We start from the raw sequence: 62,254 nt of genomic DNA on the forward strand, positions 1-62,254 counted from the left end.
ACAAAAAGATATCCTCTCAGCCCACCGAGGGGAATCGAACCCCTGATTTTAGCGTTGTAAATCCGGAGACATACCGCTGTACTAGCGGCGGGCGTTTAGACAGTGGAAGTTGAATCGTTGTTGGTGTAAACACTCAGCTTTCTACCATTACTTACTTTAATTTTTTTTCACGATTTTCCATGATGTTTGACTAGATTGGCATTGATTTTTGGATTATTTCTGAATGATGGAATATGACAAGTACATTCGGGTGGTATTATCAATTATGACAACAATTTGAAAACCTGGACAAATAATCGTAATGAAATATTTAATTCATTATTTTTTTTTTTATACTGCTCATTTAATCGCCTATTAACAATAAATGCAATCTATAGTATGCAAGCTATTTACACACACATATATACATGTAGTGAAACAATGCCAAAAGTCAATTTTCTAATCCGAGGCCAAACAAAGTCCTTTCTTTAAATGGAACTTCTGAAAAGGTTGAAAATTGTCCATAAAGAAAGAGTTAACATCTTTGTCTGAGGTCTTCACAAACTGATTCATCAAGCCCACTTTAATTTGAAGTAAAGCTAACAGGACTTTCTTTGTGTAAACCAAACTTTCACGTTCAATGTTTTCTATCCTGCTAACTCCGGGTGGCCATTACTTCTTTATCTGGTGCTGATTTAGTACTTTGCTCGTCCCATTTCACATACACACAAAAGAACAACAACGCAGAAACTTTGTATAACAGTATTGTTAATCCTACAACATTCAAAAGACTTTTAGGTCTCCACAAAGTAGCCAAACACATTTTTTTTTTTATATTTGACTTTATAAATAAGAAGTTCGAGATTTTCGTGTGTTTCCTTCAAGTGACCAAAATGAGTAATAGTAACAAATACATATATCTTATCGTTAAGAAAGAGGACACATTTGAGACCACTGTTGAAGGAATCAATAAACAATTACCATTCATTAAATTATCAAACTTCATCTCTTAACATCGATCCCTCGGTGTAGATTCCTGTACGTGGTGAGAAGACCTCCCAGAGAAGGTTATTCTTTCAGTTTACCTTCTCTGGGATCTAAACATTCACACACGTGTTTGCCGTGCATGATGACCTATAAAGGGGAGGAGAGGTTCCTGGTTTTGAGGGATTCAACCCTAACACACTATTTTGGCCTTGAATTTCTGTAGATGGGCGACCTTGAAATAGCCCCTTAAGGTCAATTGGCTAATCCACTTGGGCTAGGGTCAACCAAGTACTAGTGTTGGATGTTCTCAACAGGTGTTGTGGACATGTTATCTGATACTGGTCTTTGGGTATAGTGCTCATGAAACCCTGGTGTTGCTGCAGTGTTCTTGTTTGGCATTGTAGTCCATCCCGTCGTAGAACTCCATGGCGGGTGGGGTCAGTGAGCACCAAAATATTCTTTCTTATTATGGACCATCCAAATAAAAACTTAAATAAAATAGTGAAGAACAGCCCACGTCTTGAAGATTTTGGGCAACAATCTTCAACATTTGTAACACCTGTACCTCATTTTCTTGCAAATGTCTTTCTTTTTCATTCAGAAGGAAATAGAAGGATTTGCTGGCTCTCAAAAGTCAGTCAAAAAGCTTTGCTCTGGTGACATATTGGTGGAAACATCCACATCTAAATGCAGTGAACTCCTTACACTCAAAGGCGATTGGGGATATACCTATTGAGGTTATGCCTCATCCTATTTTGAATTCATCATGAGGAGTTATTGTTGAGGATTTGATGAGCATCCCCAGGTCATAGATCCTCTTTGGTTTCTCCACCTAAGGAGTTTCTGCAGTGAGGCATATCTCAATTTGCAGAGGTGGAATTATGATGCTGACCAATGTTCTCACTTTAACATTTACATCATTATTTGCACCTGCCACCATCAAGGCAGGTTATCTTAATTGTAAGGCACGACCATACATTCCAAAACCTCTCAAATTTTTTCAGTGTCAAACGTTTGGTCACTCGAAGACATCATGCTGTGGTTCCTTAATGTGTGCTCATTGTGGTGGCAAGGGCCATGAGGTCTATGAGTGTGAAATGGACCCTCATTGCGTCAGTTGGAATGGCTCTCACCCATTCTACTTCTATTCTTGCCCTAAAGTATTGGGAGAAAAGTAGGGCAGCATTTGAAGACAATTCAATACATTAATTAACTTTAGGCTCAAAAGTTGCTGTCCATTACTTCATCCTGGACGTATGCTGCTGCACTTCGTTCCACTACTACAGTGAGAGTGCAGACAGATCTCTCTGTGCCTCCAAAAGAATTGTTCTCAAACCAAATGAAAAGCTTTTTGACCTCAACCCTGAATTAACCATTAAGCAAAATAAGCACATGTTTAGCGCACCAAGTGAAGAGGACACCACAAAGTTTTTCCCCCAGCTACAATGCCCTTAACTCTTTCACTGCCACACTCAACTTTAGTCGATTTTTTTGTAATTCTCCTTATATACCATGTCCAAGTTTACTCTGCATTGTTAAGAACACATTTTCTTTGGCTCGGTGAATAAATAAAGTTTCGAGAAACTACTCAACTATGTATCTGAAGCAAGTCGTCATTGGTTTGCAAAATATTACTGTAAAGAGCAGCACATAATCTTGATAAAACTTCAAGTAAAAGATGATTGTATGTTATGATAACTGACATTCTTTCTGCTATAACTATGTATAAGAACTTATAGGTGGTGGAACTGTTTTGTTTCATCATTTACTGCTTTATTTAGTCACATCTACAGAAAAATAAGAGTATCATACTATTCAACTATTTTGCAACTGTAAATTCAAATCAGTATGTTCTGAAAAGCTGGGAAAACAACTGACTGAACTAAGCAGTCTAAAGACGATAATTCGACCTTTTAGGTCAAATTGCGTAAGACTTCGACACGTATGACAACATTATTCTTAACTTTGTTATGTATACACTATACGACTAGTGGTAGTACAGTACTGTGGCACCGTCTTCATATAAAGTTAGTGTAAAGAACCGACAAATCAACAAAATCAATTTAGGATTGTCTGGAAACGTACACGAGTTCAACAAGTTCAAGTAAGCAAAGTTAGTACTGAGTAGTAAGTAGGCTTAACGTTCTCAGTTGCATGCATGGATGCGAAAGCAAATTCAAAACAACGGCCTTAAGTTGGGAATAGTCCACTTCATTATTTCGGGCTACAGTAGCATTTCCAGTGTACTATTTCCAACTTTAGGCCGTTGTTTTGAATTTACTTTCGCATTCATGCATGCAGATAAAGTTTCAGATATATGCCTATTTTGTTGATGTATGGTTTGTTGGCTCATTTCAAGTTCCCAGGTCAAAACTGAGCTTAAAGTTGAGATTACAACTCATTCTTCAGATATTTGAGTTGGATTAAGATACTCTAACCTAGGCCAAACCCATTTTAGTAGTTCAACATGCAGTGCAGTTTACAATTGATTATGTGTTATGTACGTGTACCAGTACAGAACGATCACTGTATACAGGTTACTGCAGTCCAGAGTTCAAAATTATGAACTGCCCGACATCCCGGGGCATGTAAATATAACATACAGGCAACAGTTCTTGCTCTGTCTATTTCCCGAGCAGATAAGTGATATTTCACGTTTAAATAATTGTCTTATTGGTCATTCTTAACGGACTTTTGCTGATAATGGGCAATAACAGCCTGTAATAAAACTGGAAACCGGGAAAACAAGCTGCAATTTTTTTTCATTAGACATATTTCCCCTGCCGCACCGGCAACACATATTGTAACATACAGATTAGAAGGTACATGTGAAAACTATATTGAACAGCCTTGTGCTGTAGTTTCTGTGTGCCGATGACATCACCTTTGGGTGACAGGGTTTCAGTGCCAGCGATTTTTGTGAATAGATACCCTCCCTCCAATATCTGTCTGTTTCCATATAATTTACCTAGCCCAACAAGTCCGTGCATCTAATAAACAGAATAGCAGTTCTTGTCTGTGGTTAATGTGTGGTTTTACCAAAGAAAGTGACTTTGTTGAAATATTTCAAAAAGTGAAGGAAATCTGATGATGAGAGTTTAGAATTGAATAGAGAAAGTGACATTAGTAAAGACGACAGTCGTACAAAGTGAAAGGAACTCTGGAGTGAAGATGTCAGAATTGACAAGGTTAAAAAAAGTCGAGGGAAAAGCAGGCACCACCATAAGTGTCAATGGTCGTAGTGGGATCATTCCTGCTGCTTCGGCAGCAAGATCAAGCAATCAAGGAGGTAACCCAATGTCTTCTGTGGAATGCAATCAATAAAAAGTATGAGAGAAGCGATCTCTGAGTTACCTACCGAAATGGGAAGAAACATTCCCTTGGTTAAAGGGTGATCAAGAAACTAATTAAATGTTTTGCAAGGCATGCAAAAGCCACAAAAACGTGTGCCAAGGTAATAGTGTTTTTGTAAAAGGTACCAGTAATTTTCGTCTACAACTGACCAAAGCCCACGATATAAGTGGAAGGAATACTCCGTGTGTTCAAGCTGCCAATGCTGAATCTAAACTACAGGCTCAGCAGATGGATTTATGCATAAGAAATTTACATGCTTATGAGCTTGAGAAACTGGAAAAACTTTTCACTACCGCCTATTACTTAGTAGTAACAGAACAGCTGTTTTCTCTATTTGGGCCATTATGCGATTTACAGAAAATAAATGGAGACATGTACATAAATGACAAATCAGCAAAAAACTTTATCACATGCATTAATGACATTATGATGTAAGATCTGTGAGCAGACCTTGATAATGCTGCAGTGTTTTCCTTCATCTCAGATATATCTAAAGACACTGAAGTAATTGAAGAAGAAACTGTATTTGTTAAGGCAGAAAATGTTGTTACAAAATTTTTGGACTTGCAGGCCCCACCCAGTGATACTGCCACAGGATTAAAAACAACAATTGAAAAAGTATTTGAGACAGCTGGTGTGGAGAACTGCAAAAGAAAGGCAACCACTATAGGTACTGATGGTGTTTCCATCAATGATGGAGCAGAAAATGGACTAATTGCACTTCTTACTAGAGATGGGATGCCATGGTGAGTTGGGGTATAGTGTATGGCCCACTGCTAGATGCTGTGAAGGAATTAAAAGTTTTTATCGGACATAAAATACCTTCTGTTAGGACTTTACAAACAGTATCATTTGGGTGCCAAAGCAAGCAGGGAATTAAAAAGTGTCAGTGATGCTCTGGAAGAAAACACATTAAAACTTGTGAACATCTTAGGGACAAGATGGGCTCCTCATCTCTATTCAGCATTTGAAGTCCTGATGAATAAAAATGTCAAATCCACATATGTGGATTTAGACCATCAACTGAATCAAAAGATGCTTGTGCTACAATGGTTGGAGAGCTACAAAAAACATTGGGTCTGTTCTCGGATAACATAGCAGTATTTACTGGTCAGCCCATCTCACCATGGCTTATTACAGTCCCCAAATGTGGTCTTTCTTTAAATCATTTGAGAAAAGCAGATACTCCAGGACAAGAGAAATGGCGTACAGTTCAGCAGTGAACACAGAAAATGTTGAGTGGATTCTGTATGCAACCACTAAGCCACAACAAACCAGAGTCACCTGATTTCAAACCATCCATATAAATAGGAATAGAAGGATGGTTCAAAATCAGGTGATTGTGTGGGCTTTGCCATGGTTTGATGTGGTTCGGTGGTTGCACACAGAATCCCCTCAACATTTTCTGTGTTCACTGCTGAACTGTAAGTTATTTCTCTTGCCCTGGATCACATAGGAGCAAAGCAGGACTTAAATTGCACTATTTGTACTGACTCGCTTTGTTCTCTACTGGCCCTGGAATTGCTTCACATCAGTTCTCATCAATATTCAAAACTGACCGGCCCATTTCTCTTTTAACATCTACTTCTATCCAGTTTTTCTAGATACCAGGCCATGTTGGTATTCACAGGAATGGGCTTGCTGATACTGCAGCTAAATCTGTCTGCTCTGGCACTATCACTGCTGTGTCTGTTCCATACATGGACTGTGGTCCTGTATTCAAGACTCAGCTCTGTACCAGTTGACTTGGAGTGAGTAACGTGAAAACAAACTTTTCCAAATAAAACCCTCTATTAAACTTTGGCCATCTTGCTTCCACAAGTATCAGAAAGAGAAAGTTTTCTTAACTAGACTATGCATTGGTCACAGTTTTTTTAACTCATTGTTGCATTGTTGCACCACTGTGTTGTCTCTGTAACATTCAGGTCACAACAAGCCACATTTTATGACTCTCAACAACAACACCAATTTAAACATGTTTTGTCCCATTATTTATCAGTAACATTACAAATATTTTTCGTTTTTTAAAGGCCATTCATCTTTTTAATGCCATTTAACTTTTTAATTTACACATTACATCTTTTTTTAACGTAATTCTCTTTTAAAAATCAAAGTCCATGTACTTTGATTTGAAATCAGAAAACAGACATTACATCAAATAGCTCGAAACCAGAACTGCTGCTGTTTGAACTACTCATTAGTCAACCTGGTGAGTTATAATTATTAAAATTTTGCTACAAGTCTTTTAAAACTTGTCTTGTTTTACTTTCTGAAAACAGCCATTATGCCAAATAACTCTAAACCAAAGCTTCTAGAAATCAAGAGAAAGGATTTATTCCATACATTTAGGAAGAATGTTCACTGCTTTATTGAAACAATATTGTTGTATTAATACCAATACTATGAGTTTCAGCCTGTGAATGAAGAGTGGATATTGTTCACTGATAACTTCAATACAGGTCCAAAATGTGTTGTTCTTCAAAACAGTAACATATATGTATGTTCCTATTAGTCAATCGATTCACTTGAAGGACACATACAAAACTATCAAAATTCTTGTTAATAAGGTCTATTACAAAGAACATGGCTGGCTATTTTGTGGAAACTTGAAAGTCCTTTGAATGTTGTTGTATTAAACACCCAGTCAGACAAAGTTTTCACATTTTGTGTGTGAAATGGGTCAAATGACACAAAACCAGTGCTGGATAAGAAGTAATGGCCACACAAAGTCAGCTGGATACCAGAATTGAAAACACTGAATTTGAAAATCTGATTGACACAAAGAACGTCTTATTACTTTCATTTCATATAAAACTGGGCTTGATAGATCAGTTTGTAATGATCTCAAACAAAGATGGTGACTGTTTCAAGTATCTGCATGAGGAATTCCCAGCAATTTCAGAAGCAACACTTGAAAGGATTTTGTTTAGCGTCAGATTAGAAAACTGACTTAAAATGAACATATCTAAGTCTGTTTGTTCATTTGAATTTTTCATTAAACCACACAAAAGCTATCTGTGTTAACTATCCCAAAGTTAGCTATGAAATACTAAAGAAAATGCAGTTAATCATCAGCATCCACTGTCAACTTTTGGTTACTTTTATTAAAGAAAAGTAGGGTTGATTATAATGACTACTTGGCTGAAAAAAATAAGCATGTTTGGTTGGACAAGGATTCAACCCACAACTCACAGACTGCAAGTTCAACTTGCAATACGTGAGATCATAATACATAGTTTTGACACTAAATGATGTAGATTTCACAAAAATATCAGGATGTATCTGAATGCATATCTGTTTGACATCAACTTTCCTCTCGTTTATTCATTTTTTTTATTTTTATCAACAAACATTATAAAAAATGTTCATTGTGGCAAATAAAATAATAATTTGATCTAAACAAGAGTTTTATTTATTCCTAATTCATAACAACATTTTTACATGGAGGAGAAATGGATATTATTTTCAAAATCTAATAAGCTGAATAATAGGAAGTCGTGGCACCCAATATACTTCTGCTCTTGAAGAAATCTAAGAAAAACAATCTGTTAATTTTCTTGTCCTAAAATGGTGCCAGTCTTCATGGTCAATATATTTCAACATGTATATTGGGATATTTGTTTTTTGAGTTATTTGAGTGAATCTAGTTATCACTGTAGTGGGCTGTATTGTTTTCACTGACCGGCTACTTCAATGAACAGATGCTGGGTGAAAAATAAAAAAGTGCTTATTATACATCACATACAGTTTGTTTAATTAGTCTCTTTATACAGTACTGTGTGAAAGTGTAAGGGCAAAAGAATATCTTTTCATTCTTTCCATTTTATGGGCTAATTCTTCCATGTTATTACTGATTGTAAATTTCAATGCCATGGTAGTGATTCATTTATCACTTTTTAACAATTAAACAAGCTGGAGTGAGAACACTGAGTTTTTAGAATTTCCTATGCTTGTACCTTGGACATGTCATAATGGTTCTGTTTGAATGAATATAGGGGTAAAATTTAGGGCCTGAAATAAATGTCATGGTACCACATGCAATGTCTTGACTATGTAGAAAGTAGTTAGCATATTGAACCAGTATGTACCAGAAGGAATAAATTTAATAGCAATCCACAAATAAATCTTGATAAAAACAGTGATAACACACATTCGAAGTTATCATTCCACAATTCATAAAGAGGAAAGAATTGTCAGTAGATCAGAGACTTTGCATAAAAGCTTTATGTGATGCTTGTTGGACTCTTCATATAATTGCTGTAGACTTGAAATTTCCCTCAAATACAGTCAAGTACACCATAGATCATGGGAGCAATACAAATAAATTTAAAAATAAGAAAGGAAGAAACAGAACACCTGGATCCAATGATACTGGCATTAAGTACCTTTGTTTGTGCAACCTTCTGGATAGAAGGAACACTGGTTTCAAGCATGAGATGAATGACAATGTACTAAATGAAAGAAATTTGTCCAGATCTACAATATCAAGATGAGTCAATGATGATAGAATATTTGATCATGTAGCAGTTAAAAAAACCTTTACTTTGTTCTCCAAGTATTGACAAGAAACTGGACTGCTGATAATTGGAAAGAAGTAATATGGATGGATAAGTCAAAGTTTAAAATAGTTCATTCAAAGTGTGCATTGTACATCCAGCATAAGAAAGATGAAAAATTCTTATGTCAATGCATAGCACCTGTGATAAAACATGAGAGAGGCAGTGTGATGGTTTGGAGTGTTGTTCTGCAGAGATGACAGGAAATTTCTGCAAAATAGGTGGAATAATGGACCACTAAATAATGATCCATCATGGCAGACCAAGTGGTTTGCAAATTATTTGTAACGAGTTCTACTTCCAAGAGAATAATGCCCCCAAACACTCATCCAACATATGCAGAAATTACTTAGCTGAGAAATAAGCCACTGGAGTTATTCAAAATAATACAATAGTTCCCTGAGAGCCCCCATCTAAAATTAAATGAGCATATTTGGGATTTCACAGATCAAAAACTTGAAAAATCAAAAGCTACTTCCAATGAAACTATACGGAAGTGTATCAGAGACATTTTGACTAAACTCCCAAAGGACACTGTGATTAAACATCTTGTACCAAAACCTGAAAGACTTTCTATAGTTATTAAAGTAAAAGGAGACACAACAAATATTCACTGTTTGTTGAACTCTCGCTAAATTTTTCTTGCACTAAATGTGAATAATAATAAAATATCGATATTTTACCTGTGATTTACCTTCAGATGTTCTTTGAAAGCTGCCTGAAATCTGATTTTTGACTTTGTCCTTACACTTTTGCACAGTACTGTAGGATGGGCCTAAATGTAACTAAACATACTGGTACTGCTTTTTGGTATATGTTATCAAGATAATAGGTTCAAAGTAAACCAAAATATCTGAGTAAATTAACAGTAATTTATATCATATCTTTAATAAGAGTTCAGAGGCAATGTGGCGTTTATTTACGTCCACTTCTGGACACCTGTCTAGAAAGTCTTGAAAACCTATAGATAGGTTATCTTTATTTTCATTGTTTGGTTTCCCATTTGTTAATATTAAATCAAGTACCTGAAAAAGGAGTGTGACTTGATAACAATACAAAATAATTCTGATAATAAAAATATACATGTATATATAATGAAAACAATTATATATATCAGAAATTATAACCAATACTGTTAATGACACTAGCATTACAGAGATAGAATATACCTTACTCACAAAACACAAAAATACTATCTGTGTCATGCACTATTACTGACTCATGTCACTTGACACCCATGACATCGGAATGTACAAATCTTTGGATAATACTCCCTAATACTGTCTAAATATCTCCACAAAATATAACTTTACAGTAGCAGAACACCCTGAGTGAATTAACTAACATGTAACTATTTATTTATGGGGGTTTAACAAGATGGTAGTGATACTGTAGCAGAAAACAATAAATAACTATTTGTAATTGTATATAGTCTTGTTAAATATTCAGTGTTGCTGTCATCATTCCACTGTTCATTATTACCTTCATTACATCTACATGTTTGAATTATGTGAACATTCTTGTTTTTGTCTTTATTATATATATTACCTGTGGTTGGTGAAGACATTCTGGACAAAGCAGACAATTGTATTTTAAAATTCAAAAATGTAGCTTTTAAGAATTTTGGTTTTGTGAAACAATGATAATTTTTACTATTAAACTTTACGAGAGAAATATCTGTGTTTAACTAAAGCGAAGCATTAATACACCCAAGTTATTAAAAGATCTTGAAATTATTGGTGAAAGACTAAGTTTATCCACTGGAAGTCTCTCTGAGATTTATTAAATCACATTTTTATATTATTGTTGCACCAAAGTATTTAACTTTCCATCCAATTTCATGGACTTGTAACTTTTAAAACTTAAACAATTCACAAAAGAGAAAAATGCAAGATACCCAAACAAGGAGAAAATTGAACTTCAATCAACTCTTATTCCTTGGCTGTAAGTACTGGTTACCTACACTTACCATGTCAGAATTTTTCTGACGAAATACCAAGAAACCAGATGTAAACCTCTGGTCCGTACTTTTTCCTTTTTATTAATTCTGGAACCAACCAATGCCAAGTGTCAACCAGGCAATAAAGTTATCATGCAAAAGAAAAAGAAAACAGAAATAACTTGTAAATAACTACTAGTAAGCCTTACAAAATTAACTCTAATTTAGATGCCAATATTGTAATCTGATTCCCAACATTTATACAAGAATACACTGGATTGTATTTTGTGTAAGAGACTGAAAACTTAATATTTATTGTATTACACACTAAACAATGTTTACAGTTTTGTAAATAATGCTACATTTGAGAGTACTGTATAAACTGCAAATAATTTAACAAACTCAACCTTTCTTGAATAAAATAATTTCAACAACCATGTACATATAAAGAAGTTGAAACAAGCATAATAAAACTAAAGAGTGCTGGTTGGAGATAACATACTGGTAGAAACTTAGAACAGAAATGTATAAAGTTATTTCAAAGTTATTTATATGTGGAATGAATTGAAAAAGTCATTATGTCAGAACCAAATGTGGCTGCAACCTCCCACAATAAAACTGTCACGTATTACTTACAACTACAATTTAAACAAAGCAAACCTGTGAGAGTGATACATAAAAAATATTCTTAAACTTGTAAAATTGCTTTAAACTGACCATTTAATTAAATAAAGACAATATGTTAGCACACACTTTATAACAGGTAAGTTTAAAAATAAAAAAAATTAATTAAAATGTAACATTAATAAGACTAACCCAAAGCTCATCACCAACAAGATAGCTAACCAAATAGTTGACGATGGTTTGGATGTTTACTTTTGTCCACCACTATAAGTTCGGTGACGCTAAGCTCTTTTCTTGGTTACTGGTTTTCATTGATCTCTTTAATTGCAACTTAAAACCCAGTAGCAGTTACTATGGCTGTGTAGATAGTTCCTGAACCACTGAAACAATAAAAGTATCATTAGAATTTGTAATGTGCTACAACATGAACATATTACCACATGCTACTTATAAAATTATTGTACCTTTTAAAAAGTAATGGATTAACACATGTTTCTAGTCTTATCTTTTTGTAAGGTGATAAAATTGTATACTTTCCTTGTATGTTTATTATACAACAGTTAGAAAATTGTGCACAATTACTTTTTAATTATGTGAATTTCACTCTAAAATACTGATAAAAAATAAATGGTGCATTATATTCACACAAGTAAGCACCGTTCCTCCAAGTTATATTAATAACCTTTTAGAAGTGTGTGTAGCTGTAACATTTGCAATGTCCTAATAATATGATGTTAGTTTTGAATATGTAATACAACAGTTCTGCTTAGATTATATGCAGAAATTAATCTATTTCAGTAAATGTATGGTTTTAATCCTTACAATATTAATAACACTGGATTATTTTGATCTCTAAACCTTGTAACCATTACTGTGATCACACTTTCAAAGTTCCTTGGAAATAATATTTCTACACTGTTATTTTACTCTTCATAATTTGTCAAATCTCCCCTTTGAATCAAAATGTACAATTATCTAGTTACACATTTTTAACACTTACTGAGTTATGCAACTACTTTGCTTGGACTGAAATAATTACAACTGAATACAAACCTTTATTGATGTAAGCTGTTTTTGGGTGAATCAAATTACCAACTTGTAACACTACATTTTTTTTCTTTCCTTGGCAGGCCATAAAAGCATTAGATGTTTTTAATATTCACAATTACTAAATTTTATAATTTGAATAATATTTTCAATACTTCAAGAATACCATTCTACAGACTGATTAACCTGCATATTTATTTTTAATCTACGTCACATATTCTATAAAATTGTTGTGTTATTTATAATTTTCTGTACTAAAAATTAACTTCCAATAAGTACTTATCTCCCTTTACACAGGCCTAGAATAACCAGACAGTTAAGACCCTCAACTTGTAATTTGATGATTGCTAGTTCCAATCCCCATCACACCAAACATGCTCACCTTTTCAGCTGTAGGGGCCTTCTAATGTTACGGTCAATCCTAATATTCACTGGTAGAGAAGTAGCCCAAGAGTTGGCAGTGGATGATGATGACTAGCTGTCTTCCCTCCAGTCTCACACTGCTAAATTAGGGATGACTAGTGGAGATTGACCTCATGTAGCTTTCATAAAATTAAAAAACAAACAAACAATCCTTTTACATCAATAGATATTCTTATTCAATGCTGCCATATTTTTGTAAACCTTGTTTTCAAGCATGTCACGAGTTTCTGCCTCCTCTTGATTGCAAATTATTCATTAAAATTATCATGTAACAAACCTCCATCAGTAATAGTGCAAGGTACTCTCATTATGCTTATGACTTCATCTGTTCAATTCTAACAGATATCACTGAGTTCTCTTAGAATTTGGAAGCATCAGGTTTTAATGAAGAGGTAAGATGGGAAGTGTGAAATTTGGTAAGAACCTTCCAGAAATACAATTACAGTTTGGAAGAATTACAACTTCCAATACAGTACATTATGTCATATCAACAGATAGCGAGAATCTTACATTGAATAGGTGGAAGAAACAGTTTGAGGGAAGGAAAGAAGCATCTTCCAAAACCATCCAGAGGACATGAGAAAGTCAAATTTGGAGAACATTTCACCCATATAAGAAAGATGTGGTACTTATGGGAAAACTGGAATGTAATAAGGGCTATCAATCTTCATTAGAAGAAAAGTGAGGGCATAAAACACAGTAGAGAGTCTGAAGGAACAACAACACCTGAAACAGTGCAATGGATGACCACAAAGACCTATTTTCAAATGCAGACCATAATGATTCACTCAATACAAGGTATGGTAGGGATAAAGAGCTATTCTATTCCACCTGAACCATATATGTTTTGGTTTAGGATTATGGCTACTTTGATAATACTTTTACAGTCGACTAGATGCCCCCATTAGTTCTGTCAAGGCAATATAAAATAAACTTAAAACAGATTTATCACAGATCCATGGTATGAAAAATCAACTTTGGAAGTATTGATGTGATTAATTATTGTAGTTTACAAAAATAGAGGCATTCATGTAATCCACACCCTGCATACTGACAGACTTGATGATTTATTGAGATGAAAGATTAGTGTGAGAAAATATTACATTATTAAGAACATGGAGTTTACTAAACACAAGTTATAACTTTTTGATAATCTATAATTATTTCACATGTTTACCACTGAGCAAAATAAAACTGACAAGTGGAATGAAAATTAAAATATGCACTGCAAACTCAACACATACCTAGATAAAAATGCAGCACTTCATAGATCTCAATTCTTTCAAAACAGAAACTAATTACATGATTTGTGTTCTCCTTGTAGCTGGCCAATCAACTTAGATGGCAATAATCCAGAACAACATATTATTTTTGTGTCATTATTAATACAAATTCACACTCAAGTTGATACCGGGTGAACTATCCCATGAAGCAGCAGGTACCATCCATCATGACTCATGTTAGGTACAGCAACACCTAGAAGTCAACTAGCACATGCCCTATAAAGAAGTTCTGAGCTTGAATCATAAACATAACTCAGAATTTTATGTTTCATATTTATCAAGCTGAGGTACCTGTCCTTTATTTGTACATGAACTTAAAATCTGGAGGTGGAAGATATGATAAATGAAAAAATCCTGATTTTCATACAATTCATTTACTAGACTGTATAATGGTCATTATGACCCTGTACAAAGAGGTAGTATCAATTGTAATGTCAGTAGGGGTGCATTCTGTTACCTGCTTTCAACACCCAGTTCATCACATCTTTCTACAGTGTTTTAAATGATTATTTAATAGAAAACCAATGGCTACAGAAGTGTCTTACAGACAGGTCAAAGTAAGAAATTACAACTCAAACAACAGCTTTTCATACCAGCCTTATGGTGGCTGTTGAAATAGAAACTTCATCTCAGTTTATGCATTATTGTAACAAAGGCAGTCATCTTTGTTCATTTAATTCCTCCAAAGAAAGCCCATCACAGTCTCTGAGATGTATATATTAAATGTTTGTCTACTTTCTCCCAAACTATATGCATGCATATTAGAGAAAATTGTACAAACGTCTTACATTTTAGTTTAATAACAAGACACCATCTACAAATATATTTAATGTTAACTTAATCAAAGTGTTCAATAACAGCAATAAAGGGGGTGGAGGAGTTATGAACCCTCCACTAACATGACCCCTTCCAAATTATCTTCACATTTACCCTCATAAAAAAGGATAGTCATCTATTGAAAGCACTGCTGTTTTTGCTCCTTTGAAAAACATTTCACACAGTTTGGTTAAGACTGGTCCAGTGAACCTGGAATAGTTAGATAATGGAACAAGAGACAGACACAAATTTTTGTGTTTTGTATATATACACATAATATAGCAATGAGGTATATGGTATCTGTATACCACCTAATTCTCCCTTCAACAAATCAAGACAGGATTTAGAAAGTTATTTTCCTTCTTTCTCAGACAACATGTGAAGAGAGAAAAGAGTATTGTTTTTTACCTGCTCTGGATCCCTCAGACCCATGGTGTCCAACATGGTCACCACTTGCCACATGCCAAAACAGCTATTGACCTGTGGTGAACTGGTACTTTACTTCTACCACCTATTTTTTGGTATAATTAATTTTATTAATAAATAATTGAAAACATTACTTTGTATTTTTTACCCATCTGTAAAAACACAGTTAATATTTTTGCCACAAAGTAAAAATTTTAACACATTTTAAACAGTTTTGGTGACCATGAAAATGCAGTTTTTCCAAATGGTGAAAATGTAAACACATTTTAAACAGTTTGGGTGACTATGAAATACAGTTGAACACTGGTGTATTAGACCTAAAAGCCACCCACTCCTACAGCTTTTTGAAGAACCACAATTACTCCAATGTTCTGATTTCATTTCAGTTAAAAACTCACTTTTAAATAGTGTATATAATAATTTAAATTTGTGTGTTGGACTAAGGATTCTTTTACAGTGAATGTTTGCCACTTTTTGGAGATAAATTCAAAAATAAATGAACAGCATGCATTCCACTTATTCTAAAATATGTTCAAAACAAGTGAAACATGACAAATTCTTCACAATACATGTATCACAACTGGATCTAAATACTGTATAGTTCTCTTCTTGAGAAAAATAGTTTGGCTTGTCAACTGCATTTTAAACCAATTGAATTTGGCCAAAATGGATTTTTGTGAAGAAGAGAGGTATTCTTACATTGAGGCATTCTAGAAATCTCTGTAGCCTTAATATCAATTACACAACTTTCAATAACCTTCTGCTTTCAACTTTCTTACTGTGAAACAAAACAGTCATGAAATATTAACTCACAAAATAAATTACCACCACCTACATTAAACAGTGTATTCTATCTTATAACACTGAACTTATATTTTCTAGTCACTACACTACTTATCATTGGTTGAAAACACTTAAAGTTTGTTGTAATGTAGTTTTTGAAGAGGAGGAAAAGAGAAAGTGGACTAGTTTGAACAATTCTTGAATTTCAAAAGATAACTTAATTTTAGTGAAATACTTGATCAAAAACTTTGAATTTTTTGTATACAAAAAACCAGTAATATTTACAGAAAGCTAGTCAGATTTTGTGAAGATACACATATCATTTTAAATTATAGTGTTGAAACTGATGGTTATGAACAAAGTCACACAGAGTGAGTCTGTAATGAAAGGGTTCATTTGTTTTGTTCCTATCCCCCTCTTATATGACATTTTAAGAAGAGAACTGTAGTTCCTCTATCCAGTAAGTATTTATTGCATTGGCTATTGAACCTCACCCTTCCAAGAAGCCAACAGTTGTTAACTACTATTCACAGCAGTGGATATACTAATTAGACTCCTTACTGAAAACCTGTATGCATCTGTTGGATGCACTTTGTTTCACTGTTACTTTGTGTTGTATCTTACCATTTGTACTTGAATGAAAAGGAAAAGAAAGAGACTAAGATATTTGGTGTAGACCGAAGACAGTTTTGAGACAGCAGAGTTGTTTTATAGTACCTATAAAAAACAAAACAACAACATCCCATACCACTTTAAGCTTTGATGTTATGCTTATAATGCTAACAAACATCTCACCAGGGTCCCAACAACATAAGAACTGGTAACTACAATTTTCTCTCCACATTTAAAATCTAAGTGATTTTCACCCAATCATATAAAGCATTTTGAATTGTATGTAATTATCATAACACAATAACAGTTTCAAACAAATGTGTTCTTTCATTTTATACTTAAAATAATTACTAAAAATACTCTAGTTCTTATCTCACAATAATGCACAGAGTCTTGTAGAATGAAATTTCAGTCATCACAAGACATTTGATAGTTGGTTTTTAATGGGAGCTCAATAACACAAACAATGGAAGTGGATGGTTGAACTAAAGTACCTGCCTTTCACCTCTTATGCTTCAAAAGTGCTCTTTTTCCCCATTATAAAACACTGTCCATAATTAGACCTTGCCTGCTGTGAGCTTGGAAATACAAATGTCAGCTTTAAAAATAATTGGCACATATACAAATATTAAATGTTGATATACAAAAAATTGCTGTTCAATTTTACATTTTAAAAGGGTTTGCAAGATTGACTGAAAGGAATAAGAGATCTACATCGATCAACCCATATGGAGTAGAGGAAATCCACAGCCTTCTGTAACCACTCCCTCATAAATGGTTTTGCATCAGATTGCTTAAAAAGTAAGTCCCCATTTTGTTGATCCACTGCCTATATAATGTCCTCCATATGTTACTGTAGGAGCTTCACTATGTATGTTTAGCTCACTTCAAGAAATTTAATGATGAAAAAAAAAAGGAAATGGACAAACGTGTACTTGCTGTGGAGTGACTGACACCTCTACCCCCATAGTTTCACCTGTTTATTGGTACTTTTCCTTCTGGTGGACAGATTCTTCCTTCACAGGTTTCTTCACATTAATCTTGTTCAGCCTCACTGACATGATGACAAGGAGCTGGAAAGTTTAACTTGAAGGCCATTCACACAGTCAAAAAGGCTTAAAATCTTATAGTTATGTAAAGAAGAAAAATACAGTTTTGTTCACACTAAATCTTGTTCTGAACACAAAATCTCAATTTAGACCCAATTTATTTTTAACATTTTACTAATTCCTGGACAATCAAGATTCAAGTCACCTAAAATTTGCATAGTTTTTCTTTTTCAGTTAAATATAAAATTATAATAAAGTTAACTGTTTAACAAGTTTTACTGCTATTCATTTAATGTTCCTATAAAAAAATTACCTTTGAGAAAAAACAGAATAGTATTAAGTATAAATCTTTACAAAGTTCTTCAATGGAAAAACTTGAAGTAGGCACTTCTTCACCCACAGCAAGCAATATGTAGACTGCTTATTCCTGTAATTTTTAGAAAATGACAGCACTTTGCATAATCTGATGTATCCTGAGGCTTTTTCCCTTAGCCACTTATATCACATTATCAGCCACCTTACTGTGACTAACTGTCACTATGTTCACTGCTAACACTTGTTACATATATAGACAACTTATGCATTATCTATTAACAATTGGCTGATTCTCAATTACTTAACAACATTTTGTCAAAGTACTTGTACAAGGTGCTTCCCATGGAGTTTTTGTTTTTTGCTGTTTTGATGAGGAAGATTGATTTTGTTGCTCACAATAACAAAGTATTTCTACTTAATGTTTTGCTCAGTTAGACAGCAACTGACGTGCTCCAGTGTGCCCCAACACTCTACCCTTGGCACATATTTATTTGGGCCCATTATCAATTACAAACAGATATGATGCTTGCCTATTACATGTTGCCTCATAGGTATTACTCTGTTCATTACTAGGAGAAGAGCATACCTGTTCTAGAAACAGTTCTATACCCCACATGTGTGCCTTCTTTTTATCATATGTTACACATTCTTTTAAGGCAGTTGCTATCTGCTCAATGACAGTATTCATACTGTCACACCTTTACTAACCTCTCCACCTTTGCAGTATGGAATTCTGTCTTTGGGTGAGTGGAAGTAGTACTTATTCAGAAACTAACATTTTCTTACATTGAAAATGTATTTTCAATATGTACTTTACCTCCTCTTACCCATTTCCAATCTGTCCTTTCAACTGATATGCTGGTTTTTTATTTGTATTTGCCAATTCTCAAAAGGATTGTGCTAGAATAGTTAATCAGGTTTACAAGTCCCATAGTAGTGATTCATAAATTGGACTGTTTTGTTTTTGTATTTATGTAAAATAATTTAACAAATTAAACTTTGTAAATATAACACATCATAAATATACTATGGTGTTTTGAAATAACTCATAAATTTGACTTTGCAACAACTCTCATGTTATCTCTGTCATTCGCTGTAACACATTTTATTACATTCCTTTATTTTTCTTTTCTGAATTTGTTATATTTGATAACGGCTTTACAGGCTGAATATTAGAAAAGACAGAAACTCAATACGTTTCTGTTGTCAGAATCAATAATTCTGATGTTATGTGACATTTATTTGCTATGTTTCAAACTTCAAGTCCATTTCATAACTTTATATATAGTTAAAAGAATGTATAATCATAAAGATTATACCTAATTTCAAATATTTTGAGCAGCAGGAATGCTGGTTCTTCAGTATCAAACCTGATGGAAAAAATTTATTTCTGAATGTAGAATTAGGATCATTTATGTATACCTGACTTTAGTCCAAATTTCCTTACAACCCAGTCAACCAGTATGAGGAACCAGAAGCCACTCCAACCATTAACAATTTAGTTGTCTTTAACATACTTTAAAAATATATCTTTGTAATTAGTTTTAACTTTATCAGCTAAATAAGCCCATTTGAGCTTCTTAATTTTTCTTGAAGAAAATCTGTAGCTTTTCTCTAGTTCTACAAATTTTTTAACATATCTGTCAATTTAAATATCTTAAAATCACTTAACATCATGGAATTTATCCCTGATTTTCTCTTTTATATCTTTAGTAAACTAGTTAAATTTGATCTTTCCTGTTATTCTTTTGCTTTTTTGGCTTAATCTATTTTTTACACGAATGATAAATCTTGCATCAAGGTCTCAGAAGAACAAAGATCTCATTTCTTGTTTTTCTCAAAGTATAGCAAAACATTACACTTAACTATTTAGTGATCACTTTTCTCTAAATACTCCTCCACTTCAAATCATAGAAGCATTTCAACTTTAAAGATTAGCAGTTGATAAATCCAAAATAGAATACCTTCTTGCTTGTTTGCTGACTAACTCTTGGGTATAGAAAACCATCTTGAATCATTTCAAGAAGTCTCTCTCTTTCATTACTTGACTTTACACGGTCTCAATCAATGTGTCTAAAATTATTCTCCTATTACGATTGCATCAATATTTGTATAAGTAAAATCCTTGATGTTATTATACAGTTTATCATCGACCTCACATACATGAGGTCAGTAATAAACTGTATAATGTTAACTCCCTTAACAATAATCCAATTAAAACCTTCCTACACTTGCAACCTTTAATTGTAACTTCCATTCTAAAGTTTTCAACTTAACAATCCACAGTTTACTTCTTAGGTAAATAGTCTCTCAACCTCCTTTTCTTTAAAAAGCCTTTCACTGTTAAATAATTTGACCTCTTATCTATTTATGAAGCACTACTTGACAAAAATTTTGTGTCCACTTGTAACTTGTGGTAATCACTGGACTGATTGTCACCAAATCTGGCCTGTACCTTTAGGCACCTCAAATAGTTAGCATTTGGATCTCTCCCTGGGGACCTTATGTCTTTCCTGTACATTTGTTCACTTATGGCTGGCAAACTATTAAACTTTTTGTCACCAAACCTCACAGGTTCCCTTAGGGCAGTTGGATCTGATGTACTATTCTACCCCTAAGGGATCCCTATTGTCTTCCATATGCTTTGAATGGATACATTACATCAGCTAGTTTCAAAATGATTCCTATTATCAATATTTTCCAAGCTTAACAATGTTCCCATGTTTCCTATTATACCACACCTCCAATTTCAACTACAACTTTGAACTTATCTATCTTGTTCCTAATATTCCTGATACTAGAATAATAGCAGCTAAGCAAATTGTTGAATTTACTATTTTATTTTAAACAATGCTTTCAAGGGCCAGGCACTTAGGATTTGGGCTGTATGGTAGACATTAATATGTAACATTATTCCACAATGAGTTAAAACCATATTTTAGTGTTTTCAGGTTTAACTAAAATTCCAAACAGAATTTTAATGAAAAATTCACAGATTTACCAGCACTGTTGCAAGTTTTGACTCTCATAGTACACAGTATTCAACTTAATTCTTTTTGGTGAATGTCCACCTTGGAAGATGTATGTATAGTATTGCGTTGTTGACTAACTTTCTCAGCCTATTTTCTAAGATCAAACATAGTTTGTTGTATTCTTCTCTATTTTTTTCTATTATTTGTTTTCAGAGTAAACAAAGGCCTTCATCTTGGCATTAGTGGGATAATCCTCATCACCTTGGCCAATGGTACTCTATTGGTTTCAGTGCAGTTGGACAAATCATTCTGTAGGTTCTAGCTGAAACCCAGTCTTCAGTCAATGAAAGTGCCATGTAGTTGTTTAAAAAGCTTCTTCTTCAATCTCTCTTTCACTTCTTTGAATGCCCTGAGTAACATATCAGAGCAAGTATAACTTTTCTCTGGCAGAGAATGTTGCACATCGTTGACAGATGAGAATACTTTTGTATCATCATATATGTTAAAAATGTCATTTCCTATTATGTACATTAGACCTTTAGCATCTCTTTGAAGTAACATGGTGCATAGAATCCTTATTATAGTCATACAGAATGCAAGCAAATAATTGTTCTTGTCAAGAGGTCTGAAAAATTCCGTCTATCAAACTTCTTAATTTGGAAGTTTGACATTGCTCTAGATTTGATACCAAAAAAAAAACTTTCAAAATGAATAGACATCATTCCTGTGCCCTGTTGAAGTACTACAATAATACCTTGCTTTTACATGAGTTCGTGGATAATCTGCTTCGTTTTTTGGTATCATGAAATCCAAGGGATCTTTAGAAATAATGCTAGACTTTTCATCTTTATCACTCCAGTATAATAATGGAATAGTATAATCAATCCTTCCTCTTCTTTTTTCTTTCTGCCTTTAATTTTCTCTGCAGCTGTTTCCCACTTTCTTTTGCCATTTTGATCTCCAAGCCTAAACTGTTGCATCCACACTGACATCGAGAACATTTCCTTCAAGTATCATACGTATGCCCTTTGCACTTACAAGCCATTTTCTTCTTTTCCTGTATTAATATTGTTTTATCAATACAAGATCAGTACAATATGTGATTTATTGGTGTGACAATTATCTGCTTTTTGTCCAATCAGGTTTTTGTAGGTTTTAGCCAATGAACAAATGATGCAGGATGACTTCAAAAATTAAGTTATGCAAAATGCTGGTTGCCTAGTGCATGGAATCACTGTCAAATTTACTAAATTTGTCTTTAATATGTATTTATCTTGTTGTACTTCATGTATACAAATTTCACATTGCCCTAGTTAGCTTATTTGCAACTACACAAAAGGGTCTTGTAGAGTTGAGTCATAGGATGAATAATAGATCAGGTTGGCAGCAGTTCCTGATAGCAGCAACATGTGACTTTGGATATGATAGTAACTGACTGAATATCTTTACAAACATCTTAAAAAGTTCACCAGACATCCTACTAACTGACCTACTTAAGTGAATCTCATCTTTAGTATATAATCTCTCCCTTATCGTAAAAACTATTCCACAGCTCCAGCTAGCTTATCTGTTGGCCTAAGTATCCACTTGACAATCTTTTACTTAAACTTTGGATCTTACTCAATAATTTATTTCAGTATCTGGCTTGAAGGAGTATTCCTTAAACCTCAGATGTGTACTTCTATCCTTAAATCTCTTATGGCATTCTTTATACTTTTTAAGCATTTCCTCTCTCTTGTCTAGTTTTCATTATCATTTTTTCCTACATGCACTACAAAAAGAGGATGTTTTTTGGTACCAACAAGTAAATTATCAACATGCTTCATAATGTCTTGTACTTTAGTATCTAGCAAACAAATTCTAAAACATACTCCCTCCAATGACATTTATAGCAGTTATTGGACCTTTAGGATTTCTTCCTATGCCCATCTAAGCATTGGTCTGAAATTTTTTACACTTGCTCCAATATTTTGTAATGCACTCAATTGCCCATAAAGATATTTGTCTTGTAATACTTTCCAGTTACAGTTGACAGTGTGCAATGATCTGTGTTACATATTTGTACTTGTGCAATAGTGTACAATGATCTGTGTTTTGACTTGTACTGTTCACACTCACTATAGATGTACACGCTTATAGCTGGAATCAGTTTTGCTGAGAAATACTGTGGCAACAAATCTAGTAAACATTTGTAATTTTCTTTGCTATCCAAGCGACCAAACTGTCTTACAAGACGTAACTTTTAGATATGTACATGTTAGAATAACAGTAGGTCTTTTAAAGTATTACTTTACAACACAACACACAGAGAGAAGTTCCTTACAATACATTATATTATCCATCACACAACAACAACAAGAGTAGTCTATCACAGTACAACAACAGTGGAGTAGTATATCACAGTACAATGACAGTAGAGTTTTCTCTCATTATACAGCAACAATAAAAAAGTTAATCTTAAAACAACAACAACAGATAAATCCCTCCCAGTACAACAACAATGGATTAGTCCTTCATAATACAAAATAAAGAAGTCCATCTCTTCAAATTGTTACACTAATACATAGACCATTCAATCAATAACCATTAAATGAGGTGATAAACCTCTAGTTGTTAAATATTCATCCACTGTCGACATACTCATTTGTATCTTGAATACACACCTTGCACTTGTTCAAGCATAAGAGAAGCTTCAAATTCACCACTGATAACATAGTGAGAAGGCCTATGAAGCTGTAAGGAAAGAATGATAATGTTCAGATCACAATATTACACAAGGAGGAAAGACTGGTAGTATTGAAATTACAAAACTAAATGGCTGGAATTACTGATAGTGTACACATCTTAGGTTTACTATTGAAGGAAAGATTGATGGTGCACAGATCTCAGGTTTACTATTGAAGGAAAGATTGATTGTGTACAAATCTCAGGTGTACTATTGAAGAAAAGATTGATTGTGCACAGATCTCAGGTGTACTATTGAAGAAAAGATTGATTGTGTACAGATCTCAGGTTTACTATTGAAGAAAAGATTGATTGTGTACAGATTTCAGGTTTACTATTGAAGAAAAGATTGATTGTGTACAGATCTCAGGTGTACCATTGAAGAAAAGATCGATTGTGTACAGATCTCAGGTTTACTATTGAAGAAAAGATTGATTGTGCACAGATCTTAGGTTTACTATTGAAGAAAAGATTGATTGTGTACAGATCTCAGGTGTACTACTGAATGAAAGAGTTATATTGCACAAATCTTACAATTCTTACTGTAAGTTGACTAATGTTCTTTAGTCTTTGGATTTCTTGGTCACTTATGGCATCGTGGAGTTGAACAATATAAGGTTTGTGGCTCTTTTCCTCTAACTTAATTGGTTGTATTAGCAGATACGGATGATGACCACTGAAATATCGACACTTGAGATCCTTATCCCATTTTAAAGGCTGTGACAAAAACATCATATATTACAATAAAAAATAATGTATTTTAATTTTATTATGAGTAAATTAATTATTTTATAGTATGAACGTTATTAATACTAAAAAATTCACATTTACATTAGGTACGAGTTAATATGTACCAGTTTTAAACAGAGTAGATAGATGTAATTAAAGACAGTAGACACCTAAAGGTAAATAAAGACATCCAGATGTCAATAAAGTAGGAGACATTGAATGCATACATATAAACAAAGAGAGTAGACACGTATATAAATAAAGTAAGAAACAGTAGACATTTAAATTTGAATAAAATGAGAAACATTGATCACGTGTATTGAAATAAAGAGAGTAGACAAATATGCATAAATAAAATTAAAACAGTAAACAAATGTACATGAATAAGTAGACACGTGCATTTCGATGAAGAAATATTAAAAAGTACATGTAAACAAAGAATACACCCATGTACACGAATAAAGTAAGAAACAGTAGACACCTACATGTGAATGAAGTAAGAGACATTGAACAAATTCTTGTAATGAGATAAGTATAAATCAATAAGGTAAGAAACACGAGACAAGTACATGTATGAATAAATAAAGACATCTACATGGGAATAATGTAAGACACTTACTTATGTAACTTACAGTAAAAAACATGCTCATATTTGGTATAATAAAACAGCATATTTACGATGCTCCTTTAAAGCTGATTCTAGTTTCTAACATACAGATTTACCTGAAACATATATCCATTACCCTGAGTTGTTCTCCACAATACAGTCTGTTGAATTGTTTCTTTTCTATTACAAGATCAAGATTGTCAACAAAAAACACTGGCTTGAAATTCCTTTCATAAGACATGTTGTTTCTATCACTAAAGGAAACAGAAACAGTCTTCCAAGTTGTTTCTATAATAAATCAGAAAATGTTTAGCAAGGGATAAGAGAAAGTTTTGGATATTTCTGGTAGCTACACCAACAACTTAACAGCTACAGTTAATCCATTACTGATAGTTACACCAGCAACTAAACAGCTACAGTTACTCCATATTTATATTTATATTCATATTTGTATTTATATCCGTATTTATAAAGTTTAAATTATGCCTTTTAATTATTTATACATTGGCTTTTCTAATGCACAGTAATAGTTAAATATGTCTAGAGTAAGACACAACCCTCAGTGAACACATAATAAAACTCTACCAGAAAAGAAGCAGCCTTTTCAAATACAACAAATACGACTAAAACAGTGTTTTAAATAAAGCTTTGTGTCTTGTAATTATGTACTGACCCAAAGTTCTTTGTTTCCCAGGTTTGGTGTAAACACGCATCATGTACACATGCAACCCCTCAGAACAACATCACATCTATTATCCAGTTGTAACCATGGAGATCAACTTTCAATGAAAAATAATCAACTTTTAGATAGGTCATGGACATTCACAGCGTTCGGTATAGTAGTCTGTTTCAGTTTTAGTGCAAAACAAACAGTTCATTTTGCGATAGACTTGTGAAATAATAATATGAACAAATAGAAAAATTTTGACTTTTTCTAATGAACGTGAAAAATCCCCTTCTGTTGATTATCAATTTTAACTTTGGAAAAGGAAGACTGTGAAAAAATAAGTCTGTTTTAAAGGTAGCCCAAATGTTCTGTAAAAGAGTTTTGAGGAAATTCCTATCATTTTCATACCACTGGTGAAATAGGCATATACATTCTGTTATTATTTTAGTGCCACTGAAAGTTTAGATATGTGTGTATATGTAATACTCTGTGGTACCATTGAAGGACTAGGTACATCACGTTTTTACCACAGTAGTACTGAAGAATTAGGTACATACACTATGTTGTTGTTGTAGTGACATAGAAGGATTAGGTATATACACTATGTTGTTATTGTACTAACACTGAAGGATTAGGTACATGCATTCTGTTGTTATAGTAGTAACACTGAAAGGCTAGTTATACATGTTATATTGTTATTGTAGTAACACTGAAGGACTAAGTATATGTTATGTTGTTATTGCAGCAGCACTGGAGGACTAGGTATAAACATTCTGTTGTTACTGTAGTAATATTGAAGGACTAGGTATAAACATTCTGTTGTTACTGTGGTAATACTGAAGGACTAAGTATATATGTTATGTTGTAATTGAAGCATCACTGGAGGACTAGGTATAAACATTCTGTTGTTACTGTAGTAACACTGAAGGACTAAGTGTATATGTTATGTTGTTATTGTAGCATCACTGGAGGACTAGGTATAAACATTCTGTTGTTACTGTAGTAACACTGAAGGACTAAGTATATATGTTATGTTGTTATTGTAGCATCATTGGAGGACTAGGTATAAACATTCTGTTGTTATTGTAGCATCACTGGAGGACTAGGTATAAACATTCTGTTGTTACTGTAGTAATACTGAAGAGCTAGGTATATATGTTATGTTGTTATTGTAGCATCACTGGAGGACTAGGCAAAAACATTCTGTTGCTACTGTAGTAATACTGAAGAACTAGGTATATATGTTATGTTGTTATTGTAGCATCACTGGAGGACTAGGTATAAACATTCTGTTGTTACTGTAGTAATACTGAAGGACTAGGTATAAACATTCTGTTGTTACTGTAGTAATACTGAAGGACTAGGTATATATGTTATGTTGTTATTGTAGCATCACTGGAGGACTAGGTATAAACATTCTGTTGTTACTGTAGTAATACTGAAGGACTAGGTATATATGTTATGTTGTTATTGTAGCATCACTGGAGGACTAGGAATAAACATTCTGTTGTTACTGTAGTAATACTGAAGGACTAGGTAAAAACATTCTGTTGTTACTGTAGTAATACTGAAGGACTAGGTATATGGTTTTACTCATCATAATACTCTAAACTGAACAGAAACTGATTAACCAGTGAATGGATATTTGCTGTAAAATTCTTATCAACGCTTTAAGTGCAGCTAACACTTTAGTTGCCAATTTTGATTTCATTCTTATCAAAAACATCCAACGAAGCCGAAAGTACCGTTACAATGTTAAGCCTATTTAAAAATTAAACCTTGTTGTAAAATCTACACATTTTAAATTTTAAGTTTAAATTGTGACCATCCTTTTTTATTTATAAATCAGACTATATCTAGTTGTTATTTAACCCAAATGACTTCGAATTTTAATATCAAGATTAAATAGCTCACAAATTTATAAGAGCGACCACTCTCACCCTGCATCTAAAAACTCAGATTTGATGATCAGCGTTAACCTCAAAAATATACATATATATTTGATAGCGTTTAAACGACAAAAAGCAACCTGAGCGTTGAGAGAATTTTTGTTCAATCGGAAATTTAAAATGAACAGATTTAAATAACAAATGCAAAGAAATGTACAAAATAATATTTGATACACACGTGTCAGAAAAACTACTGTGAAGAAAGGCTCAAATATAAGAATAAACCATTAATATAATGATAAATATGAAATATTATTACTTCATCAGCTTTTATGTCCTTTCCAACAATATAGTAAGCTACTTTAGAAATACTCAACAATACACACCGTCTCTTAGGAACCAAACTATCACTGCACAAGTTTCGAAGTCTTTGTGAAAAAAAAACAACTGCGGCGTATATTTCAAAATATTAATTTTACTAAAAGTAATTACAAAGGCTCTTTGGAAGATCTGAGTTGACATAATAATGATGTCTATTCTGGAGTGTTTAACTCATGTATTTCTGTTGCTTCTAATATGCTGTTGGAGGAATATCTTAATCCTGGCTCTCTTTAGGTTTTTGATGGTAGCATCAATAATGGCTTCTATATGCTACTTAATTAAAGTAATGACGGCTTCCTGTAAATGTAAAACCACGAAAGATGTGAAAGACGCTTTAAAGTACATGTCTAAAGAAATCTATATGGATATCTTGATATATCTTATTATAGTTGTTGTAACTGTCCTATGGCGATTACATTACGTATCCATGGTGAATATCGCAAGAAACCTGATTGACGTAGTTGTGGTGGTTCTCCTAATCTGTTTAATTATTTTAGCCATGACAAATGTACTAAAACGTTCAAATAATGTCTTTTGGTTGGTTATCCTAAGTTGTTTCGTTAATATCATCCTGATGGTTCTCGGCAGATGTTTGACAAAGATTATCATGAGAGCAGTATTAATATGTTTAACTTCACTAATCATATTAATTGTTTTGATGCGTGAGACAAAAATGATAATGATAGATATCGAGAGATACTTAACTGAAAAGGTGATGATCAGTATCTTAGAGAAACTGATTAAAGTAATAATAATGACTACACTCCAATTTATAATCAAAGAAAACATGATAGCTGTCCAATATATCTTAGTTTACGTATTAATTAAGGTTATAACTTTTTCTATTTAATACAGTTATGGCGATTAGTGATGTCAATAAAAACCCACGTGTAGAGAAATATATATGCAAAAACGTTTCTTTTGGGTTGAGAAAATATTTTACATGGAAGAGCGAACTACGTCAGGTTCACAAAGAAAGAAGTAACTGACCGGTAATTTATTTATATAAATAAAATTATATATTCAAAAATCTAACACTGCCCTCTATATTCCGATACTTAGTTACACAATCCCTTCCAAATATGTGGTCAGCTTGCGCTCAGTTACTTCTTTCATTGTGAACTTGATGTAGTTCGCTTTTTCATGTAAAATAATTTTTCAACCCAAACGATCCATTTTTGCATATATAGTTTTGATGATTGTTACGAGAAAAAAAAATCGTATACAGAAAAGATAAATTGTTTGATAATGATCAAAATTTTTGTAATGTAATAAATCAAGGGAGTGACATATGAAGAAAACTTTAGCGTTTAGTTGACATAAAAGATATCACACACGGTAAAGAACAACATGGAAAAGAAATCCAAAGAACTATTGAAGTAAGTGTAAAATCTTCCAAATAAACAATTTATTCATGTCTTATCTGAATGAGGTTAAACGTTTTATAAACTTAAGAAACACCGAGATAAATTAATTCAGTCAGTATTTATTATACGATTAGGTGTGACAGCATTATTTTAGCTAATTGTCTGATTACCTGATTGATAGTTGTGCAAAAATATTTGTTCATGTTGATTACTGATAAAGAAAAAGAAGTGAGTGAGTACAAGTGAATTTGTAACAAAATATTACATAACAACTATGCATTTCAAAAAATATATAAATAATTTAATTATGGGTTCAAAGCCAGGGTGTTTTTAAAGTAATTACGACAATAAAAGTACTTTTTGTGTTTATTTCTTTTGTATGCAGTAAGATTTTTACAGCTTCTTTGAAGGGAAGAGAAAAATCTGAAGGAAGATTATGTGTTTAAGTACAAATTATTCAAAAAATAGTCAATGAACTCCGATGCATGGAGGATGTTGGATGAGCGGTTAAGCTTATGCTGACAGTAATATTAAGCTGAGTTAAAAAAACTACAACACATTACCACGATTTTGTGTTAAGATATCTAAAAAGGAGAAAACTGACAGAACCAGAATGTGTAATATTTATAATGAAGATTACACTGAAACGGGAGAAAATAACCAGTGTAGTGATTATTTTTATCACAGTTATTAGGGTGATAACCGTGATTTACTTTAACCATTGACTTGTGAAATACTCTCAATCACTGTAGAGCACGTGGCAAAATACCAAATGACAATTACTGTATCTTTGGGTTTAATAGTTTAGAAACAAAATTTATGGTATATTGATAATGATACAAAATACAGTTAAATTTGAACTCAACATCAAAGTAAACTATCATTAACTGATTACTACTTGGTCCTAGTTATTTAAGAGATTGTGATACAAGTAAAATAGTTTTGTTGTAGAGATTGGCTTTAATTTTAAGAAAGGAGGTTTTAGGGTTGTTTAAGAGTTTTTCTGGTTTATATGAATTTTACTTCAAAGGTTTTCATTGTTTCTTTGTGTTAGTTTCTTATCAAAAACACCTTGGATGTTTTAGATTATATTTACTTAATAAAAAAATATATTTTTTTATTAAGTAAATATAATCTAAAATATAGTTTACTAAAACTGTTTTTCTCTTCGTGTTTTATTATTACAGCAGAAATTAGTGAACTCGATTAACTGTAACGAGCCTATTCTAAAAGTTTTAATATCTTTTGGTGTTTTAAGAATTAACTTTATTACTTCAAGTGAGATCGCTAGTTTTGATCCAGCTTATAAAAATAAGTAGATTATAAATCAGACTAAAAATATGTTGTTATTAACCTCACGTATGTTGTCAGTTATACTAATTTATAAAGTTCTATATAGCTAAACTTCATTACGTTATTGTGAAGAAGGAGTAGTGATAAAAAAATAATGTAATTGATTCTTAAATGTTGAGCTCAATAGTAGCTGTAAGCTAAAGATTATGGTAATTAGTATTGATAACTGTAAGGCTGCAAGTATCAGTACAATGGTTAAGACTAGGAGACAAGCTTCAAAGTTTGCCAGATGTAACGAGCACAATGAGGGGATTTCATTTGGGAGCTTTGGACTGGCAGGTATTTTGAAGGAAGCTAGTAATGAAGATGTGCAATTTATGTGTAGAATTTGTAAATTGGAGATTATTCTCATTAAAGAAGAAACAGGTAAAGTGCAGACTGTGGAGAATGACAGTAAGATTTCAGGAGGAGCTTAAACATTTACATGGAAAAGATATATCAGTTAACATTGACATTCAGGATGGCAGAAAGAACACTATTTGATTTAAAAGTTAGGAAATTGATAATAATAATTCTGTTTTGTTGAACAATAAATTCCAGGGTTTTACTTCTGCAGTTGAGGAACTGTTGGATGGAAGGAAAGCCAAAGATTGAATTACAGTGTTCGAAAACGTGTGGAGGTGACTATTTGTGTTCTTTGAATGTGGTTTCCATTTTTCTCCTTGTTTCTCCAATATAGAAGTCATGGTAGTTATCACATTGTATTTAATAAATAATATTGGTGTTGTGTTTGTCATTGTAGTTTTTTACATAATATAGAACTTAGATTTGTGCTTGGTTTTTGAATAAATTTGGTATTAACTAGAATGTCATATTTTGTGACTAGTGTTTGCCAAAAAACTATTTTCTAGGTTGGTTCTAAGGTCCAACATTAGAAATTAAAACATGTTTAGAAGACCTAGCCAGAAAACTTGTGATACTTTCCACAGAAAACAACCAACAGAAAGACAACTCTGACAATTTTATTGACTTTCAACAGCCAAACTTCCCAAAAAAATTAAAAATTAATATTTTCCAGAAACACCTAAAAACAACATATTAAAAGATTTTTTTCAAATAATTTTCTCACAAAATCATCAACATAATTTCACAACAGAAATCTAAAAACAATCTTACAAAAAGAGACATTAATTCCATTAAAAACCTAAAACAAGACAAAAAACATAATTTTAAAAGCAGATAAAGGAAACGTTATAGTCATAATGAACATAAATGAATACATCCAAAAAATAAAGAACATCCTATCAGACACAAACAAATTAAAACCAATACACACAAATCCAACAAAGACACATGAAATGCAACTGAACAAAATACTACTAAAAATGAAAAAGCCAACACAGTTTCAAAAACTTTATTCCTGCCTACGCAAGAACGACTCATGCACACCACAAATATTCGGGCATCCCCAAACCTCATAAACCAGATCATCCATTATGACCAATAACATCCACATATGAATTGTTTAATTACAATCTTGGTAAATACAAAGCATAGGCATTCTCCAAGTATGTAACATCAACCAACTCATTCATCAAAGACTCTTTTAATTTCAAGTCTAATCATAATCAACTTAATCATAAAGCCTTAATGGCCAGTTTCAATGTTATTTCCCTCTTTACAGAAGTCCCAACCGCTGAAGCCTGTATGATAGTCTTAGAACTCTGTATTCGAGACCCTAACTCATCAATAGACATTCCCAGCAACCAATCAGCAACCCTCATAGAATTCACCACAATGAAGACAAACTTCATGTTCAACAACCACAACTATATACAAACAAATCACCTTAGCATGGGCAACTCAGTATCACTAGTTCTTGCTAATATTTTTATGACACAAGTTGAAACACAAACAATGAACACAGCATTACATCTGCCACTAAACTGGTACAGATATGTAGATGACACAATTGTGAGATTCACATCCACACAACACACACTTAATTTTTTTCAATCACTTTATATATCCCAACATTAACTTCACATGTGAACAGAAAGAAAGCAATCGAATATCATTTCTTAACCTCAAAATTACAAGAACTAACACGCAATTTAAAACAGAAATTCACTGAAAAATCACCCATACTGGACTATACATTCCTTGGGACTCAGCACATAAAACAAAACAAAAACTCAACACACTAAGAAACCAAATATGCTCACCAGATAAAATTAATGATGAATTAGACAAAATAAAACAGTACTTCGTCAACATCAACAAGTTTCCTCCACAAACCATAGTTAAATATTGTACACACACACCTAAACATCAAGCAAAATCAACCAACAAAAGTAAATGTACCTCACAAATCAAAAAATCATGAAACCATATACTGTTGCATATCATATATTCCCGATATTAGCAGAAAAACAACCAACATTTGGTAAAAACTAGTAACAAAATATGACATTTCAGTTAATACCAAATTTATTCAAAAATGTTTATTAGAATGTCAGTCTTGATGTCTCATTTATGGGTTGGAAATTCTTTTTTTTAAAAAAAAACAACGCTGTTTTGGATCAAACTATTTAAACTGAAATGTCTGTAAAACTGTTAAATATTGTTTATTGTATAAAGATTAGATACGTCTCATTACAAGTTAAATTGATAAGTAAGAATAAAAGAAAATTATATAAAAAATTGAAATATAATGAAAGATGAAGTAAAATATGATATAAACTTTTTACCAGCACTAACAAATATTCACTAAAAAGGAATCATTTATAGAGATATTTAATCAAGTAATTTTTTGTACAATAAAGAATGAAAACATTAATTTTTGAAACTGTACACAACTAAGACATGATTGACACTTGTGATAGATAATTTATTCCAAAACATATTCTCTTTCTCAGTGATAAGTTTGTAAAAATTTAATATAATATGTTTTAAACTTCATAGTTTATTTTAACTGATATCATGATATTTAACATATTAAAATAAATCTAGTTTTTAATAAGTACTGATGTTTTCCTTGTGAAATATCTTTATTACTTAATTGCTTACCATGTAATTTGTACATTTTTACATTTTTTGCCTTTCAATTTAAGTCCACATTAATTGTTCATATTTAAAGTTCAAAGTATATTTTGCTGAAACATGTGTTCTCCAGTGATGTTTTGTTATTTAGAGTGATGTGATAAACTGTGTAACTAAGTAGCACTACATTTTTACCCTTAGATATACTTTAATTTTCTGTGACATCTCTAAAAACCCTTGATAATTTTGGTCCATCTAAAAGGAATTCATCTGTGTTTACCGAGAAAGCATCCCCACACCGTGACTTAAATATCGTCTACAATAAATGAGTCAATATGAGTAAAGTTTGAAGGCAACCATATTAGTGACTATATCAGTAATAACACATGAAAAGACTTGTGGCTCTATTAGGAAGTCCCAAGTTTGTAACATCTATTTAAGTAGATACGTTAGCACAGCCTAGGTGAGATTAAAATATTTAAAAACACTGAAATACTTGGAAATTCTTGGAAACTCAGGGTGGTACAGCACTTTACTACAGAATTACAATAAAATCAGGGTTTTCATTCTCCTCAGTGAACATGTTAGATAGCTCGATATGGCTTTATTACAAAATAACACAAACACACAATATAATTTAATGTTATAATAAAATACACAATATAATTTAATGTTGTAAAAACACACACACAATATAATTTAATGTTATATAATGTAATAATAACACACACACAATATAATTTCATGTTGTTTAATGTTACACTTGCAAAAATATTTATTCCTCAACATATTTTTTCAACAAGTTATTCAACAACATTTTTATTTAGATATTTTGTGTTTGATATAGTTATTATACCTGATTTTATTTATAAATTAATTTTAAATATTAAGTACATTATCAGTTGCCATGTGTTATATTCAGTTTTATTTTTCTAGTTATATTTATAAATGATGGTTTATGTGTATGCATACATAGGAAGTTATATCACATCACTGTACATACCCTAAAATATCAGTTTTCATACTATTTTCAATAAGAATTTGTATTGTTCATTGCAACCTTCAAAGAGTGAAAATGTTTATACTGTCTCCTAGTCTTGAAACTCCCACCTACTTTACGTTTCAATGTGATTCAGCTAATTTCCTGTTTACTGTAGTTCACATTCTTCAGTTCTGTATTAGTCAGAAAAGAAGCACCAGAAGTGTGAGGAGAGTATAGTATCTGTCAGAATTATGTTTTCACTGTAAGAAAATATTAACATTGATTCGATATCTTACTGAAACTAACGTAACAACAGGAATGTCACTGGGGATCTCACATTGATTTGGTTTAGGAACCCAGACAAGCAGTCCTCGGAAAATGTCCAAAGAATTTGGTTGGAATGTTATTTTTGTAAGAGGAATAAGCCAGTGAGAAAACACACTAACCAGGTATATTATTCTTCCATCTTGAAAGTCAAGGTCACTAAATTGTATGTAAAAATGAGTGTGACATTCTTAACTGTAGATATGCTGTCTGGTTTATCTTATTTACCAATACATCTAGACTGGTCCATCTCTTTTTCTGTACCAGACCTCCCAGGAATAAACCAGCTGGAGAAAGTATGATGAGGGTTCTTTAGTCAACTATTATTATTTGGTTGGTCAAATTACTTTCTAAAACCAATTCCCTCACAAAATAATCAGTAGGATTTTGTAGATTATGGAATACTCAGCCAGTTATAATTTTCTCTGATATGGAACAAAGGATATAGGAATGGAAAGTACATGTGCAGCTAGTTCAAAAGTCACATGTAAAGCAAGAGAGTAGCAAAAGTGGGATGATACATTTGCTTTCTAACAGTTAGAGTGGACACCACCTCCGAATTGTTAGCTCCCTATATAGTTCTGCATTCGAAAGATGCATTTTTAAATGACAGAAATTTACTTTGGTTTTTGACTTATATTTTAAAGCTTATGAACTTACAAGCTGGTATTACTATTTCTGTCTCTATTGTGATGGAAGAACTACCTCACCTAAGTCAAATCTCAGTAGTGGCTTGGTAAAGTAGTTACATGTTGATGACGTGACAGCCTATTTTCATATATTAGTGATTTTCATTATGTAGCCTACAACTTCATTTCCTATGGTTTTAATCTCTTTCATCTCCCGTTTTCAATGAGAAATTTAGCTTGTTTATTTATTTCCATCTACTACATAAGGCTTTGTCAACTTTGTTTCCTCTTGAGGACAGTATTCAGCCATCCTCTCATTATGTGTACATCATTTACAGCTATGTTCCATTCTGTATCTTTACTTTTATCTCATGACACTTCTTAATTCATTTTTCATCACCAGTAATTTTTTGTTTAAATTTTTTCTGTTTATTATGGTATTGTTTATTAAACCCTAAACTGATGTTGGAAACTTTGAAATGCAAGAGTTTATGATAATTGTCTTTGAAAATCAGTGTCTAATAAGTTGTTCTGTAGCTGTAGATATGATTTTTCATCATATCTATATAATTTAAATGTGTGGAAATAGACAGGTATATGGATAACTTGGTATAATCCTGAATAAATTAATTTACCATATGAGCTGAAGGATGTGGTACAAAGACCCAAAAAGAGAGGCTTTTCTTTCTTAGATAAATGGTAAATGTATACAGATGTTGAGTATTCAACTGATACAAAGAATCTTGTAGAATAGATAGGGATTGATAGAGAATTTTAGTGAACCTACAGAAATCTTCCATTAATTCAATTATACTCAGTAACATGTATGAAAGTAAGTTTGAGTCAATAGACATAGACATGACTTTCAAAATAGAAATAACTTCACTATAAGACAGGTCAGAAGTGGATCAACCTAAAATAAAAGGAAGAAAATTCAGCCTCGTTGAGAAATGTTTTGAAAATTCTCCTCAGTGAAAAGGGTATTAAAATTCATATGAAATTCAAGATTCATTTTCATCTGGAGTGAATTTTGAAACTTTAGTTAATTAACAACTATATAATAAAGGAAACACAAACAAACAACATGCAAAACATAAAAGAACAAAAAAGGAAGATTTTAACACATCATCAAATGTAAAGGCCCCCCCCCCCCCCCCTTTCTTTGTATTATCTCCTGCTGGTTAGTCACCACAGATCTGATTTTGGAAAGTTAACATTTTCTTTCATAAAAAATTTGTTTCAATTAGATACTTAGCATTTCAGAGAAAGATTCCATATTCTGTTAGCATCTTCCTTAAGTATTTGCATGACACTAGCTTTCAGGCAACTCCCACCTAAACTTTCGTAAGTTCTCATGAATCATATTATTGGATAATGATGTTACTGTGCAGTAAAGGCCCTCTCTCTACCAATAGGAGAGTGATGTCAATTCCATGTTTGCTAGCCCCATCTGTACTCATGAATCTTCATTACTGATGAGAAAAGAAGTTGTAAGTATCCAAAACAAAGCATACACATCAGGAAACTTGTGAGTGAAGTGGCTATTTAATAGGTGGAAGAGGGTACAGATGGTTTACTATGAGGTACATCGCTCTTAATACATTATAATCTATAAAGCAAATTCACTGGATAGATGTTTATGAGGTCGAGTGTTTAAAAATAAAGAGTTAAAGATCTGGTACTTACTCTATTATTGATATATAAAATTACCATGAAACTGTCAGAATGGATAATAATCAAACCATCTACTAGCATTGGTAAGAAATGCAAACATCTCCGTTTGATAGAATAAAGGTCGAGCACACTGATGTGAAGGAATTGCTTATGCTGGTCCAGATGTCTGAGGTGAGATAGCTATTCAGAGATGTACCACAACCAGAAAGATAAGCATCTGTGAAGAGGTGTAGGTCTGGTTTGAATCGATTGTGATTTATGACATTAAAACTACTTCATAAGCAGCTGAAGCCTCAAATATTGATCAACATAGGGAATAGAACCCTGGATTTTAGTGTTATAAGTCCATAAACTTAAAATTGATCCATCGATAACCCGACAGCACAAAAAACTAAAGTAAATAGTTTACATCTGCATGAAAAATGTAAGTAACTTTAACACGTGAAACTGGTTAATGTCGTCCTTGTGTACAGTGAGCTAATAATATAAATCAGTCAGTTATTAAGTTAACTGGAAATTCTTTGTTTGACTTTTTTCTGTAAACCTCTACATGAGACCCTATGAGAGAAGAGAGGACAATAAATGTTGGTGTAGACTATATAAGAAGACTTAGGATATGAACTAAGAACGGTGTTTGTATATAGTGTTAAAGATTGTTGATAATATTTTATTGAAGAAGGGCTTATTTCTGGATAAACAAGACTGCTTAGTGTTGGTGTTATTATTTGGATTATTTCATGACTTAATATTTAGAGATTATTAAGTTCTTCATAATTATATTGTTAAGTGTTAACCATTTTTTACTTCAGTATTGGTAAAGTGAAAAGACAGTGTTTGTTTATGACAACTGTTTCATATGAATCTGGTTCATTTTCTGTCCTTTTAATGGTGTAATTCAATATTTGAATTTATAGATAAGTAAATTTTCACTCTTTGAAATTAAACACTCGCTATTCTCTAGTACTTTTCTTACAGTAGTTTTAGTTTTGGTTTTTATTGATATAAAAATGGCTTTACTTTCTGTGTGCATATGTGTTTATTTTTTATTTCTCAGCTTTTTAAAGATTGTTTACCTTGTGGAACCACAACATGAATTATGCCTGCTGTTTAAAGTATTAATAATTGAATGTTATTAGAATGATGACATATTGTAACTTTCCAAATCACTGAATAAAATTCACAGCACTATGTGTTCGGACTTACATTGCTAGAAACAGGATTGAATACCCATGGTAGGAAGAGCAAACATATCTCATTGTTTAGTTTTGTGCCTAACTTTAAACAAACTGAATAAAATTCAACTAAAAGCTTTTTTATGAATAACTCTTTCAACAATAGATACATTTATAAAACAACACAGAGATATGGGACTGATAGCAGTTTATTATATATATCTGTAAAATTATCAGACAAAAACAAAATAAGTACTAACACAGCAGATATATATCAAAATGTATTTTTAAAAATTATTGGTGTATGTAACTGTACATAAACGTTATAAAGTTTATAGCCATTATTTGTTTATACAAATGTACGTAAACATTATAAAGTGTATAGCCATTATTTGTTTATATAAATGTACATAAACATTATAAAGTTTATAGCCATTATAACCTATGATGTACTCTAAAGACCCCTGGTAATTAAGTAGGGGTACATTGACAGCTGTACATGGTATGTACGTCATCTCCAATTAAATTATGGTTGATGTAATAACTATTTCAAAATTAGCCCACAAACTATCTCTACATATCTTTTGTCATTTTTGTGATGAGAATACACCTCACTGAGTGTGTAACCATTCATAACTGATACATCATTCAGTTTACCACATAAAGTCTGGCTCTAACAGTCTGTACATTGACACATTATCCAGTTTCCGCTATGTCTGGTAAACAAATGGCATTGTTAAGACTGGTTCTCTGGTAATAGTTTTAGTTGTGGGTGATCTAAATTGGCAGATACTGGTCATCTGTTTGTGTTTTGAATGAAGCTGTCCGGATGTGTAATATTGGTTTGGATATAGTGCTACATTCATGCTAATGGTACGTGTAACCAACTTGTATTAACCTGCTCTGATCGGCCAGTTTTCATTCATCTGATGGTTTTTCAAGTGGTAAAGCATCGATATTTCTTTACTGAGGTCTGGACATTGTTCACAAACAATTTGAAATACTTTAAATGCTGTGATTGACTTTAAAAGAGGCAAGTGAGAGAAGCTTGTGCAAATCTAGTGGATATAGTGTGAGCTTAGATAATCAATTTCAGATCATAAGTCCAATCATCACATATCTGATTTGGATAACAATAAACGTTCATTAAAACATTAGTTTTGTTACCATGGCTGGCTGGCATGTTAGTTTTGTTACCATGTTAAAATTACCTGTTGGTAATGAAATAAGCAACATTTGAACAAAATATTTGTGATGTTTTACATTGTCAGATGTGTGTTTTGGATTATTTGGTAAAGATGGTAAAGCCATATCATTCTACATAATGATATAAACAAAGTTATTTCTATTTCGTTAGATCACTGTGTTACCGAGATCAGCAGTGTAAGTAAGTACTGGATCTGATCAAAATTGTCATCAGTGTAAGTTCTGGATCTGATCAAACTTGTCATCAGTGTAAGTACTGAATCTGATCCAACTTGTTATCAGTGTAAGTACTGGATCTTATCAAACGTGTCATCAGTTTAAGTACTGAATCTGATCAAACTTGTCATCAGTGTAAGTACTGGATCTTAAACAAAATTGTCAGAAGTGTATTCACCCTGATCCTGAACTCCATATCAGTGAAGTTGTGCTGTCTGTGGTCCCTGAGACAAGGTTCTTGGAACTTATCTTTGCCTGTATGCTGACCTTTACACCACATGTGGGTCAAATGTATAAGAGCACTGAACATCCTCTGTGTCCTCTCTTCCACCACTTGGGCAGCAGATCGACGTTCTATGCTAAAGATATGTAGTGCTCTTATTAGATCGCAACTTGACTGTGGATTATTGATCTATAACTCTGTCTGACCTTTGGCCTAAAAGATGCTAGATCCTATTCATCGTTGAGGTCTTTGGCTCTGCACTGGGGCTTTCAGCACTTCCCCAGTTCAGAGCTTATACATAGAGTCTCATGAACCTTTTTTGCACCTCCATTGTTTGCAACTGTCTTTACAATATGCTTTGATACTTTGTTCCTCACCAAAGCATCTCATCTGGGGTTTTGTTTTCCTTCCTTGTTGGGCCATGCTTTTTCAGACCAGATGGTCTGCCATTGCTCCTTTTGGCATTCATATCAGGTACAGTTAGATGAATTGGGTCTGTTCTCAATAAACATTGCTGTATCCACTGGTTAGCCCATCCTACCATGGCTTCTTACATTTCTTAATTGTGACTTATCTTTAAATCATCTGAGAATAGTAGACACTCCTGATTGGAAATATTGTCTGCAATTTGCTGAACATCTTTTGAACCATCCTTCCATTCCTATTGATATAGATGGTTCAAAATCAGGTGACTGTGTTGGCTCTGCCATGGATTGTTGTGGTTCGGTGGTTGCACACAGAATCCCCACTACAGATTCTGTGTTTACTGCTGAACTGTATGCTATTTCCCTTGCCCTGGATCACATAGAAGTCAAGCAGTAGTCAAACTGCACTATTTATACTGACTTGCATAGTTCTCTACTGGTCCTAGAATTGCTTCACGTTAATTCACACCCTGTTCTTGCTGATATTCAAAACCACTGGCCCATTTCTCTTTAACATCTACTTCTATCCAGTTTTTCTGGATACCAGGCCACTTTGGTATTCATGGGAATGAGCTTGCTGACACTGCAGCTGAGTCTATCTGCTCTGGCTCTATCACCACTGTACCTGTCCCATACATAGACTATGGTCCTGTATTCAAGACTCATCTCTGTGCCAGCTGGCAGTTGACTTGGGGAGTTAGCAACACAAAAACAAGCTTTTCCAAATAAAACATTATATTTGACTTTAGTCATCTTGCTTCCATCAGGATTGAAGAGAGTAGGTTGTTCTAACTAGACTACGCATTGGTCACAGTTTTTTAACTCATCATTTGCTTTTATCTGGAACTGATGCACCAGTGTGTAGTTTGTGTAACACTCAAATTACAATAAGCCACATTTTACTTTCTTGTCATTGTTATGACTCTCAACAACGGCACCATTTTAAACATGTTCTGTCCCAAGGTTTGTCCATAATGTTAGACAGTGATGGTGACACTGTCCACCTTGGTAATGTTTTTAGTTTTCTAAAGGTCATTAATCTTTTTAATTTCTACATTACACCTTTTTAATGTGGTTTCCTTTTAAAAATCATCTAGTTCAATTTAAAATTAGAAACTGGCCTAACATGAAATAACCCGAAGCTAGGACTGGAAAGGCCAATTTCAGGTGACTAACGCTGCTGTTCGAACTACCCATTAGTCATCCTGGCAAGGTATAATTATATCAGGTGACTGATGGTGGTTTTTGTACTTACCTGTTAGTCTTCCTGGTGAGTTATCATTATTACAGTTACACTACAGAAAGTCCTTTACAACTTAAATTTCTGTAATTTTTTCTTGACTTTGTAGACTAGATGTAAACATTGGTTTTATGCTATTTATGTTGTTTTTTTAACTTTGTTTTGTTTTACCTTAATTTCCTTTTATGAATTTTACTAAATTTACTTTTAACTTTTTACCAGTTGTTTGGTGCAGATAGCCTAGCTGCTTTGTGCCATAAAACACTTAATCAAGCAACAACCAATCAATAATGTAACAGTGAACTTTCTGTAACATTATGCATCTCTTGATCTCCACAAAAATGAGAAATTCATGAATCTAATTTAGAGAAGAAAATTGCAGTGATTTGTAACAAATGGAATAAAAAAGACAACAAATTCAACACTATTTATTGTATCAAGGGAAACTAAAGGATATTCTAAATGAGAAAGTTAAACTGTAGTACACATTTTCAGTATTTTCAGTAAGTATAAACATTGATAAGACTTCAAGAACCAAGTTTTGGCTTTCTTAAAAGACAGACTGCTCTCCTCCAGATTCAATTGAAGGCTTCATCATAACCATAAAATTTGCTTATCAGAAGAAAATTCAGAAAAGGGTACCAGGACATAGAAATGTCTTGTTTCTTGTGACAACTTCAAAGTATCCTCACAAACACAAGGTCAAGTAGAATGCAATTAAACTATCCCACAAATAGTACGTTGTCTTCTTGAAATATTGAGTCACAAAGAAGTAACACCTCAGGTTTGATGTTTCATGTGACAGCTACCAGGTTTAATCAGAATTTAAAAAAATTAAAGATTGTTGTAAATAATAAATACTATGGGAAAGAAAGATATGTAGTATTTGTATACTTAATCATTCACATGTAAAATATAAGATAATGAGTTCTTTAAGAAAGCAAGTTTTTATATCCTCAGTTATAGAAAATGTGGGAAGATCAGAACATTTCTTAAAATTCTGTTTATAAAATACAGATTTGTAAATCCTTTTTTGCTTGTTAGTATAATAACAATAGGTAAACTGAAAAGCATCAACTCAGATTGTGATGTTTACAACGTATTAATAAGTAGGTTTTCTTCTTTCAGGTGGTTTACAGCTGTACAAAACACAATTCATCAAGGTATCAAGCAGAAGCATGTTCCGTCTCCCACTATTCAGCTTCATCTGCAGTCTTTCTTTGACAATGTAGCAATGCTAATGACTCTGCAACTCCAATCTCTCTGCAAGGTGTTTATGGAAAAATACACTGAATTTTTATGCAGATCTAAGGTAGTTATGCCAATATTTGCCTGACATTTTAAAGAAAGATGTTTAATTTATCTTTAGAATAACATGGGTTGCCCTATTTCCTATTTGTAAATGCATAAACAAAACTACATTTTGTCTGTTATAAATACATAATTAATTTTTACCAAAAGAATTGATTATCTGTAAAAGAAAGTTACCAGTAATACAAAAAATGTTTAAAAAAACGTGTAACTATAGATTAAATGTTTTATTGACATCTCATTGAACTGAATGTGTTAAATACTGGACCTGGAGCATATAAAGTTGAATAACTCTAGAATTTACAATCATCTAAACTAAGACTGAAGTGAGAAACTGAGCAGTGGACACTTCAGAATAAAAGACTCATTGAATGATGAATGGATGCAAAGAAAATACAAAACACTCCTCATTTATGATCAACAATTTAGGCTGAACAATCAACCAACTACATCACTGCATCTCAAACTATGATTAACGGATCTTGCCTGAGATGGAAAAATGTGAAAATTTCATTCAGCAAATAAGTGAAGTGGAAGAGTAAATAGTGTTCATAAGATAAATGAAAAACAGAAACTAAACCTGTTAGGAGTAAACCAACTTTCATAGCTCATTAAAGAGAATCTTCACATATGCAAAGCCACATGAAATTATTTCATAACAATAATTCGTACATAAATACTCCAGAGCTGATGAAGTGCTGTTGCCCAAAACATGGTATTCATGTTTTATCAATAAAGTTATTTTAAATTGTTGACTCTTTCAGCATTACTTTATAATCTATTTTGCATTTGTTATTTTCTCACCTGTACAATTATTTTATTATTAGAACTAATCGTTCCTTTATTATGTCATTGATGTAAATCAAAAAATGAGCAAAGGTTCTAAACCTGACTCTCACTTGCGATATTAATAGTGTGACTGAATTGTATTTACAGTAACAATCTACCATTCAGCTGCTCTTCTATCCAGTTAGGTAATTGTTTTCTAATACCTACAGAGATAATTCCTTTTAAATGTTTTATTTAGCACCTTGTCAAATGCTTTCTGAAGGTTAATATACCAAATCTACACTGTTATCCTCATCTACATAAGCAGTAACCCTTTTAAATGACTTTGTAAAGCCTCTATTATCAGACTTTCTTAAATATTTTTCACAACTGATGTAAGATTAATACACTTATAATCACTGGGAGAATTATTATCTCTCATGAAAAGAGGAGTGAAATATTAGCTAACTTACAATCCTTTGGCACCTGCCCACTATTCAAGAACTAACAAAAATAGTAGCAAGCAGCTTATATATCTAATCCTTAACCTCCTTCAAATTTCTTGGTAAATATCAAGCCCAGTAGCATTATCGTTCTTTAAACTGCTCAATGTTTTCTAAACAAGCTCAGAATTAATGAAATCATCTTTTTCAACCTGTTCAAGATTAGGAATACCTTTTAAATATTCATTAATTAAAACTGAAGAAAAACAAATTTAATAACCCAGCCTTCTCATAATCATTAAATATAGGCCGATCTCTATCAGTCCTAAAGGGTTTTACCTTATCTGAAGACTTTGTTATATTTCTTGAATATACAATGCTTTTCTTTAATTTTATCTCTTATACCCTTTGTGAACCAACCTGATTTTTTATTTGGAGCTACCCTTTTCTTTCTAAAGGAATATGTTTGTTTAATTATTTTCTCTGTATTTACCCCACAGACAATCCTATTCACATACTTTGTTAAGGAATCACCCATAACTACAATCTTCTTAGGTTATCATCCACATCCTTCTCTGTTTCTTTTGTTGACTTTCTCTCTAGTAGTTCCTTGTATATACAATTCAATGAATAAAATATTTTGTTCAATAGAACAGGCTCGTTACAGTTACCTCCACTGTATAATACTCTTCCTAACTTTCTGAAAATCATTGTTAGTTGATGTACCCTTTCTTATAAAAGCTTAAGCCCTTGCTGCCATCTCCCACAGTTTACACATCTCTTTATTTATAATAGTGATAGGCATAAGCCTCTTGTGTCTTTCTATTTTTTTTAATCTTTTGAAATTCTTTTTGAAGTGGTTAGCCTTAGCCAGTGGAAAGTTGCTACACAACATTTACCAACCCATTTACAATGTTTTGGAGGTAAAACATCTGAATTATAAAATTCAAGTTATCGTTGTAGTCATCTTTGAATATCAAAGTTAATGTTAACTGACACTATCATACAACTCACATAAGATTTGCATTAAGAATAAAAGTAGAAAAACTTTAATTTACACAAAAAGAGAAACAGTCCTAAAACATTTTTTTCTGCACTTTCAAAAAAGGTTTACAAAGAAGTATACAAGTGCAAGAACCACAACACACTGCTGAGTATATATTCTTCAACATTAAAAAAAAAGTTAAACTACAGTGATACAAACTAACAGCTTTCAGAGAAGAAGGAAAAACAATTTTGGTTACTTTCCCAAAACATTTTTGTGTATACATGTATTATGATTGTTTCTCTTGTGTGTTTTAATTCACTTTTAAATTTTGTAAGCTTGATTAGCTTATAATTAGTATGATTCATTTCTTTTTTTTTTATTGCTTTACCTAAAATAGCATAATTTTATGTGTATTATGTAATTTCAATGACCAAGCTTGATTGTCTTGTAAAAGAACTTGTACCTTTAATACATTCCCATGTTATTTTCTAAAGTTTACCACAGAAAAGATATTTTCATTGTTTACAAAAAAACCAATGGAAAATTTCTTTAAAAATTACTTTAAACATTGGTTTTGTTGTTTATTTAGCATTGTAGAAAATTTACTTCCAAGTATGGGCTAAATATACTTTTCTTTCTTCTTTGTGGATAAAAGTTAGTCAACTAATCTGAGTATAATGTTTATGAGTTTTAGACATACACCTTAAATTACTGTCTTGCAAATCATTTTGTACTGTTTGTGTTTATATGTGATGTTCATTACAGTATCAGAACTTTGTTTACATTTTTTCTTAAGACTTTGATTATTACTTCAGATAAGATAAAAATTTAAACTTTATTATTCCACATAAGATAAAAATTAAAACCTATTAACTGTAAAAATAATGCTTTTCATCACCACACATACATAAGTAGAAAATGAACACACCCATTTTCTTGTACAGTTCAAATCCTTTGCTGTACAAAAATATATTTTATACAAATTGAGAGTTAAGTATGGTGAGCAGTTAGTTTTAGTTGATAAGTTCTGTATAACAGAGGACTGCATTTTAAAATACATGTTTGCATACCTATACAACCTTCATGCAGTTGTTTACTTGCTTGTCACAAAAAGAAAAAAAAGTTACAGATTAGTTAGAAAACATTAAAATATTTTCTAAACTTTTACAAATGTGTTTTTAGGCTTTGTAGAGTAGATAAGATGCAACCATCCAGTATGTTGCACAAAAATATCTATTTCTCTATAGAGTAAAATTTGTATACATGTCTTTTTTGTTTCAGGAAAATCACATGTTTATTATAAAATTGGTTGCAGTTGGACAGCAGATCAAACTTGAACCAACTCACCATGATTTTGAAACATTTTTGCTGGATATCTTGGATTCTTTGCTTCATTCTGTCAGAATAATTCCTCGAGTTGAAAATCATCTGAATACAGTATGTTTTGGCTCTCAAGTATTATCAAGACACAGATATTAACTGTTCTCAAAGAACAATTCCAGCATCTTCAGAAATACATGAACAACTTTAATAAGTATCTTTACATTTTAGATGGTGAGGTATGTTTTCAAGTTATTAAAGTAGGAAATTTATTTGCATCATTTGATCAGTGATCATGTTAAAATATAAAGAATTAACAGTTTTTTCTATTATATTTAATCATTTTATATTTGATTATGATGGCTAACTATGGGATAATAGAAAAACTGCTTATGTTTGTGCTGCCTAACATGTTACTTCTAGTGGTGCAGCCAAGTACAAAATTCAGTATGGACCCACAGCAATATTGTGCACAGGATGTACACTGTCCTTTTGAGACAAATTACAGATTAAAAACAAAAACTCTACATATGACTTATTTAGACATGGGAATAATCATGCAGTCTCTAACTGAGTAGGCTTGAGTAATGTGCAGAATGGTTACAGTCATGCCAAAGCCATCCCATGCTTATGATTTTCAAATATCTGATATATCTACTCAGCACACGGGGAGAAGACAGTAGTCCTTAGAAAGTAACATACAGTGATTAGATCCAAATGCAAGCCCACCAATATCACTCCTAGGAGGGGCTAAGAGTACTTTCAGAGTTAAATAGATATCAGTAAAATAGTAGGTAAAATACATAGTGGCCAAGGGGGATAACATAGAGAACTAAGTTTATGTGCTGATCCATCAAGACTTTCTGTAGAGGCCCTGAAGGTGCATGTCAAGTGTAGGTGAGAAGTGTATATGCACAAACAGCATTTCTGCTTGATATATATATGTATGATAGATGTAGTAAACATTTAAGAGCATTTGTAAAATGGATAAGTTATTCTAAATATATTTATAATTACAAAACAAACCTCAGCAAAACTGACTGAATTCTAACTTTTTAGCAGTCCCCAAACCCAGTGGGTCAGCAGTAACTTTATGGATTTAAATCTCTAAATTCATGAGTTCAATTCACTACAGTGGACAGAAAACACAGTCCAATGTGTAGGATTTTACTAAAACAACAATAAATTTTTTACTACATTTCTTCATTAAAGCTTTTCTCCCCCCGCTAGTACAGCGGTATGTCTCCAGATTTACAAAGCTAAAATCAGGGGTTCGATTCCTCTCAGTGGGCTCATCAGATAGCCCAATGTGACTTTGCTGTATAAAAACACACACACACAAACTTTTTTATGTATTCTCTTCAGAGGCCATTATTATCAGATATTTTTTGCTATAATGTGTTTTTCTAGTTTAAGAATTTACTGAAGGCCTTTGTAAATAGAACATTGTGGAGACTTCAGGACCAATTAAATAATACTAAACATTTGCTAGATGTAAAGAAATATATGTTAATGAACCTCACAAGACAAATTAACAAGAATAATTAAATATTGTGTAAATGACAGCAATATAGCAGGTTAATGTAAAACAATATGAAGTTCTGCATTGGACTATGTTAGAAGACTATATTCTGAGAGTAAAAATTTTAAATACTTTTGTTACTTGATTTATTAAGTGGAATATTTAGTGTCTGATATTTGTGTCTGTGTTACTTAAGTGTTTTAAAACCAAAAAAATCATAATGTCATTTTGTTCATTAACACTACAATGTGATTGTGTTAGTAAACAATGCTCTGTGTCTTTAGAGAGTTTATTATGTAACTGTGTTGGTAAACTCTTGGTTACATAGTAATATTTGTATTATTTGATAATTGAGTTTAAAGCAGACAGTGTGATTGTATTAATAAACTGTACTTTAGCAATAAATAAGTGTTATTATATTATTAACATATTGTATTATATGTGTTGCATTGTTTTAATAATAATTATTCCAGTATGATCTCAAACACAGCTATATCACATTTCTTTTGCTCTTTGAGCATTGTTAAAAACTTTTCTCAATCAGTGCACCAGTCTATATACCCCTATCAATTTTGCACCATTTCTGAACATGTACATATCATGCGACTACTTTCCACCAACAGTATTGTGCTCCCTATATTGAAGCAGCTTAGCTCTTTCTGCCATTCTCACTCAATCCTCACTTTTAAGAATTGGCAGATTCTGAAAGAAATACACAAGAAAAATGTTAACTTCTGATGTGGTCTTACCTCCTTTCACACCTTCTCTATTGGTACAGCATTGTTTAGTTATGTTTTTTTGCATGCTACTGAAATATAAGAGATCTCATGAATTGCAAACATTGTGTCAACTATGCATTTCCTGTTACAGTCGAAAATGTTACTGTTAAACAGCTTCTCAGGAATCAGGTTAGACTTCATCTGCAAAGAAAGTTTGTCTTAATTTGCAGGAAGCTACGTTTGTATGTTCAACAGTTATTTCTTCTTATTTTTCATGTGGCATTGTTTCTGAGAAAAAATACAATTAATGAGAAAATAATTTGGACTCTTTTTCTCTAGTAGCTTATTTTAATCTGTTACACTGTACACTTCTTAAAGAGTTTTCACCTTCCACCCATTCCTGTACTGCAATGTCATTCACAATGTCATTTGGTGGTGAATTGTTCTTCCTGTCCTTTCTCATGTTGCTTCCAGCTCTATCAGGGAATCCATGATAAGTATTTCAACATGAATGCTTCACACCTGGTTAATACACTTGTAGCTTGGCTCCAATACTTTTTGTGTGGCTTTGTCCTTGTCTAAAAATGGAAGAATTAAGTATTTTGTGTCATCTCTGTTTAGACTTTGCTATGTTAGAAATTTATGTGTCATTTGTCATCTAAGTGTCTTTAGAGGCATTGCAAATGAGATATTGATTATTACTTTGTTGTTTTTCTTTGCATATTCATTAATATTAAATACTGTGTAGACTTAACAAATTTCAAGGGCTTGTTAGGTTATTTTCACTTAGTTCTTTAACTAAGTATGTTTAAATTGATTGCAAGTTACACATGATTACTACTTGTAACATCTTATTTGTTATTCCAGCTCTCAAATGGTGCAACAGTATGTCTGTGGATTTACAATATCAGAAACTGGGTTTCAATACCCATGGTGGACAGAGCATAGATAACCCATTGTGAAACTTTGTGCTTAACTTCAGACAAACAATTCTTATTATCTTTTAATAATTTTCTTCATCAATCTTAACTGTGTGCTTCATCATCTTAATTTTTGTTAGTGTAGGACTTAAATGTGTCCTTTTTCTTTAGGTTAATTTAGAGGATTTGTGAATTAATATTGATTCTTAATGTGTTTTCTAGGTAATTTTTATTGGTTTGCACATTTTTTTTATTATTTTGTGGACTATGCCGATTTAGATGGTTTGTCTGATATTTATCAGTACTTTTTAACTATATATGTTTAAATAGCTTGTATGTCACATATCTTTACTAGTAACATGTAATTCACTAATCTATAAGAATGATATTTTCATTGTTTTTATCTCCATGCTTTATTCTCATAATTTTCTTCAGTGTTGGATGTAATTATGTGTCCTTTGTCATCTAGATTACTTCAGATGAATTGTAAGTTAGATGTGGATTATTAATGTGTTTTCTAGGTAATCTTAATCATTTTGCACAGTTATTATTATTACATATTTTGTGGGCTAGATACACTTAGATGGTTGTCTATTTGATACTTATAAGTACTTTGCTAATTAGGTAGATTTAGATAATTTCTAGATTACATACCAGAAATAGGTACTTGATTGTTCTATTTGAATAAATGCTGTTGTTTTTTTGTAATTCTTCACTATGTGCCTTATCATACTAATTTTGTAAACTTAGAACTTAAATGTTTGTTTTGTTCCATCACTGACATGTTTTATTCTTTCCTGGTTACAGAGCTGAGCTTTGCTTTGGTTTTTTTTCTTATGTTCATGACACTAGTAATGTCATTTTATCTTTGTAATCTACAGCTTGGAGTTCTTCTTTTCATATCACCATTCTCAAGTTTTTGGCAGTTCATCAAGCTTTATCCTACTTTCTTCCTCTCTCTATCATGGAGTGGGTGGTAATGTTACATTCTGACATCTTCACTGTAGTAACTCGTATCACAGAGCCAGGAAGTAACAGTTCAAGGTCTCTGTGTTTTCAGATCCTAAATCTCTTTTCTGGGCCCACAATTACCACTTTGTGGTCTTCACTTGCCTTTTCTCTCTAAATCTGGTAGTGGATTTTATCTCCTCCCAACAAGATTCTACATGTGGAATAGTCTCTTAATCTACAGGCCTGTAGGTGGATATGTTCTCAGTTGGAGATATCTCATTTATGCCTTTCTCCACTGGATCACCAAATTTCCTTTTCTTTCTTCTTCTGTTTATTATCCACTAACTTTGGGGGGTAGTCGTGTTCAGTCAAGTTTGGAGAATTCTTCACAATTATGCTTAATATCTTATTTGATATTCTTTCAAGAGTTCTATTTTTATTCCAAACCACACTATGTCTTGTTTTACTAGTGGTTCTGTCTTGGCCAATATAACCATCATTCTCACTGCTCCAGCCTTTACTTGTGTAACCTTTGTCTACCCTTAAATCTGTATTCTGTTGATTTCAGTTATATATTGTTCGTCCAGATGTCACCACACTCTGCCTTCACACATGGCTTTTGTCAGGTGCATTGTTTCAGCCCAGGGATTGACTCCATGTGTAACATCTTTTTTTTTCTTGTACCCTTAGTCCTTCTTTCATGTCCATTTACCACATAGGTGAGAGTATACCTTAAGACTTTGATCTATTTGTTGTGATTTTTTTCCTTTCTACCCTTCTGTTCATTCTCTTTCCTTGTTCTTCACCTGTTTGTTTGACAAAGGGTTCTCCACGTTGGTCATTTCTAGATATCTGATAGACTTGTCAAACACATTCCTTTTCTGCAGGTTTTGTTTTTCCCTTTCATTTCTCTCCATTTTTATTATTTCAAGTCATGCATCCTCTATGTTCCTATAATATGCATGATTGGGATCTTAGTGTGATTCTTTACATCTTTACCATTCTTACTTTGAACTTTCATTTTCATGTTCTATCATCCTCTTCCCCCCCCTCAAGATTTTATTTTCTTCTCCTCATTGCTTATGGAAATCACAAATTAGATATTTCTGTTTTCAATGTTACCCACTTCTTCTACCATTTCTCTTATGACATACTGCTTAACTGGTCTTTCATCCCTAAGATTTGTGCTGCTCATGGATGCTGTTTGACTATCACTTTCATCTTTCACTGGTGCTGATGCTGATCAACTTTTGTATAGTTCTCTCCTTATGATTTTATGTGGTATTACCTGACTACTTTTGAGGTTCAATTTCCCAACTTTTATACCCTGGAAACCTTTCATTTTTCATAATAACTTATTAGGCTGGTGTATTCTAACTCCTCCATGGAAGGCCCCCACCTCCACAATGTGTTTTCTCACCTTATTCATCATTTTGTCATATCTTTTTGCCTGGTCAGATATGCACTATTGACGTCATGATTACATTATAACACTCACTGTAGGAATGGGATGTTTCAACAATACCACTTGTAGCATACCCTGTGGTATGTATATGTATATATCATTTGGAGACCATCACTCATGGACTTCCTGAGTATAGCAGAAGGGGATTATCACCCATGCTTGCTGACCTTTTGATTGCATTAATTGGGAGTGATATGCTTTTAAAAGTAGGAATTAAAGATACCCATTGTACTTTCTCTAGTGTGATGGTCCTCTGGACTCCCCACCACATTTAATTCCCCCTTTTTTCTTTCAGTGTAACATAGGAGTTCTTACCCATTTCTTAGTTTCTGAAAAGATTGATCATGAGTGAGACTAGAACTTTACCAGTTAGAAGAGGGCAAGGCTGATCTGCCTCCTTCCATTTCCTCTGGATGCTTTTATCAGGTGGACTCCTGTCAAAATAAAGTAACAAATTGGTTGGAGCAGGCCCAGCCTATACAGAATCCTCCTCTTAAAACTAGGTGCAGGATGACACTCTCCTATTCTTATAGTTGTTTATGGTAGAGACTCCTATTCTCATTAATTTTGGTTGCAGGAGGTTCTTTTCCAGCTCCTACAATTGAGTTTGGGGGACTTCACCTGCTTCTCAGTGACAGATACAGGACATAAGTGCACTGTTTCTTGTGGTTGAGTAAGTGTTACAAATCTTCCTAATAATTCCAGATGCTGGATATCTCTTTCCTGTATTTATGACTGGGTAATGAACGATTTCTGTTCGTGACACTGGTTACAGATATTGCTTTGTTCATGAGGTTGATTTGAGGCAACCCTGTAATGCTAGTTTTGGTGTATTATACTTCTTGTTCCTAATGTGGTTTTGGGAGTTTGTCCAGTTTCAGCCAGAAGCTAACTTCCACTTCTTAATTCCTGTATACTTATGATTAGGTTTGTTACGTATATATATAGATAACACAGTCCACGTGGCTTAGCCACGTTTATGTTTATGTCATAATTTATCTTTTTTTCATCATCAACCTTCTAATGCCAAGGACAAGTCATGAAATCTCATTTGTCTGGTTGAGATTGCACGTGTATGTAGCTAATTCTGTTTATATTTTACTGTGGATTACACCTATGTCAGATTCATTTACTACATCATGAGCAAAGAGCATACCTGTTCCAGAAGTCAGTATGGTACCTCATAAGTGTGTTTCATTTTCATCTCAAAGCACATACATTCATTCAGGGGAGTCACTTTCCACTTGGTTCCCACATTGTATGCTAAAACTTTGCACTGTTGAATTCAAGTTTTATATGAAAGGAGGTAAGACCATATTGGAAGTTAACATATTTCATGCACTGAAAATGCATTTCTGATAGCTGCTTACTTCCTCTACCCTTGGCTGGTGTTCTTCTTTTATAACCTGCCATGAAAGTGAGGATTGAATAACAATAGCAGAGGGAGGTAGCTGCACAAATGTAGGTGATGCAAAAAATTAGTGGAGAGTATTCACATGATATGTACATGTTGAGGTATCATGTGAAATTGGTGAAGTATATTAACTGGCAGGCTGATCATGAAAATGTTTTACAATGCTTAGAGGGCAGAAAAAGGTTGAGATAGCTTTATGTAAGACGAAGTAAGTACCTATTTATAATACATTTTCAGTGTATGAAAAATGTCAACTTCTGAACTTTAAAAAAATAATTTTTTTGCATTTTGAATTTATAATTCTGTGTCTAAGGTTTACCAAACTCACTTTTATTATTGATTCAAAAACTATTTTTCTTTCTTTGATATAGTAAAACTTTTGCAATAAGTCATATACATGCTTTTTTTTGCAAAGTTTTCCTGTAAAGATAAATTCTCTTCATTTACATTATTAGACGTATATGAATACTTTTAATTTGATATTTTATTAAGTTTATTAGATATTAAATTTTTCCATCGAAACCTTCTAGTTCTTTTCCACTGAAATTTCAAGAACCTTGTTATGTGATATGCAGGTCTTTGATTTGCACTACCTAACACTGTTTGAACTTATTTTTAAGAACTTCATTCATTGAAGTGTTCAGTTAGAGATGTTAGTAAAGAAAAGAAGGAGGTCCTAATTTTAAAATAGTTTTTGCTATCCTAAAATATGTTTTAAATCTGTAAATTTTGTTCAAATACAGTTTTATGATAACATTTTTTATGTATTTTTTAGTTTATTATTTTTTTATTTCCCAATAATGCATCTTCATTAGACTGAAAAAATCACTGTTTAATATGTTAGAGTGAGAGCAGCTTTGAAGTATGGAGAAGACAGGTTTATGAGTATAAATCCTGGATCAACAAATTTATGTACACTGCAGACAAAATTGTTGATCTCGGAATGTTCCAGTTGGATTTTCGGGAACTTTATGAGTCTTTAGCTAGCCAAACAGAGATCCTTTTGGAAAAGTTATTGAATAACATCTCAAATGAGCACCAGGAAGAAAGTAAAAGGTAACACCATAAAAAATTTAAGCACAGACTTTTTTAATGTTATAAATTCTAATCTAATCAGTTTATCAACAAAAAGCATAAAATGAGAGGGTATTAGATACATACTGTTAATTTAAAAAGTGTGTAGCATTTTTTTTATTGCACAGTAAATATTAATTTACACTAATAAGTACCTTCACAGTTATGTCATCTAATATATTATCTTATCTACTTGATAATAGTCATTTTATAAATTTATTAAAATATTTTAAAGTTGATAACCTATCCTGACATAAAAAAGATAACGAATAAAAAATGATGCATAAGTTGTTAAGTTGTATTTTTGTAAAATCTATTAAACAGAAGGAAGTATATATAGAAGGAAGTAGGAATCTATTGTTTATTGGGTTATTATTCTCTACAAATATTCAGAAGAGCTAAAAGGTAACACTGATAATTTGTGAAAGACAATTTTAAAACATATCTGACCCTTACAAAAATTATGTATGTTGTAGTCGAAAGCCAACTAGTTTAGAACTACATCAGTTATTACAGATCATAATTAAAATGAAATGCCTTAATGAAAGTCAACCAGTATAAAAAAAAATTGTAAAATATACTTACTATTGTAAATCAATGAACTAGAAAATGAAATCCTAAAATAATTAGATTGTATTGAGTCATTTGTAGTACTCTTGCTATTTATGATTTTTATTGATATAGAACTGCAACTTCTTTTAACTAATAAAGTCTTATTTCATGGTAATAACTATAACCTTTTTCGTTTGTTTATTTATATCACTTCTATTCTTCACCTTCAGGTTTTCACCCTAATAAACAAAATATTAGACTTACACGATGACTGGAAATTCTGTACAATTGAGAAAAGCCTTACTATTATTGTTGGATTAACATGTTCATCACCAATGAAGTACTAATGAGTCATTTCTATTAATCAGGCACTAATGATGTGTTAACACATCAATCAGCAAAGATGCTATAACTGTGTGTAAGCAAACAGATAAACAGTCCTTTAGTATTGTACAATGATCATGCATGTGTGTTTCCCTCTTTCAAATAGTAGAAAGTATTTTTTACTAAAATTTCAGTTCACATGACCTGAGATTTCTGCAGTGCCTTGTTTTGATTACTATTATGGCAACAAGATAGCAAAGTTGTTTAGAGTTTTACTCTGAATGAAACTGCAAGTAATTTACAAAATTCCAATGCACAGTCATTTGAAGAGGATGAAGTAGGTAGTAATTATGAACCTTGTGAGCCTGATGATTCAAGAGGACTGGAGTGTAAATACTAGGGTTTTTTTTTCAAACTGCTTCATCCATGACAGATACAATAACCCAGACACTGACAGTGCACTGGAATACTGGTATAAACTGACAGGTGGCTGATTGTTCGAGCTAAATGTATCAGTCCAACTAATATTTATTTTATTGCATAGCCTCAACTGGTTACAGGTTTGTTACAAGAGGCTGTTCCAGTTGGAATATTCAAACTGCTTATTGTGGAAAATTTTTTGAATAGGATGGTTGCTGAAAGGAATAAGTTTGCTGAACAGCTATTGGAATTGAACTTCCTGTTTTTAATGCCTCTTTGACACAAGTACCGTGTTTACTCGCTTATAAGACGGGGATTTTTCCTCGAGATTTCGGCTCAAATGGGGGGCCTGTCTTATGGCAGGTCTACAGACATAGAAAATAAATTTAGTTCACTCAGTTTATCAGATCGTTCCTCAAATGCGAATTTCAATTCCATAGATGGGAGTGAGGATGATGAACTTTTCAGTGAGTTTATCGGCGGCAGAGATAAGAGCAGGAGGAGAACACAGAGGAATGTGACCTACGATGATGGATTGTCCGAGGAGCAGTTTTATGAACTGTTTGGAGATAGCGACAACGTAATAATTTGAAGGCTTTTGAATTTCATAACTTGCATACTGATTTGCTGTGTTCTATTAAAGTGCAGTTTGCTTAAACTCTTTTAATACTTTGAAGAAATGTGGTTTAAAGTTAGCATAAGCGCATACTTTGATACTGAAATATGTTGTGATAAGTTTTGTGCGTTAGATTGTTCTTTGTTATGTGTTTTAAATATGAATATTTATCATACAGTAAATAAAATAGTTGATGAAATTCCATTAAGCGCTTGAACACGAGTTTGATTTATTCATTTATTTTCACTTTTCTATCTCTTCTATTTTTCTCCTTCTAATCTGAAATCGAAATATCGTATCTGAAACCCAAAATTAGGTTTCTATTAATTTCCATTTTTTTCACTTTTCTCTCGTTACCTGCTTTCCTTCCTTCGTCTTATAAAAGAGTCTAAACAGAATATTGACAATCTCTCAGGTGAAGTTGGGACCCGTCTTATGTTTAATAATCTTATAAACTAATAAAACGGTAAGCAGTAGGAGTCACTGTACATTATTGGCTTAGTGTATGAGATATAATTACTGTAGCAGTAAGTGTATGAAACCACGTTACACTGTATTCACTGTGTTTGCACAAATGATTGACACACAAGAACACCAAGAAGTAATGATTTATTGTTAAAGAAAATACACTTTGATTACACAGATGTGAAAAAACTAAACACTTAAGAGAAATTGTTTGATTGCTCTATATATTTAACATGCAATTTTAGAGTTTTCTTCATAAATGCCTACTTTTATTTAATTTTAACTAACATGGCACAACATGTATAAGTTTTTATCTTGTAGGATTTGTGATGAGTACAAACACATTGTAGATAAAGCTTTAACCATTCCAAAAAGCACTCAGGAGTTGATGAACTCTAAGGTAAAAAATGAAAATAATATTGACATTTATTACGTATGTTACATATTATAATTTATCTATTAGTCTACAACTAATTACGTCACATACATTACATATTACGATTTCAAATAACTAGACATTTTAATTTTAATTTACAAGATAATTAAATGTCACTATGTATTAAATTTACAATATTTGCCAACAGGATTAATACACACAAGTTTCTTAACACAAACCAATTTTGATATACAAAAAAACAATACAATTTATAATAACAGTTATTAAAAAATAATTATGAGAAATAATTATTTATATACTAAAATTTTACAAACTCACAAACAATATTCAGTCTTCTTTCTAGTCTGGAACTAGATATTTCATTAATAGTCCAGGCCCACAACGAATAAATTAGTTTTATGTTGATACACATGCATTTCATTTGACAGGAATGCTAGCTAACTCTATTTGTGGTTAAAGTAAACTGCAAAAAATTAATTTTTTTTTGTTACATAGTTAATGGTCATTCTCAATTTTTTTTAAGTACAGATATAATCATATACATGTGTATGTGTGTGTATTGTTTTCTTAAAGAAAAATACACATAAAGATAGATATATACATGAAAAAAATCCAAAAAGGACTATGTTTGAAATGATAGTGTAATAGAAACATGTTATACTAAGGAGTAATGTTTACTGTGTTTTTAGAAAAACTTAAAGGTAATGTTTCATAAATATAAAAAAATGTTTGATAAAATATTTTTATCAAATTAATTATATTCTAATGATTTTTTCTTTGTTAAATATTACTTTTATTTTATGATAAACACTATATATACCTTTATATTTCATATACTATATATTTCAAATTGTGAAGTATTTTCACTTTTTTATTTTTCATTTTTACAGAGAGTGGGAACACAAGTTGTTGATGTTAGGAGAGATAATTGATGAGTGGTTAAAAGTTCAAGCTACATGGCTATATTTAGAGCCAGTCTTTAGTTCCCCTGATATTATGGCTCAAATGCCAGAGAAGGGAAGGTATGCACTACAACTATTTTAATATTTCCTTAATGTTTTTAGAATTTGTATAAGTAGTATTTTATTGCTTGTGTGAAGACAATTTATATATTATTCTTTTATCTCTGACTTTTTTATTCTCTTTATATACATATTTATATATATAGCTTAGTATTTTAAGCATCAAATATAATTATTAGTGCTTTGTGTAATTCAATTATCTTCTTATACTTATTAGTTGAAATAGAAAAATGTAGTTGTGATAAAAATAAAATGCAGTTATTAAAAACGTTTCATACAGGAAAGAAATACAAATAGAAAACATATTTTTATTTGTTTAAATCTATTGTTGCGGGTAGCACCACCTTTAAAATAATTTTGTGGTACATTTAAACTTTAAATGTGTTCCAACATCTTAGATATAATTATTCAAACAATTATATAAAAAAAAACATCATCTTAATACTCTTATCATACAATACAGATGATTCACAACTGTAGACAAGAACTGGAGAGACACCATGAAAGCTGCTGTTTTAGACAGACATGTTCTGGCAGTTCTCCAGGTTGAAAAAATTTAGAGAAACTAAAGAAATCCAGTGAGTTGTTGGAACTGATTCAAAAGGTAAAATTGCAGTCCTTTTTGTTGAAACTGTTTAATATCATTGAGAAGATAACTGTAGTATACTCAATGGCAGTTTTCACCTCTGGGACGTTCCCCATCATAAATTTAAAAAAGTATCTATAAAAATATTCAAGAAAACAAAATGGTCATAAATTTTCACTACCTAACTTAAATAAAGATATATACACATATAAATCAAATAAACAAAATAGGTAATTGTTTTTTTGATTTGTTTATATTTTATAACGTTAATATGTCCTGCTAAGCACTCAGCTGTTGTCACCTTCACTTCACCACTGATATATAATTTTTATAGAAGTCTGGCCAACTGTTAGGAATACCCCTCCTTACATCCACTTCATTGCTAACTTTTACTCCAACTTTCACACTTCACATCTGTAAGCAAATTGCTAACATAAATGCACATGCCACTCATGTGCTAGATGCCATTTGTGGACCACTCCACTTTTTCTTGTGTAATTGCTTAGTTTTAAATTATATTTTGCTTTCCACAACATTTCAGTTAATGACATAATTGTTTTGCTATTATCAATGTGTTTTAAGTAAAGTTTTGTGTATATTTTACTTTTAAAATCAACAAAGTGGATTGCATATTTCCAAATAAGGTCAGTAAATTCACATTATTATTGCACTTGTGTTTAATTAAACCATCATTTTCTGAATTGTATTATATTAACACTGATAAATATTTTAGATAGTTCACACTTTTCACAATAATACATTCATTAATATAAAAAATGTCTTCTGAGACCATACCTACCTCTTCACACAGAAAGCAATCTTTCTTGTGCATCTGCCTGAGAGATTTGCATTCCACAATTCTTTAGACAACTTCAACCAACACTCACTAGATTTCTCATGATTTTCACCATTACATAATGATGTTATTATGTAATAAAAGCCCTCCACTAATATGAGCATGACATAACCTTCCTGTGCACTGAGATTTTCCACTGAGATTCTTCATTAATCTTCCTTAGCACTGTGTGTATTTGATGTATTTTGTTGTATTCATAACTTACAGAGGTTTGCAATCTAATAAAGGAACTTTGTTTTCTTTAGTTTATCAAACTATGAACTTTCAAGCTCATGCAATTTTGGCATCTGCTGAGATGAGGAATAACCTTGCAATAGTCAATTTCCTAATTTGGCTACTGAAAACATGTTAAACATAAATGGCATGATAGCCATTGTGCATAGGGTAGTAGGTTTTATTATGCAGCCAAGAATTATTTCCCCTCATTCTGAGAAGGAATATGATGAGAAAGACAACTTTTACTGTTTGTCTCCCCCTTCTGGTTATGCTTTGAGAACATCTCTTGTCGTTGAGGAGAATTTTCAGACATCCTCATGCTATTTGGACTGTATCACTCTATCTCTCATTCCATTTTACTATATTTCCCATTCTCTACGTCACAACTCCCAACTTAAATAATTTCGATTATTTTCCCATCTTCTGATAATGATGTTAATATTGCTTCCTTTATAGATCTACCCCATGCCAGTGATCTTTCTTGTCCTTCTTGCTTTCTAATTCCTTTATCATGGCCTACAGTTAACTGAACTTCCTCCTTCTAGAGTCATAGACCTTGAAATCTCTTTTGCCTGTTTGGGAGCAAGCCCACTGAGGTCAATTTCACTCTCCAGTGCTTAGTTCTCTTGTCTTTGCTTAATACTACTTTCTGTGTTTTATTACCTTTCCTCTCTTCACTTCATGTAAGAGACAATTCATCGAGCCCTACTTGAATTTTCAGGCAATTCCTGTTCCCTTCTCCTTTCTGCCATAGACTGTACTACTACTCTTTCCCTGTTTACTTGGATCATTATACTCCTCCCACTTCCTATATTTTTACCCCTTTTCCTATTTTATCCTTTTGCTCAATACTCTTCAGCCCAGTGTCAGACTTTCTGGATTCATCAATGACAATGGAGCAGATTCAGTTGTCATGGGGGGCTGGTCTTTGTGATATGCACATCTTTGTTAACAACTATCTGCAGTTAGATGGGTCATACTTGTTAGTTTTCATGGACTGTCCCTTCAATTCTTCTCTCAGTTAATAGCTGGTTAACTTCACTTCTCTCTCAAATTACATCTATCTTCAATATCTGGAAGTCACTGTGCCAGATCTATTGCACAAACAAGTCATAGAGAGGGTCTTACTTTCACCTGTTTGTGGTCCCCAATAAAACTGGGGACTGGAGGCTGGTAATCTACCTTTCCACTTTCATCTGTTAGGTGGTCATCCCTCATTTTTGCATGGAAAATTTCTTTACTCTTTGTTGGTTCTTTTTCCTTGGACTTTGGATGAGCAAGAGTGGTATCTCAGATATGTTTCTTCATATTCCCAATGCTGAGTCTTAAAGATATTTCAAATTTGTTTCTTGAAATCATTCTTTCCAGTTCAGCGATCCTTTTTTCTTTTTTAGCATTGCATTGACCTCCTATGTCTTTAACAGAACAGTCAAGGTTTTTGTGTACCATCTGAAAGAACTTGCTCTATGATTTTCATTATTGCATGAATGATTGGCTTCTTCTGTCCCATTAAGAGGAGAAGTCTTACCTTCATACTTTCCTTCTGTAGGAAACTGTCTTTGAAGGATGGCTTGCCAAGACTTCTAAATTCTTTCTTATCCCATCAAATACCTTGTTTTTTCTGGGAGTATTTTTTCAACTTCTTTCTCAGCTGGGCTGAATCTTACCCTGTCTATCTGCAAATGATGGAACATTCTCTCACTGGGATGTGAGTCTGTCCTACTCGTGTTGCCTGAGAGACTCTATTGTCTTTAGTAACTATAGCTTTCCTGAAACTGTTTATTCTACTGGGCCATGCTCATATCAACCATCTCTAAATGCCCTTGTGCAACCAGTGTAATGAATCACAGGAACCTTTGGACCTACTGTTTCTCTTCTCACAGACATTTTGAGTGGCTGTCTACCACTTCGATACCACTATAAATGTGCACCTACTTCCACCCAAATTTT

At 32.5% G+C, this 62,254-nt stretch overlaps 2 protein-coding genes across 16 annotated transcripts; one reads left to right on the top strand and one right to left on the bottom strand.

The window, feature by feature from the left end:
• Nucleotides 1–20,561: 20,561 nt before the first annotated feature.
• Nucleotides 20,562–27,150, bottom strand: LOC143242242 (uncharacterized). The gene is made up of 6 exons (XM_076485611.1): nt 25,899–27,150; nt 25,362–25,513; nt 24,424–24,606; nt 23,829–23,898; nt 21,920–21,983; nt 20,562–20,706 (listed from the first exon to the last, which is right to left on the bottom strand). The coding sequence occupies exons 1-6, from the start codon at nt 25,939–25,941 to the stop codon at nt 20,562–20,564; spliced, it is 657 nt and encodes a 218-aa protein (XP_076341726.1). The 5' UTR covers nt 25,942–27,150.
• Nucleotides 27,151–29,229: 2,079 nt separating this feature from the next.
• Nucleotides 29,230–59,855, top strand: LOC143243048 (dynein axonemal heavy chain 7-like). 15 transcript variants are annotated; one of them, XR_013023797.1, is made up of 8 exons: nt 29,230–29,541; nt 31,423–31,569; nt 43,084–43,267; nt 46,747–46,902; nt 54,621–54,832; nt 57,549–57,627; nt 58,515–58,646; nt 59,110–59,854. XR_013023797.1 is itself a non-coding variant. In XM_076486681.1 (6 exons), the coding sequence occupies exons 2-6, from the start codon at nt 43,190–43,192 to the stop codon at nt 58,554–58,556; spliced, it is 567 nt and encodes a 188-aa protein (XP_076342796.1). In that variant the 5' UTR covers nt 31,186–31,569; nt 43,084–43,189; the 3' UTR covers nt 58,557–58,985. The 15 variants fall into 15 exon arrangements, 4 of the variants coding, with proteins under 4 accessions (XP_076342796.1, XP_076342799.1, XP_076342798.1 ...); XR_013023804.1 differs by lacking the exon at nt 29,230–29,541 and adding an exon at nt 30,674–31,161 and having other exon boundaries at nt 31,439–31,502; nt 59,110–59,855; XR_013023798.1 differs by lacking the exon at nt 29,230–29,541 and adding an exon at nt 30,675–31,161.
• Nucleotides 59,856–62,254: the final 2,399 nt, after the last annotated feature.

This window comes from Tachypleus tridentatus, unplaced genomic scaffold, assembly GCF_004210375.1.
Source record: "Tachypleus tridentatus isolate NWPU-2018 unplaced genomic scaffold, ASM421037v1 Hic_cluster_2, whole genome shotgun sequence".
NCBI classification, from domain to species: Eukaryota; Metazoa; Arthropoda; class Merostomata; order Xiphosura; family Limulidae; genus Tachypleus; species Tachypleus tridentatus.

Coding starts and splice junctions, on each gene's coding strand:
- LOC143242242 (XM_076485611.1), bottom strand. CDS start 25,941: ATGATGCGTGTTTACACCAAACCTGGGAAACAAAGAACTTTGG. Junction 25,514..25,898: donor TGGGAAACAAAGAACTTTGG/GTCAGTACATAA, acceptor GATTTATTATAG/AAACAACTTGGAAGACTGTT. Junction 21,984..23,828: donor TATGCTTGAACAAGTGCAAG/GTGTGTATTCAA, acceptor TTATTTCTAAAG/ATCCCTTGGATTTCATGATA.
- LOC143243048 (XM_076486681.1), top strand. CDS start 43,190: ATGCTAATGACTCTGCAACTCCAATCTCTCTGCAAGGTGTTTATGGAA. Junction 46,903..54,620: donor TTGAAAATCATCTGAATACA/GTATGTTTTGGC, acceptor TTAATATGTTAG/AGTGAGAGCAGCTTTGAAGT. Junction 57,628..58,514: donor AGGAGTTGATGAACTCTAAG/GTAAAAAATGAA, acceptor TCATTTTTACAG/AGAGTGGGAACACAAGTTGT.